The sequence below is a fragment of the Alternaria dauci genome, chromosome 4 (genome assembly GCF_042100115.1).
Source record: "Alternaria dauci strain A2016 chromosome 4, whole genome shotgun sequence".
Taxonomy (NCBI): domain Eukaryota; kingdom Fungi; phylum Ascomycota; class Dothideomycetes; order Pleosporales; family Pleosporaceae; genus Alternaria; species Alternaria dauci.
Window position 1 is genome coordinate 91,591 of NC_091275.1, and position 70,508 is coordinate 162,098.

Sequence of the window (70,508 nt, forward strand, 5' to 3'; positions counted from 1 at the left end):
TCGTACTGGTATAGTAGGTCAGACGGGCACAGCTCTCACGAACGGGGTCGACCTGGTGTTAGGATTCGCCGACCACGTGATCCAGCGGTTAGTACAAAAGCAGTCCACCGATCCAGGCGCCAAAGCTTTAGCCAATTTGAAAGGGGTAGATTGTACTGCAGTGTGGAGAAAGCTCCTCAATAGCTACAAGAAGTATCACGACGGGATGCAGCGTTGTAAAACCGAGAAGGAAAAGAACAAAGTACAGTCCGCGCTCGACAAGCAACTCCAGTCCGGCGAGATCAAGGACATGCTGAACAATTTTCGGGACATGGTTCGGTGGTGTTTCATAATGCGCGACACCGACAGTCTGGATCCCTGGCGCAAACCCCTCAACGTTGTCACAGCAAAGCTTACTGTCAACTTCACGTATCTGCAGCACGATGCGTGTTACTTCGCTAACGTGGAACAAGAAGAGTCTCGCGTGCTAGCCGCGGTCAAACAGCATTACGAGAAGGAAGTGGAGGCCTGGGAAGACCAAGGGGGAGAGAGCAGCAAGAAGTCCAAGCCCACCATGCCCCCAGGCGCAGTCGCAGACTCCGAGGCCTACCGCATTGCGCGACATGTCAGCATCTTTCCTAACCTTATGGCCGCAATCAACAATTGGGATGCCGACCAGCTTATCGGAGATCGGATCCTCGACCCTCACCGCAGTCTCAGTAATAACAACGAAAACCTCCGCACAGCTCTTGTGAACAGCGACACAATTCGACACTCATTCATCTGGGACATTGCATTGGAGGCTTGCAAGGGCTCAGCCAAGGTCGCATACATTCACAAGACGTTGGAAGAGCTACGCAACAAGAAGACGACCATTCCCCATCCCCGTCCTCGCGCACACCAAGGAGAAACCCTAGAGTACAGAGCCAAGTACGTCGTACTCGCGAGCTCGACATTGTCACGTGCTCTGATCTACGCTTACATCTGCCAAACGTTTGGAGAGAAACACGTTGTTCATGCCTACAACGCCGTGACACGGGACAAGGAAGTACCCAAGTGGAAGAAGGTCTGGGATGAGGGGGGCGGCAAGGTCGACGATGGCGTCTATATTCTCGTGGGTGCAACGGGCGCGATGTGTCAGTCAATATCGCTTACAGAGGGCAACATCTTGCATGGTCTTGAGCCTCAGAGTAACGCGCATATTGCTGAACAGGCTGCGAAACGCCAACATCGCATTAATACGAGGTTCGCCGAAGTCTTCGTTGAATGGCTGACAACTACTGCCCCTCAAGGATGCCGAGACACCATTGACATGAGGATAGTCAAGAACCTCCAAGCTAAAGGCTATTTTCAGAGCACGATAAAGGCGCAAGACTGAGATACTTTGAAGGAATGACTGCCCGGAAATCGCGGAGACATACTGTAACTTTCTCAAGTAGTCTGTAGTACAAAATCGATCCCATGACTCAATACCGATATAGGCGCACCAGACTAACATAGAGTAACGCTGTACGTATTGCCTACTGCTGCCACTGTAGGAAGCCTAGAAAGTTGCCTCTGTTAGCAATAGCAAGTTACTGCTGTACCTAGGTAACGTTGTGAGTGGAAGCGCTGCTGTCAGCCTGACTTGCGGGCGCGTGGTCTTCCGAGTCAGGCCGAATGCAACCTACCACACTAAATACTACTCCATGCTTCGCAACCGCTTCGCAATGTGCCCTCGCTAGCAACCAACCGTTGCGGCAACTTGCGTCCCAAGCCATATCGCAACCGCTTCGCAACGTGCCCTCGCTAGCAACCAACCGTTGCGGCAACTTGCGTCCCAAGCCATATCGCAACCGCTTCGCAACGTGCCCTCGCTAGCAACCAACCGTTGCGGCAACTTGCGTCCCAAGCCATATCGCAACCGCTTCGCAACGTGCCCTCGCTAGCAACCAACCGTTGCGGCAACTTGCGTCCCAAGCCATATCGCAACCGCTTCGCAACGTGCCCTCGCTAGCAACCAACCGTTGCGGCAACTTGCGTCCCAAGCCATATCGCAACCGCTTCGCAACGTGCCCTCGCTAGCAACCAACCGTTGCGGCAACTTGCTTCCCAAGCCATATCGTGATCTAATGACATAGTTTTGTACGACGGCTTACGCCGAAAAGTCAGACATGGATGCGATACAGGCTCTAGCTGCAGCCTATAGGGTATATAAGCTCTCGGCGGTACAGCCACCTACTGCACTGAAATACGAGCTAGACCAGGGACAGGACTTCAACAAGAATGCGATTCGGAACACGGTGCTGTGCAACACCAAGGCGTTTGCAGATTCCAATGAAGCGAATCTACCAAAGCGAGAATCGGAGACTGAACAGCAGCATCACGACAGGATTGCACGCCGCATTTCAGGAGAATCAAACTAGGGCGATCGACTCGTTCGTGGAAGATCTGAGGAACCAGTGGCCAAGGCAGAGTCCCAGCGTGCCGTCCAGGACTGAGTATACTGCCTACCTCGACGTTTTCTCTACAGCGACAACCATTAGGAATCAGTTTGTTCATTGGTTCAACAACCGTCTGTTCATGCAGCAGACTTGTCAACAATCAAGCCAGCTTGATCGCTATCAAGCTGGGGCATCAAGCTGGCGTATCAATCAAGCTAAGCTAGAGTAGAGGTATAAATCAATTAAGCCAAGCTACTATAAGCTAGCTTGATTGTTTGGCTTGATTGGCTTGATAGAATTAATACTCTATAAAGAAGGTTAAAGTAAGTAAGTAAGGTCACGTGGTGATAAGATCACGTGGTGATAAGATTATATAAGGATACCCCTACACTATCCCCTTTTAAGCTTCTTGAAAGGGGGATTAATTTTGTTAAGCTAATCAAGCTAAACAAGCCAAGCTTATTAATTTTAACCATCAAGCCAATCAAGCTAAGCTGAGGTAGAGGTACCCACTAATCAAGCTAAGCTGGGGCACCCAGCTTGATTGGCTTGATTGTTGACAACTCTGTCATGCAGTACCTTGGACAGTCCAGAGAGTTGCCCAAAAGGTGTTAGTAGGTGTATGAAGCCATACCGTGGTCTCTGCGTAACTTGCCCTCGCTGGCAACCAACCGTTGCGGCAACTTGCGTCCCAAGCCATATCGCAACCTTGCAGCTGGAACATTCGGACGCTTTAACTACCTTAGGGCTGGCGCTCCAACCTTCTTCACGCTGCACCTCTAAAGGCAAATACTAGTGTTATATTATTTGGAACTGCGCTCTTAGATGTACGAGGCAGAGCGACCCTCCCTATCTAGGACTACCTCTTTGAGATCTTTCGTGTCTTCAACAACTAAACTTTAGTATTCAATATTATATAAGAATAGCACTCTAAAAAGAGAAATAACATGTATTCTACACTCAAGGACGCGACCTCTTCTGGGATTAGGGACCGTACTCTACCTTGTTAGTCGGTGCGACTATATGCCGCACCTTGCCGGCACGCCCTGGCCCCCTGCTTTCCATGCCACGTCTTCTTTTCTCTGCTGTTATTCTTACTACTTTTCTACCCACACACTAATCGCTGGCTTAGAGCGTCAGCCTTGGTTCTAAAATGGATCAGTTACAGCTCGATAGTGACCATTGTCAGGATAAACACAGCGGAAGAGGCTTTCCTGCACAGTGGGACGCTACAGTCGCTAACAACTTAGCATACAGCCCACCTAACCCGTCCTACAGCAGATTTCTTGCGCGTCGTCTCGCAGAACCATGCCGTGTACCAGGCGATGTACGATACGCGGGATGGATCGTTCCAGAAGTAGGCGACGACGAAGCGTGCAAGCCGGTTTTCATAGCCCACTCGACACTAGATGCGATATGGCTGCTGAAAGAGACGCTGGGTGCCAGCACACTTGACGCAGAAAATTGGGGGCGTCTCACAAGCGCTGCTATGGACTTTGCTAGTAGTAAGTCTCTAGAGCCTAGAAACTTAACTACAGCGCGGCTAATGACGCCAACGGAAGGCATCGCGGAGGACCGCATGGCTATAGACTCAGACAAGGACGATAGCATACCGCCATCAGCACAGAGGGCTACAGGCGACCTTGTGCCGTACCGTAAACGTCCAGCCTCCTCATCGCCTATTCGCAGCGAGATCCGTGCCAACAGCTTAAACCGCCTAGCAATACAGGAGGACAGCGCGGACGAATCGACGGCTAGGGCTAGCGAAGTCAACACTATGACAGTACACGCTGGCAAAGACACAGCTAGAGCGGAGGGGGGACACGAGCGCGGAACAAGCGACGAGGACAGCGAAAACCAGAGTGCGACGACGCCTCTATCCGTAAAGAGGTCCGCAACAGTTACAAACAAGAATCGTCTTGCAGAGCTACGGCGTACAAGAAAGCTAGAAAGATCGCGTGTAATAAAGCTCGAGGCGATAGGCTTAAAGGAACCGCCTGAGAAGATGCCTGCGCAGGAACGTATGGCGTACGGCAGCATTGCGCCAGACGATGAGCCGACGATCTCTTGGATCTTCAAGCAAAAAGTCGCGGAAGATGCTGATTTCTATACAGCCTCGCCAACACCCTACTATACTGCCTGCAGCATGCTAGCAAAAGCGCGTGCTTTTGGAAATGCAACCTCGCAGTACAGCGCTGCGCAGTTCCTGCATAATTGGCGGAAACAGGGCACGCCGTTCTTGGTAAAACCAGTAGATCGTTATGTTCTTACCCAGACGCAAATGTCGCAGTCAGTGGATAGTAGCGCAACACTTCATACTGATGCCGACAATGCATTCTGCTTTGCCTGGGACATGTGCACACGGTACGAGACGATGCTTGCAGCTGTAAACATTGGCACTCGCTGGGCTTTCGCTTTGCTAGGGAAGGCGTACGCTCGCAAGGTCGACGAAATCCAGGTCGCTGATCGTCTAGCCAGTAACGACAGAACTCGCAACAGGTACGGGAAGGGCCAGGCACGAACAGAGGCTATCACATATTTGGTCCATCTGGTTTGCCAATCACCATCTAAATCTGACCACGCAGCCTTTCGTTACCGCCTAAAGCGAGCGACACGATGGTTCGACATAGTTCAAGCTCTAGGCTGGGGATCGCTGCTGCTCATACCCCACGAAGAGGTCTCAAACCATTGGCTCGAGCGTGTGCTGCGGAAGAACCAGCGCGATGTTTTTCTTGAGCTAGTGAAGCGCGAACGGCCGGAAATTTGCACGGCAAGCAGGGCCCTCGAAGCCTGGCTAGGGCCGGATGGAATTACTGGTGCGCCGATTGCTGGAAAGGAGAGGCTTAGCATTGAAGCGAATGCGCTAGCTACGGCGGTGGGGTTAACAGAGATTCCAGACAGCGAAGCCGAAGATGACACTGATTCTGACGCATCGGAAAGTATCCCGGCATCGCCGGCGCCATTGCGACAGATGTCGGTACTTGAATTATTCTGTCCTGTAAGCCCTATAGGTTGAACAATAAACCGGGTTACCTGACGACCCTGAACTATGCGCTGCGGAAAAAGAGTGATGGGCTCGAAGAGCACAATGCTGAGCTTCTAGCGACACTCTACGGAAGTAGTGAGGTAGACGAGAGTTGCTAGTCATAGCGGTGCTTATTAGCAGGTGGGGTGTATGCGTCCGTGTTGCGGAAGCTTGCCAATTTAGTGTTAGGCTAGGTCTGTCGTCTAAGTCACCGGCTGTACCGTGGCTCTCGACGATTACAGCCTGCTAGGAAGCTGCTGTCGTATTGCGATACAGATAAGTCAACAACACCGCAGGCTACAAATCTACAAATAACTACAAAGAAGAGCGAAACACATAGCGGCTTCCTCTCTTTTCCTTAAAGGTTGCCGCGCAAGGTGCTATTACCTTTGCCTGCGGAGAATAGTAACAGGATGCCTCTACACTGTGCTACTTCAGCCACTAATGCAATGTAGACTTCGCAGGCTCTATTCTCTAGTGCCTGCGTCTTTTTACTATTACGTTAATTATGTAAATAGTAGAGAAGAGACACAGTTAAGATTAAGAAACGGATTACATGCGACAACGATAGTACGGTTAATATTGGGGTTGGTGTTTTTCTGAATTTACAGTTAATACGAAATATTTTAAAAAATCATAACACTACGTAACGTGTATTAATCTCTTCAAAAGCTGTATAGGATAGAAGATGTATATAGTATATACGTGTTTTATAGGAGAGAAGATGTAAAATTATAGTGGAAGCTATAATAGCTTACTCTACACTGGGGACTCCTGTATAATAGTATGACATCGGTCAACCCATGCATAATCAGAACTACCAAACACGCATTGAATAAAACCTTTAGCATCGCTCCGTAGTCGCATTAACTCTGTACGTCTCTTCTCAAGAACGGAATCATAGTTGATCGCTATGTCGCTGTTCCTTGGGGAGTCTCGACGCCCACTAGTAACCCGAATCCATTGCAGTTGTCGAAGGAAGCGGTTGTTGCAACCTTTGTGCTCTACCCCAGATAGTACTATGTTAGCAATGCTTCTTACTTGGGAAAAGGGCCTCTCTTAGGGAAGTCTTACCAATCTTCTTCGTCATCTCCCGTACCGAAAGCACCCAACCATCGTCTTCCTCCGACGGGAAGTAATCTGGTCGAAGAGACCAGAGCATTCTTGTTACCAAGGCGGCCGCAAACATTTCAGAGTTCTTGGTTGGTCCTTTGGAAAACTCAGTCGCATTCACCGCTACAGTAGGGGTAGCTGAAGAGGATGCAAGGGTTAACACCAACATGAGCATTAGATCGCATTTTGGCTGACCTAAGCACTCGATGAGGCACTGACGTGCTCTGTGGTAGTGTTCACGAACCTTCTGATTCATGCCGGACTTTGAGAACTGGCCGTCCAACTGCTGAAAACCTTTTTCAACTAGCGGCGGGATGGCGTTAAAAGGGATTTGGCAACCAAAGTCGATAGTACTCTTTGTTTGCGAGCGCCGCTTTGCTTGGTGTACTGCCTCAATCGCTGCCCGCTTGAGGCTGCCCGGTCTCGCCGCTATAGCGGATGGGGCCGGAACGTTACCGACTAGCCGCGTCATTCTCCGGTAGCTCAATCGGCCATGGTATGAACCAGGCACACAGTCAATGCGGCACGCCGCTAGAGCTGACATTATGGCGCTGATCCAGTATTCCTCCTTCATCGCCTTGGCCCTGGCGTGTTGCACGGCAGCGCGTAACACAGTGAACCAGCTCGCGTTCTTTGAAAAGAGGTAGCTACTAGATTGGCCATGGCTGTTAACACACTCCCAGTAGAGCTCTTGCGCAAAGTCGCGTCGCGTCTGGCTTCTCAAACCCGAAGTCGCTTCTGGATAAAAGACAGGAAAGATCGACTCGTACTCCCTGTACTGTGTTAGCGGCTGATATTTGAAACGCTAATTGCACGAACCCTGCAGAGAAGGGGTGCTCGCTTTCAGCCCAACGCGTCACCTGCTCTTGCGCCTCCTGTCGTGCCTGCAGTGTTGTTAGGCTTACGCTTTGAGCATTGCCCCGTCCGCCCTTGTTCAGAGCGCGATAGAATTGGTGTGTTACGAAAGCGATTGTCTGCGGCTTCCACATCTCTTCGAGCACCTCTACTAGGAACTCTTCTGCGCCACGAGGCCCTTTACCTGTGAGCCCACCAAGCTCACGGAACCATACCTCGCTGTGACAATAAGCGGCAACCTGGGGCCCATAGTGGTGGCGAATGGAAGCAACGTGCATCATAATAGGTCGTCCATTGTCCATGCGCGGCCAACGCACTAGGTTAGCATGGCCACTGCCTTGCAGATTGAGCATGTTGGGGTCGATAAACGGCCACCCACCCTGCTCAATGCTTTCTATGGTGCAGAGAGGCCCGAGCACTGAGCCCACTAAAGACCGGGGGAACCCAGTAAAGCAGTAGCTGCCAAGGCGATCGAATGCGGCCACACCTTCCGCTAGGGCAAAAGGCAGCCCTTTAGAGCCAGCAGCCTTGAAGCGACGATAAAACTCGTCTGATGCGTGCGCGAACAGACTAGCAAAGGAGGAGAGAACCTTTGGAAAGATGCGTTCTTTGAACGCGAAGAGGACATCAATGTAGGTAGGTTGTTCCAGCGAGAAGTACCGGATTAGCTGGAGGATAGGTTGAAGCACTGTCGCAAAATTCCGTTGACCGTCAGCTAACTGCGACACCTGCACAGACAGAACTTGCTCCATCCTAAACGCGTACAGTTCTTCCTTTATAGCGGCTTTAATCCGCTGTTGCTCGCGAGCGAACGGTTGGGAAGACGTAGGGTTATCAGGAGTCTGTTCGCCTCGCAATTTCCGCAGTAAACGCTGCCGCTTCGCCGCTACCCGAGGGTTTAGGTTGCCATCCTGATCTGGCAGCGTCAGGGCAGCCGTGGCAATGCCCTTGGTAGCAAGTAAGTTGCCGGGGCTATGGCGTATAGTTCGCTTAATGTTGGAGTACGCCTGAAAATAACCACTAGTCAACACGCTCGCACCGTTGTTCTGATAGCTCATGTTGTCCTCCATTACAGCGAGCACGTTGTCGCGTAGGAATGCTGGGGGCTGCGCGGAGGAGAAGTTGCCGTACGATGGATGGAAGGCAAGAGGGTAGAAGGTAAAGTCGCGCGGGTGTTGGTATTGGCGAACAACGTTGTTGCGATTGGCAAGGAGGCAGCGCGCAGGTGCGAGAATGACACCGACGTCATTAGAGGCGTTAGGGAGGTTGGAAGATGCTATTGAGTGGATGTCGACCGCTAGCGCGTAGGAGACCGTCTCAATGCTCTCCAGTCTATACTTGTCCTCTAGTGCGCGTAGAAGATCCTGTGTGTAGTTATCAAACGGCTGTTGATGGTCGTGCGGCGGGGGAATTGGATCGCCTGTTTGTGTACCGCTCTGTGGGGGCGTAGCCCCCTCTGCGCCGCCTTCGGACCTAGCCGCCGCGTCTTCAGAGTTAGATAAATCATTCTGAGAGTTTGGTAAATCATTCCCAGAGTTTGACAAATCATTCCTAGAATCAGACGTCTCGCTATCAGAGTCAGACGTCTCGTCATCAGAGTCAGACGTCTCGTCATCAGAGTCAGACGTCTCGTCATCAGAGTCAGACGTCTCGTCATCAGGGCGCAACCGGGTTTCCTTAGGCAGACTATTGAGTTGCTCAGTAGACAACTCAATTGGAAGGTTCTGCCCGTAGTCATACGCATGGAACGCTGGCAGGTTCTTAGTCCAGAACGGATCCTGCGTGTTCTTGCGCACGTACTCTGGCCACCCTTCCATGAACTGCTCCTGGAACGTTTCCCACTTGACGATTGAGATCGATTGCGACTGGGGTCCATCCAATTTCCAAGAAGCCTCAACACCCTCTCCAAGTAATACGCCTGTAAGGAAGACTTTCTTAATGTACGACGTAAGGAACAGGGCATGGGAGGGTTTGAGAGCGCTGTGCTCAGACGCCTTCTCGCGGCGTTTGCGACGTTCGCTGCCTGACAGAAGAGGGTCTACTGTGCTATCGACAGGGTGCATAACAATAAACCAAGATTCGCGCGTTCCACCCTTTGCAAGACGGAAGGTACGATGCTCCATATCAAACGACAGTCCGTGGCTGTGTTTAGCGCTGTATGGAGCTCGCCAGTGTTTAAAGCTGATTGTTACGTGGTCGAAGAACGTAGAGAACTTCACAATGGGTTGGAGCGGCCGGCCGATGATAATGATAAGGTCGAGGTGGAACTCAGGGATAAATTTGTCCTCAGGCTTGGCTGGTCGGGACCCAACGCGCCTCGATCCGTAGTCTATCGTGTATCGCTTCTGCAGCATTCCAATAGCCTTACTGCCGTTAAATTCGGGGCTGTCTATCATCTTGATAAATCCCTTCACTACTACGTAGTTACTATATGCGTACAAGTAGGATGCTCTTAAACTCACCAGGTAGTCGGTGGTCACCTCCGCTGTGGTCAATAGCCCAGGTAAGTTGATTATTCGCTATTGCGTCTTCGTCCCCAAGGCTGCTCTCGTGGTATTCTTCTCCATCATGCTCGTCAGGTTCTCTATCGTGCTCATCAGGTTGCACATCTTGGTACAGGCCGTCCTCCTCTCCAGCACTGCTGTTATCGTAATCGCTATCGTTTTGTTGTGCAAGATCTAAAGACATGATGATAAGAACAGTATTATATAAAATAGTACGTTGGCTAAGGGCTGAGGATCTTGTAGGGTAGATCGATAGATGATGATCGAGAATCACAATATCCAGTGCAGAGGAAAGAGGAGAGGAACAGTGTCTATTGGGTTAGGGCTAGGGTCAGATACGGATTACTTCCTCCAAGCCCCTCGTTGTTTCTGTCGAGTCTTTTCGCTTGGAGAAGCACTGCCCTCTACAGCTACCTGGTCGCCAAGGGTGTGTTTCTTACGGTGTTTCTTTCGGGTCTTTTCGCTTAGAGAAGCACTGCCCTTTACAGCTACCTGGTCGCTAAGGGTGCGTTTCTGACGGTGTTTCTCTCGGGCTGCAGCAAGGTCGCTTAGACTCAAGTCCTCAATCCCCCTGTTTTGAACTTTGGTCTGCTGGGATGCCTTGGGTATGCGCGGCTCAGTTGAGGGGTGAGAAATTAGCTCTGGGGTAAGCTGGTCCGAACTCGACCGTGCTGAAACGCTACGTGCCGCTTCAGAGACTGTCAGATTGAGCTCTCTCTCTCTGCTAGACTCGGCGTTAGAGTGCCTTGCGGGCAGCGGAACCTCTTGACTTGTATTATCAGAGTCTTCTAGAGTGTGTCTAGACATCCATTCAGTGATTGCGACCTGAATTGTCTCTAGCAAGTCGTTTGCTGCCCTAGTAGACTGGAGCGCAGGTTCGTTGACGACTTCAGGGACCTGACAGATAGCATCACACGCGATTTGTGCGATTGTAGGCGTTCGCGCTATGTAGGTATCGCTTTGAATTAGGCACGCCAAGTGCTTGTTGTGCAAGGTTGGCCCTGTGAAACTGGTCACAATTGACAGCAGTTCTCTCCACACCTTATGCTGGAAGCGTGCGCCGTAGTTCTTGATCTCTGCACTTGGGTACTCGTCAATATAGCGGTCTAGTATAGAGCTTGTGAATGCTTCCGCATTTTGCTGTACGTGTTGCAGTACTTCTTGTTGGAGGTCAAGAGATTTTTGATCAGCCTGGCCGGCATGCCTGCTCTGCAGCACGGGCACTAGATACTTCCGCAGTGCGGGTTTGTTGTTGTCGCTGTCAGACACCTTGGCGGATCCGCTGTTTACCCATTGGCTGACGTGGGTCATAATACTCCTCATAAGCTTCCCCTCTTTCTTCGGGGTTTTTAAGAGAGCGAGGATGTTTGTGTACGTGTGTGTGGGCTTTGAAAGTACAGTGGAGTATAGCGCATGGTAGGCCTCATTGCTTAGAGTTGGGAAGAAGCCCTGCCGGCGCGTATGGGAAGGGCCAGGATCCTTGTCTAACTCCTCGCCAGGGTAGAACAGGTCTTGTACGTCATGGGGACTTCGTGCCTGGGGCAGGCTAGCTAGCGTGTTCCAGTCTGCTAAACTGGCGTCAACCCCATACTGCTTTCGAATAGATGTAGAGATGCGAAGTACGTTCTCAAACGCAGCGAACCAATGCTAGACAGTAGATTAGCAAGACAGGTCAGAGTATTTCGGCGGCGGGTTACACATACGTCATCTATCCGACAACTAGCCATCCACTCAAAAGTGGAGAGATTAAACGTTGCCTGCCCAATTGCGGTAGAACACCAACGCGTAAGCAGGGGCTGCCAGTTTTGATTTCTCCACAGGGTAACTAGCCGCCGTATTGGGAACTTGACGCGGCTACTAAGCTGAAGATGCTCTCTCATCTCTTTCTCAACTGACTTGCTTGAGCCTTGAAAGAGATTGGCGTTTGTGCAGAACAGGCTGGTTAACTCGGACCATATCTGGCCATGATTGTCAGGGAGCGTAATATCGGCCCGATTCGCCCGAAGTTTAACACGAGTGTCTGGTGGTAGCGTGTCTAAAAAGGTTAGGGGCTGTTGTTCACAGTACGCGCGTTAAGGGGCACCCGCCTTTATCGTAGATGCGGCACACCCACCACCTCTCCTCTTCTCCTAACTGCCGAAGGCGAAGATACTCTTTGAATGCCTCTACACGATGGTGACCCGTAATAAGTTCCGCTGTCCCTCCAGTCACGCTTTTCCAGCTCTTGAACGACGGCCATTCCAATCCTTCCTTATCCGCAAACGTGGCAGAAGTAACTGTGCTCTGAGCTGGCAATTCCACCTTCAGATGATGAAGCATCTGCTCTACGTGTTCCTTAGAACAGGCAATCTGCAGTTGGTGGCTAGGGTCTCGTCGAAGAATACCAGTTTCGTTAAAGATCTCGCAGAGGCGGCGCTGGTGTGCTGTGTCAATAGACCTATTGACACCAAAACTCCATTCTGCGCTAAGCGCATCGATTGGAAACTTCGCTATAGCGAGTAGGTATGGCGCAGCTTGTTCGTGGATAGGAGTTGTCTCTTCAATCTCTGGATCATTCGTACGCTGCCGTTTGCTGTTTTTGGTTAAAACGTTTGCTAGAGGGCGCTTCATTGCAACGTTGTTAGAAAGAACACAGAAACTAAGGTAAGTGGAAAAGAGATAAGAGAAGGTAAGAAAGCAATAGAGAGGTACTACACAAGGTATAAGTAGGCGAGAAGCCGTCTATTCTTGCATAGGCCGCTGTAAGTCTAGCGGTGAGTGTTAGTCACTCTCGCCCCCAAGGGCAGCACCTTACGGCAATCCGCGGCTACTATCTCGCCCCTGGGGGCAGCACTCTACGCCTACTATCTCGCCCCCGGGGGCAGCACTCTACGGCTACTATCTCGCCCCCGGGGGCAGCACTCTACGGCTACTATCTCGCCCCCGGGGGCAGCACTCTACGCCTACTATCTCGCCCCCAGGGGCAGCAACTTGCCGCAACCCGCGCCTACTATCTCGCCCCTGGGGGCAGCACTCTACGGCTACTATCTCGCCCCCGGGGGCAGCACTCTACGGCTACTATCTCGCCCCTGGGGGCAGCACTCTACGGCTACTATCTCGCCCCCGGGGGCAGCAACTTGTAGTAACTTGCAGCAACCCGCGCCTACTATCTCGCCCCTGGGGGCAGCACTCTACGCCTACTATCTCGCCCCTGGGGGCAGTAACTTGCAGCAACTTGCAGCAACCCGCGCCTACTATCTCGCCCCTGGGGGCAGCACTCTACGGCTACTATCTCGCCCCCGGGGGCAGCACTCTACGGCTACTATCTCGCCCCTAGGGGCAGCACTCTACGCCTACTATCTCGCCCCTAGGGGCAGCACTCTACAGCTACTATCTCGCCCCTGGGGGCAGCACTCTACGGCTACTATCTCGCCCCTGGGGGCAGCACTCCACGGCTACTATCTCGCCCCTGGGGGCAGCACTCTACGGCTACTATCTCGCCCCCGGGGGTAGCACTCTACGGCTACTATCTCGCCCCCGGGGGCAGCACTCTATGCCTACTATCTCGCCCCGGGGGCAGCACTCTACGCCTACTATCTCGCCCCTGGGGGCAGCAACTTACAGCACTCTACATCTACTATCTAGATACTACTATACGCACCATCTACGAAGAGTAGACAGGCGGAGGTGCAATTTCACTCATTAGATCTACAGACACAGCATTTCACCAAGCATAACGACAGTAACATTAGCGCTACGTGTACGCCTACTATCTCGCCCCTAGGGGCAGCAACTTACAGCAACTTGCCGCAACCCGCGCCTACTATCTCGCCCCTGGGGGCAGCACTCTACGGCTACTATCTCGCCCCCGGGGGTAGTAACTTACAGCAACTTGCCGCAACCCGCGCCTACTATCTCGCCCCTGGGGGCAGCACTCTACGGCTACTATCTCGCCCCCGGGGGTAGCACTCTACGGCTACTATCTCGCCCCTAAGGGTAGTACTCTATAGATACTATCTTACCCTTAGGGGTAGACTTCTATAGCTACTATCTTACTTCTAACCCTATACTAGTAGTACTATTTACCTCTATAGTATAAATCTTACTATTAGTAATAAAGGATTTAAAAAACTATACTAACTATTACTTAAAATACTTAAAAACTCTTTTTTTAAATAAAATAAAAAAAAATTTATTTTTACCTTAAATCTTTTATTAACTTTTAATAAATACTACTTTTAAAATTATTTCTTTCTACTAGTTTACTTAATTAAAAATAGCTATATAGTTAGAAGTAGTATATAAGGGGCTATACTTAGGGAGCTATTATATAAGTATACTATTATTATATTTAATAAGGAAAGAAGCTAAGGAAAGCTATAGTCTAAAGGCTATTTAGGAGGTAGTAGCTTAGAGTATTATTTATCTAGTATACTAGTATAGAATCTAAGTAAACTACTTACTACTTAGATTTTATAAATAGTATACTTTATATATATAACTAAGATACTATTAAGGAATAAACTAAATAAGCTTTAGCTTATTATATAGTAAGTTAATTAGAAGTAACTAGTTATTATAAAATAATAAATTATAAAAAACTACTTCTTATTTTTTAAATAACTATACTTAGTAGTTACTAATACTTTATTATACTTTTTTTTCTTAAAGAAAAAATACTAAATTTTTATAAAATATTTTTTATTTTAAAGTATTAAATATTTTATTCTTTTACTTTATAAATATCTTTATCTTAAATATAAGTTATACTCTTTTCTTCTTTTTATAAAGTAGTTAAAAGTTATTAAATCTAAGTAAACCTTTATATAAGAATATAGATAAATAAAAAAGTAAAAAAATCTTATTTAATATATTACTATATACTATATACTTACCCTTAGTTAAGTAAAATAAATGACTTTTTTTAAAAGGTTTCTTAATTATAGTAAAACTTTATAAATTCTTAATCTTTATTTAAGTTTTATATATAGTAGTATAAATTTCTTTTATAAAGATAATATAAGAAAGTCTTACTTAGTAGTAACTAGTATTTAGTTAATATAGCTTTAAACTATCTTTACTTATTACTTAATTAAATACTTAATAACTTTATTCTTACTTTAGTATTTATTATTCTACTTATTTAAATAAAATTTAATTTAACTAGCTTTATTTTATACTTTTTCTTTATTTATTACTTTATTATTATAAAGTAAAAGTAGTCTAGTTTTATTACTTCTATAGTAATATTATTAAATAATAAATAAGAAAGAAAAAAATTAATTATTATAAATATATTTAGTAGAAAGTATATTTTTTAAAGATATAGTAAAAGGATTACTAACTATTTATACTAATAGATATATAAATTTTTAAAAGATTAGGTAATACTAACTTTAATATTTATTAAAAGTTACTATAATATAAACCTTAACTTACTATAATATAAACCTTAACTTACTATAATATAAACCTTAACTTACTATAATATAAACCTTAACTTACTATAATATAAACCTTAACTTACTATAATATAAACCGTAACTTGCTGTAACATGAACCTTAACTTACTGTAACATCAACCTTAACTTACGGCAACATCAACCGCAACTTACTGCAATATTAACCGCAACTTACTGTAACATGAACCTCAACTTGCTGCAACATAAACCTCAACTTGCTGCAACATCAACCGCAACTTGCTGCAACATAAACCTCAACTTGCTGCAACATGAACCTCAACTTGCTGCAACATAAACCTCAACTTGCTGCAACATGAACCTCAACTTGCGGCAACATCAACCGCAACTTGCTGCAACATCAACCGCAACTTGCTGCAACATGAACCTCAACTTGCGGCAACATCAACCGCAACTTGCTGCAACATGAACCTCAACTTGCTGCAACATGAACCTCAACTTGCTGCAACATCAACCGCAACTTGCTGCAACATGAACCTCAACTTGCTGCAACATTAACTGCAACTTGCTGTAACATTAACCGCAACTTGCTGTAATATGAACCTCAACTTGCGGCAACATCAACCGCAACTTGCTGCAACATTAACCGCAACTTGCTGCAACATGAACCTCAACTTGCTGCAACATTAACCGCAACTTACTGCAACATCAACCGCAACTTGCTGCAACATGAACCTCAACTTGCTGCAACATCAACCGCAACTTGCTGCAACATGAACCTCAACTTGCTGCAACATTAACTGCAACTTGCTGTAACATTAACCGCAACTTGCTGTAATATGAACCTCAACTTGCGGCAACATCAACCGCAACTTGCTGCAACATTAACCGCAACTTGCTGCAACATGAACCTCAACTTGCTGCAACATTAACCGCAACTTACTGCAACATCAACCGCAACTTGCTGCAACATGAACCTCAACTTGCTGCAACATCAACCGTGATATATCGTAATGTATAATACAACATACTATAGTACATATTACCAACTATTGTACCACCTATTGTACCTTACTATACTACATATTACAGCTTTATACACCCGTATAAGTTCTACATACAGTATATTATTACTTCTCCTCCAAAATCCTCTTCTGCCTTAACTCCTCTTCTCCCCAACGTAGCCGCAACTCTCCAGAACCGCTTGAAGTTCAGGGCTTTACTTCCAACCCATCTATTGTCAAACATATACAGCTGCATACGGTGAACTCAAGGTGTTTAGGAAACACACCTTTACCGCGATTTATTACAGTGTCTTTCAACAGTGTTGTGCTTGCGTCTTTTACCAGCACGTTTATTATTTTGATACAGTGTATTATCACTTTAAGAGGAATAGAGTAAGCGCATAAACTCTTACTCTACTACTTCTCTTCATTACTACGTACTGGCTTTCAAAGAACAAGAAGAGATCGATATTAGCCTAGTCCCACACTATCCTACTGGGAGGCTTGTCTTCCTTGATCTCCAAATCACCTCCAGCGTCTCTAGAACCTTTTCAATCGTACTGGTTCCAGTCGTGTGCTACGTTGCTGCACTGATCTCCACCGTGACCCTCATCATTGCCGGCGTGATCCTCATCATCGTCAGCGTGATCCTCACCCTCTGGCTTGTCCTTGGCTTCGTCTCCACCATCGTCGGCGTGATCCTCACCCTCTGGCTTGTCCTTGGCTTCGTCTCCACCATCGTCGGCATGATCCTCACCCTCTGGCTTGTCCTTGGCTTCGTCTCCACCATCGTCGGCGTGATCCTCACCCTCTGGCTTGTCCTTGGCTTCGTCTCCACCATCGTCGGCGTGATCCTCACCCTCTGGCTTGTCCTTGGCGTCATCCCGATTCCAGTCATCTCCACCGGAATAGAAAGGAATCCCATCATCATTTGGCTTGTCCTTGGCGTCATCCCGATTCCAGTCATCTCCACCGGAATAGAAAGGAACCCCATCATCATTTGGCTTGTCCTTGGCGTCATCCCGATTCCAGTCATCTCCACCGGAATAGAAAGGAACCCCATCATCATTTGGCTTGTCCTTGGCGTCATCCCGATTCCAGTCATCTCCACCGGAATAGAAATCAATTCCATCACCGTCGACGGGGGAGGCTGTGGAAAATGTGGGGAGAGGTCCGTAGTTGGCATCGGGAAACATCTTTATGGGCTCTTCAGTGGCCTGAGAGCCCGCAGCGAAGGCCTCTATATGCTCGGCGACATTGAACGGGGGGTTGAACTCGCACCAACCTTGAGCCAATTCTGGATCAACGTGCAATTGGATGGCGGATTTTCGGTCTAGGCACCATTTCCAAACCTTGTAGTAGGCGAGCTTGACGTACCGCTTGTCCTTGTCGGTCGCACCAGTGTATTCGGCGAGGACGCTCACAGGATTACCAACGATAACGAGGAGGGAACGCGCGCGTCCAACGGCTAGGAGCATTCGTGTGGTATGCTTGACGAAACCGAGGTCGCCAGCGTTGGTGGTGTCGAATACAATACCTTCCTTCTCGGCGCCCTGCATTTTGTCGACTGTGAAGACTTCGACGTCTCGCAGCTGGACGCTAAGTTTGAACAGCTCCTCCTCGTCAACCTGATTGGCTAAGTGCTCCATGAATCTAGCCAATACGAAGCGGATAGCGGCAACTTGCGCTACATACGGGGTGATGATAGCGACCTGCTTACCAGAAAACCCGCCAGCGATCATCTTGCAGACGGCCCGGAGGGTATAGGGAATGAAGTCCTTGTTGTAGCGAGACTTGGTGGCACCGACGATGTCGTGGCTACCTTTGACGCTGACGAAGATGACGCGATGGCCGGAGGAAATGTTGAACTGCTCCATCGCGATCTCCATGGCGCGAATGTTTTCTTCCCGGTCATCTACCCCGGGGGCCACTTCCATACGGCCACGAGGAAGGATGTGGTTGGTGAGAGCGTTGATGTCGGAATTGAAGCGGTACTGTGTGTGCAGGTAAATAGTGGTACAGCCGCCTAGCATCGCACGATGGAAGAAAGGTAGGTCCTGCTGATCACTGAAGACGTGACGTTCCTCCGAACCACCGGCAGCAGAAGGCTTTGGCTGATGGATATCGCCGAAGAACAGGTGGGGTGTTATGGCCTTGCGCTCGACCATCAGCGGGCCCTCGTTATTATAGGCGTGCGTGTACACGAGAGGAGCGAGCGTGCTTGACTCGCTTGACTTGCCAGCCTCGTCGTGATGAACGGCATACGGCTGCTCGAGCGTATGAGTACGCGGCTGCGAGATTACGTCGGAGGTCATGCCAATGGCTACGGCCAGTTGAGCGAGGTCCCTAATGATCTCGTTGGTGAGAGCAGTCAGTCGGCGCATGTCATCGGCGTCGAATTCTTGGCCTGAAGCATAGAGGTCGAGCTGAAAACGGAAATCGCGGTACTTTTTTGGTTGGGCGATTTCGTGTACCACTAACTCGTTCGTATCGGCATTACGCTCCGGCACTCCGGCGAGGCGCAGAACCCACGCACCCTCCGACAGCATTTCCAACTGAAGTCGCTTGTCGGTGAAAGACGACTTTGTCTCGGACGTCTCAAGAAGGATGCGGAATTGCGAGTCCACTGTCAGTGCGTCAAGGAACGCCATGGTCCGCCTGTCTTCACTGGACTTCTCCTGGTAAGCCGCTGCCTGCTCTTTCAGCTGGTCCTTGGTGAAGTGCTCTTCTTCGATGTATTCAAAGTAGGGCGGCTTCTCGTTCTTTAGCAGGACGTTGCGAGCAGCTTCGGACTCCTTGCGAACAACCGCTGTCTCCGTCTCTTTCATATGGCGTCGGATTACGATAGGGAAACGTGCCTGGATGCCAGCGGCCTTGAGCTCCTTCCGTCGCTCTAGGCAGGCCGTGTAGATCCTGAGCATAGCGTCGTCGAGCTGCTTGTTCAACGGCGACGTGACCCAGAAAGCAGCAAGGCGACCAAGGCCATGGATAACGCCAGTTTGTTGAGCCTCGTAGTGCGCAACAGCCAGAGCCTCGATGATGCGTGTCTTGCCAACGCCACCAGGACCTTGGATGAGCGCTACACCACCGGCAAGGGCGCGAAGCTTCTGCAAAACGTCGGGTTGGAGTGAGCGGTTCAGACGCTCCATGATGCTGTCCTTAGCACCGTTGTCTCCCAAATACGCGAACATGCCGGCGAAGTAGTCCACGATCTTGTCGTCTGGGAAGCGAAGGTAGGAGTTGTGGAGGATTTGAGTGACATCGCTAAAGGCATCGCCGCCTCGGAAGTAATGGTTAAGGGCGTTGATCTGGCGCTTGATTCCCACGGTGGCAGGGTTCAAGCGAGCAAAGACGTAGATGCCGCGAAGCTTACGCAATGCCTCTTCAGCTTCAGGCAAAGTACGATAGTTAAATGCACAGCTGTAGTGAACGCCCTCCTTGAACAGGGGCTGCTCGGCGAAGGATGCACCCAAGCGAGGGCGGTAGAGAAAGCCGCCTATGTAGCTAGCGGGCGTGATGCCTGCGGACGGTTTGATCTCAAATCGCCAGGTGTCCGCTTGCTCCTGGTAGGGACTGAACTGGATGTCCACGAAGGCGCCCTCGCGGTAGCTGGCGCCCTCTGGTACCCTGAGCTCGGCGTAGTATAACCGGTCACCGCCGCCGCGAACCTTCATAATCTTGGTGTCGGTGATCTCGAAACCCTTCTGCTTGGCGGCCTTGCGCAGTTCGTGGACAAGGTTCTGGTAGTGCACGGTGACGTACTGTGTGTTGTTCTGGAATGCCCACTGGGGAGGGACCTTGAATCCTTTCGGCTGCTTGTCGACAGAGATCTCCATGCCAGTCTGAGGGTTGACACGACAGTCCTTCCAGTAGAGCAGAATCGGGTCGTTCTTGTATTGAGCTTGCATCTCTTTGTACACGGTATCCATGCGCTCTTGTGCTGACTCTGTGGCGACCGTGAAGAAGTGCAGCACGGTGCCCTCGCCGCCATTCTCGAGGATATCGCGAGCACGATGGATGACTTCATCGAAGATCCCAAAGTTCTGGTGGGAGAAGAACCCCAATCCGTAGAGGGGGCGGGAGTTCAGAGGTTGTCCGTCAGGTTGTTCGGTTTGGAGGTCGAAGCGGAAGTGTAGGAGCATCCCTAGTTCGCTGAGTGCAAGCTTACTAGCAGCTCGCTTAACATCTTCTTGGGAAACCCTTGAGGTGAAGAACTCATCGGTGATCTTCATGGGAAGTACAGTGCAGTTGACGATGTTGTGGGCTGTCAGGGTAATGGAGGCTGCCCGATGAGCGTGGCCACGGAGGGTGATACTAGCGTCGTCGCTCGGATAGGAAATATCCATCTCTACACTAACGGAGGAGACATAGTGAGGGATCTTCCGAGTGAATAACTTTGTTGTGAAGCTAGGTTTATCCAGTGGTGGGGCCATGGTTTGGGCAGGAGGAAGCTCGTCTTTGCCATCCTTGGAGACGTCCTCCTTGGAGACGTCCTCCTTGGAGGCGTCCTCCTTAGGAGCACGAAACTTGCGGGTTTTGATCGGCTGGGGATAGAAGCAATCCGAGGCAACGTGGCCGAGACGGTTACAGCCGTTGCACCTAGGGCCCTGGTCTGCTGCTGGCTCACTAGGGCATTGCTTGGAGAGGTGCCCGTGACCACCGCAGTTGAAGCACTCGTTCGTGGGACAGTCGCGGTAGACATGGCCAACCTCGCCGCAGTTGGAACACGCTTGCTGTTCGAGCTTCTTGGGGCAATCTTTGGCCCTGTGGCCTGGTTCTTTGCAGGTGAAGCAGGCGTGCTTCTCTCGGTCAGGGGCGTCGGGAAGGCCTCCGAGCTGGACAGAGTCTTTGCCGGGTGCCTCCAAGACAGCAATGCCCTGGTCGTAGACTTCTGTATCATGCGGCGCCGACGTCGGCCGGTCATTGACCATGTAGTGCATGACAGACTGGTCGGCCATGCTGGACGATATGCAAAAACAGAGTTTCAACGGTAGGTGAGACTTTGTTTCTATACGGACAGCACATCGTTAGCAATCGATCAGCGGAACAGGAGGCCACAACAACTTACCGACAAGGGTCAATGGGTAGGTAGAGATATCGACGTTGAGAGTGGTTTGCTTTCAAGAGAAGCAATTCGGGGAAGGTGTCAAGTAGTTGGTGTGGAGGAAAGTGTTATTTGTGCAGGACTAGGTAGCGCGAGCGCGAGAGACGCTAACGCCAAGCAAATTTTGCGTTGCTCACCTTGGGTTGTGCGTGAGGAAGCGAGGAGCAAGATAAAGACACGTGAAAAGAAGGATTGGATGGAGAACGATAGGGACGCGAAGAGGATATGGGGATCACCCGAGTTCTACAAGTTGGTACCAAGAGACAGAAGTGGACAGCCAGTCGACCTTTGGGCAATAGGAAGATAACTATCGGACCGGCCATACAAATAAGCGAGGACATGCCAAGGTGAATGGGAGATCTAGCGAGCGTCAAGGCCACAGCAATGCGCAGCGTGTAGCCGGCTACGTCTTGGCTCTCTCCTTCGCGACTACAGTTAGTCCTACGGCTGGGTGATCCCCATATCTCTTTTCGCTTTCTTTTGTTTGGTTCTATCAACTTCTATGCTCGATTCAGTTCACGATGACGGCCAGAACTGCGTTTGGGTGATCCCCATGTCTCTCCCTACTTTCCCTGCTCCTTGTCTCTCTTCTCCCTCTGCTCGCTTTCTATACACTCGGGTGATCCCCATATCTTTTATCAACTTTCTCTGTTTCGCGCGTACGCAACGTGAGCCCGCGTCAGAGTCTTGTGCGCTGTACCCGCAATGCTCAACAGTGAGCGCTCACGCCAGAACCGGGTGGCTATACTATGCCCTACTCCTGGTCATCGTTCTACTAGGCTCAGTACGGGCGACGAGGCTAAAATTACTGGGAGCTTCCCCTTTCACTTTTCACCGCTCTCCGGCTGTTTCCTCGCGCATGTTGCCACAACACGAACGTTGCGACGCTCGCCGCAACACCACCCACCCACCACGTACCGCAGCATCGTCAACCTGCATACACCTTCTACCACGGGTGACTAGGATGGACGATAACACGCAGTCACCCGCCCATCCACCGGCAGGCGACCCCAGCTCCCTTAGCTACTCGGGGAACCAAACAGAGATCTTCCGCGGCTTCGGCATCGACGACGCCACCAGACAAAAGGAGATAGCCAGGACGATTGACAAGATTCTTGTGGACAACTACCCCGATGCACGCAATCGAGGTGCAGCAAAGCTCAGCGACACTGCCAATGAAGACCTGAACAAGAACCTACACGCCCTGGTCTGGAAGTCCGTACCCGACTTCCGCAACGAACCCAAGGCGTGGAGGACAATGGCGATTAGCAAGTTGATCACACATTCTCTCAATCGCCTGAGGAAGCGTAAAGCGGAAGGCGACCATGCTAAAGCCCCAACCCCCAACCCCTTGACGGCAACCTCTACACTCCAAAAGCGCGAGTTATCGCCAGAATCAACGCACAACTCCAAAGACCACCCACCTAAGCGCTCTCGATCCAGAACCGTTCCTACAGGATTCACGCCTACTCCGAACAACGACAAGCCTGCTAATCCTCCCATGCCAACCGCTTCAAATCTCGACACACAGGTACATATATGCGCCGTAAAGGATGGAGAGATCAGCGAAGTAGTCAGCATGGTCGAATTCAGTGACATATGTTGGGAGGGCATCCCCAACTGGGAAAAACTACGCGACGAAGCTGAGCAATGCTACGAAACTGCGCAAGGCCTAGGACTCGATGGATTCGACTTCAAGGGCCGCTTGTTTATCGCTCCAAGAGCAAATCAGCATATCGGAATTGGAAGCCAAGGTGGATTCAACTTTGCTATGCGAGAAATCCCAGCTGGCACAGCCGTAGTGTTTGTCACGACGGTTAGATTGAACGTAACCGACACGCAAGTTGCCTCCTCCAAAGTCGTCCCGCCAGCAGAGGTGCAAGATGGTCAGCAACAAGATGCCACCCACATGCAAGTTGCCTCCTCCGAGCCCGCCCCGCCAGCAGAGGTGCAAGGTGACCAGCAACAAGATGCCACCCACATGCAAGTTGCCTCCTCCGAGCCCGCCCCGCCAGCAGAGGTGCAAGATGGTCAGCAACAAGATGCCACCCACATGCAAGTTGCCTCCTCCGAGCCCGCCCCGCCAGCAGAGGTGCAAGGTGACCAGCAACAAGATGCCACCCACATGCAAGTTGCCTCCTCCGAGCCCGCCCCGCCAGCAGAGGTGCAAGATGGTCAGCAACAAGATGCCACCCACATGCAAGTTGCCTCCTCCGAGCCCGCCCCGCCAGCAGAGGTGCAAGGTGACCAGCAACAAGATGCCACCCACATGCAAGTTGCCTCCTCCGAGCCCGCCCCGCCAGCAGAGGTGCAAGATGGTCAGCAACAAGATGCCACCCACATGCAAGTTGCCTCCTCCGAGCCCGCCCCGCCAGCAGAGGTGCAAGGTGACCAGCAACAAGATGCCACCCACATGCAAGTTGCCTCCTCCGAAGCCGTCCCACCGGAAAGTAAGGAGCTTACACCCAAGACACTCAAGGAGATACTAGATTTGGCGGCCAACATACATCCATTATCCTGGTCGAGGGAAGAATCCACACCTAGCAACAGCGCACACAAGCAGCATCCTGTAGGTCCGTTCTCGTCATACATGTCCAGGAATAACAGCATCGCCTTCCCCCGCACACTTCAACCCTCGTCGTTCACACCCGTGAATCTGCTACCGCTCGCCAGACCTGCCAAACCACCGTCCAGCGCACCTAAGTCCTTTCTCAAGTTTGTCGAGACCTTCCCTTCTAATAGCTACCACGGTAGCGGACTAGACGACCCAATACATATCAGCGACGATAGTGGTAGCAGCGATTCTAGTGACAGCGAGTCTAGTAACAACATGGACATTCTCGTAGACGATGAAGAGGTGCTAGAAGAATGCATGTTAGACGAAGGCGAACCGGAACAACCCCCATTGAACGAACAAGCTAAGACCCAGGCAAACGCGCATTTCTCGAGCACTATGAAGGTGAAGATGGATGGTATGTCTGCTTTTGCGCACGCGCAAAAGTCGAACATAGACTTGTGGGACTTAGCCGCGCAAACCTTCGGCCTTGCGCTCGACGACCTCAAAGGCGACCAGATCAACCTCGGAACTGGGGTCGGCTTAAACCCAGATTTCCACCCGCTACCCCATCAGTTGGTCGGCGCCAAGGATGGCTTGGATGTCCTCGCCGGCGACCGAGGAGCACTTGTCATCGCCGACGACATGGGCATGGGCAAGACGATCACCGATGTCCTCATATGGTATCTCAATTTTGCTAGATCGTACCAGCGCCTCGGCATCAGCGCGACGCCAGACTTCCCCTACACTGCTCTCAAATCGAACGGAGACGAGATAGAGACGCCGAATCTGTTTGGATGCACCTACTTTGTTGCGAGTGCAGCAGGCCTTGAAACATTGGTACAAGCATGGCGTATGATCATGGGTGGCAGCGCCCACTTGGCTCAAGGATCAGAGTACAAGCCACCGAAGCTGATAGTCTTGCACGGTACGGGCGAAGAGATTGTACAGCGTTATGGCGGTGCGAAGAACAGCATCTACTCTAGCATGACACCAAAAGAGTGGGATGAAGTCAACCGTCGCCCTAACTGGTTGAAATCACGATTGGCCTATGGGGAGTACAACAAGGTGTGGAAGTTGAACAACCCGACTAAGGAATGGGCAAACAGCGTCCCTGAGACATCGGACTTCAGACCTCAAAAGACGAGCGTTAGGTTCTTGATAGTCTCAACTCGCGAGTCTTGGAAGACGAAGATCTTTGGCACGCTTGTCGATACCTCTGCGCCCCCTCAGTACAAGAGGCTAAAACAACAGTTAGAAAAGACCGACAAGAGGCATACTAAGAAGAGGGCGGCGTTGAGAGCACAGCTGAGCCTGTGCGCCAAGACGCATATGGACACTTCACGATTGCCTGCGCTTGATGGTCTCGGCCCTTGGCAGGCTCGTCGCATGCAAATATGGACAGACGACAAAGGTGTGAGGGTCGAGGTGTGGTTGGTCACATTCGTTGGTTGCGCTGCAATAATCATGGTCGACGAGCTGCATACCGCCCCGGGTACAAAAACTCAAACCTACACCCACATCATCGACCCCATTTTGGACTACAGGCCCAATGATCATCGTACTGGTATAGTAGGTCAGACGGGCACAGCTCTCACGAACGGGGTCGACCTGGTGTTAGGATTCGCCGACCACGTGATCCAGCGGTTAGTACAAAAGCAGTCCACCGATCCAGGCGCCAAAGCTTTAGCCAATTTGAAAGGGGTAGATTGTACTGCAGTGTGGAGAAAGCTCCTCAATAGCTACAAGAAGTATCACGACGGGATGCAGCGTTGTAAAACCGAGAAGGAAAAGAACAAAGTACAGTCCGCGCTCGACAAGCAACTCCAGTCCGGCGAGATCAAGGACATGCTGAACAATTTTCGGGACATGGTTCGGTGGTGTTTCATAATGCGCGACACCGACAGTCTGGATCCCTGGCGCAAACCCCTCAACGTTGTCACAGCAAAGCTTACTGTCAACTTCACGTATCTGCAGCACGATGCGTGTTACTTCGCTAACGTGGAACAAGAAGAGTCTCGCGTGCTAGCCGCGGTCAAACAGCATTACGAGAAGGAAGTGGAGGCCTGGGAAGACCAAGGGGGAGAGAGCAGCAAGAAGTCCAAGCCCACCATGCCCCCAGGCGCAGTCGCAGACTCCGAGGCCTACCGCATTGCGCGACATGTCAGCATCTTTCCTAACCTTATGGCCGCAATCAACAATTGGGATGCCGACCAGCTTATCGGAGATCGGATCCTCGACCCTCACCGCAGTCTCAGTAATAACAACGAAAACCTCCGCACAGCTCTTGTGAACAGCGACACAATTCGACACTCATTCATCTGGGACATTGCATTGGAGGCTTGCAAGGGCTCAGCCAAGGTCGCATACATTCACAAGACGTTGGAAGAGCTACGCAACAAGAAGACGACCATTCCCCATCCCCGTCCTCGCGCACACCAAGGAGAAACCCTAGAGTACAGAGCCAAGTACGTCGTACTCGCGAGCTCGACATTGTCACGTGCTCTGATCTACGCTTACATCTGCCAAACGTTTGGAGAGAAACACGTTGTTCATGCCTACAACGCCGTGACACGGGACAAGGAAGTACCCAAGTGGAAGAAGGTCTGGGATGAGGGGGGCGGCAAGGTCGACGATGGCGTCTATATTCTCGTGGGTGCAACGGGCGCGATGTGTCAGTCAATATCGCTTACAGAGGGCAACATCTTGCATGGTCTTGAGCCTCAGAGTAACGCGCATATTGCTGAACAGGCTGCGAAACGCCAACATCGCATTAATACGAGGTTCGCCGAAGTCTTCGTTGAATGGCTGACAACTACTGCCCCTCAAGGATGCCGAGACACCATTGACATGAGGATAGTCAAGAACCTCCAAGCTAAAGGCTATTTTCAGAGCACGATAAAGGCGCAAGACTGAGATACTTTGAAGGAATGACTGCCCGGAAATCGCGGAGACATACTGTAACTTTCTCAAGTAGTCTGTAGTACAAAATCGATCCCATGACTCAATACCGATATAGGCGCACCAGACTAACATAGAGTAACGCTGTACGTATTGCCTACTGCTGCCACTGTAGGAAGCCTAGAAAGTTGCCTCTGTTAGCAATAGCAAGTTACTGCTGTACCTAGGTAACGTTGTGAGTGGAAGCGCTGCTGTCAGCCTGACTTGCGGGCGCGTGGTCTTCCGAGTCAGGCCGAATGCAACCTACCACACTAAATACTACTCCATGCTTCGCAACCGCTTCGCAATGTGCCCTCGCTAGCAACCAACCGTTGCGGCAACTTGCGTCCCAAGCCATATCGCAACCGCTTCGCAACGTGCCCTCGCTAGCAACCAACCGTTGCGGCAACTTGCGTCCCAAGCCATATCGCAACCGCTTCGCAACGTGCCCTCGCTAGCAACCAACCGTTGCGGCAACTTGCGTCCCAAGCCATATCGCAACCGCTTCGCAACGTGCCCTCGCTAGCAACCAACCGTTGCGGCAACTTGCTTCCCAAGCCATATCGTGATCTAATGACATAGTTTTGTACGACGGCTTACGCCGAAAAGTCAGACATGGATGCGATACAGGCTCTAGCTGCAGCCTATAGGGTATATAAGCTCTCGGCGGTACAGCCACCTACTGCACTGAAATACGAGCTAGACCAGGGACAGGACTTCAACAAGAATGCGATTCGGAACACGGTGCTGTGCAACACCAAGGCGTTTGCAGATTCCAATGAAGCGAATCTACCAAAGCGAGAATCGGAGACTGAACAGCAGCATCACGACAGGATTGCACGCCGCATTTCAGGAGAATCAAACTAGGGCGATCGACTCGTTCGTGGAAGATCTGAGGAACCAGTGGCCAAGGCAGAGTCCCAGCGTGCCGTCCAGGACTGAGTATACTGCCTACCTCGACGTTTTCTCTACAGCGACAACCATTAGGAATCAGTTTGTTCATTGGTTCAACAACCGTCTGTTCATGCAGCAGACTTGTCAACAATCAAGCCAGCTTGATCGCTATCAAGCTGGGGCATCAAGCTGGCGTATCAATCAAGCCAAGCTAGAGTAGAGGTATAAATCAATTAAGCCAAGCTACTATAAGCTAGCTTGATTGTTTGGCTTGATTGGCTTGATAGAATTAATACTCTATAAAGAAGGTTAAAGTAAGTAAGTAAGGTCACGTGGTGATAAGATCACGTGGTGATAAGATTATATAAGGATACCCCTACACTATCCCCTTTTAAGCTTCTTGAAAGGGGGATTAATTTTGTTAAGCTAATCAAGCTAAACAAGCCAAGCTTATTAATTTTAACCATCAAGCCAATCAAGCTAAGCTGAGGTAGAGGTACCCACTAATCAAGCTAAGCTGGGGCACCCAGCTTGATTGGCTTGATTGTTGACAACTCTGTCATGCAGTACCTTGGACAGTCCAGAGAGTTGCCCAAAAGGTGTTAGTAGGTGTATGAAGCCATACCGTGGTCTCTGCGTAACTTGCCCTCGCTGGCAACCAACCGTTGCGGCAACTTGCGTCCCAAGCCATATCGCAACCTTGCAGCTGGAACATTCGGACGCTTTAACTACCTTAGGGCTGGCGCTCCAACCTTCTTCACGCTGCACCTCTAAAGGCAAATACTAGTGTTATATTATTTGGAACTGCGCTCTTAGATGTACGAGGCAGAGCGACCCTCCCTATCTAGGACTACCTCTTTGAGATCTTTCGTGTCTTCAACAACTAAACTTTAGTATTCAATATTATATAAGAATAGCACTCTAAAAAGAGAAATAACATGTATTCTACACTCAAGGACGCGACCTCTTCTGGGATTAGGGACCGTACTCTACCTTGTTAGTCGGTGCGACTATATGCCGCACCTTGCCGGCACGCCCTGGCCCCCTGCTTTCCATGCCACGTCTTCTTTTCTCTGCTGTTATTCTTACTACTTTTCTACCCACACACTAATCGCTGGCTTAGAGCGTCAGCCTTGGTTCTAAAATGGATCAGTTACAGCTCGATAGTGACCATTGTCAGGATAAACACAGCGGAAGAGGCTTTCCTGCACAGTGGGACGCTACAGTCGCTAACAACTTAGCATACAGCCCACCTAACCCGTCCTACAGCAGATTTCTTGCGCGTCGTCTCGCAGAACCATGCCGTGTACCAGGCGATGTACGATACGCGGGATGGATCGTTCCAGAAGTAGGCGACGACGAAGCGTGCAAGCCGGTTTTCATAGCCCACTCGACACTAGATGCGATATGGCTGCTGAAAGAGACGCTGGGTGCCAGCACACTTGACGCAGAAAATTGGGGGCGTCTCACAAGCGCTGCTATGGACTTTGCTAGTAGTAAGTCTCTAGAGCCTAGAAACTTAACTACAGCGCGGCTAATGACGCCAACGGAAGGCATCGCGGAGGACCGCATGGCTATAGACTCAGACAAGGACGATAGCATACCGCCATCAGCACAGAGGGCTACAGGCGACCTTGTGCCGTACCGTAAACGTCCAGCCTCCTCATCGCCTATTCGCAGCGAGATCCGTGCCAACAGCTTAAACCGCCTAGCAATACAGGAGGACAGCGCGGACGAATCGACGGCTAGGGCTAGCGAAGTCAACACTATGACAGTACACGCTGGCAAAGACACAGCTAGAGCGGAGGGGGGACACGAGCGCGGAACAAGCGACGAGGACAGCGAAAACCAGAGTGCGACGACGCCTCTATCCGTAAAGAGGTCCGCAACAGTTACAAACAAGAATCGTCTTGCAGAGCTACGGCGTACAAGAAAGCTAGAAAGATCGCGTGTAATAAAGCTCGAGGCGATAGGCTTAAAGGAACCGCCTGAGAAGATGCCTGCGCAGGAACGTATGGCGTACGGCAGCATTGCGCCAGACGATGAGCCGACGATCTCTTGGATCTTCAAGCAAAAAGTCGCGGAAGATGCTGATTTCTATACAGCCTCGCCAACACCCTACTATACTGCCTGCAGCATGCTAGCAAAAGCGCGTGCTTTTGGAAATGCAACCTCGCAGTACAGCGCTGCGCAGTTCCTGCATAATTGGCGGAAACAGGGCACGCCGTTCTTGGTAAAACCAGTAGATCGTTATGTTCTTACCCAGACGCAAATGTCGCAGTCAGTGGATAGTAGCGCAACACTTCATACTGATGCCGACAATGCATTCTGCTTTGCCTGGGACATGTGCACACGGTACGAGACGATGCTTGCAGCTGTAAACATTGGCACTCGCTGGGCTTTCGCTTTGCTAGGGAAGGCGTACGCTCGCAAGGTCGACGAAATCCAGGTCGCTGATCGTCTAGCCAGTAACGACAGAACTCGCAACAGGTACGGGAAGGGCCAGGCACGAACAGAGGCTATCACATATTTGGTCCATCTGGTTTGCCAATCACCATCTAAATCTGACCACGCAGCCTTTCGTTACCGCCTAAAGCGAGCGACACGATGGTTCGACATAGTTCAAGCTCTAGGCTGGGGATCGCTGCTGCTCATACCCCACGAAGAGGTCTCAAACCATTGGCTCGAGCGTGTGCTGCGGAAGAACCAGCGCGATGTTTTTCTTGAGCTAGTGAAGCGCGAACGGCCGGAAATTTGCACGGCAAGCAGGGCCCTCGAAGCCTGGCTAGGGCCGGATGGAATTACTGGTGCGCCGATTGCTGGAAAGGAGAGGCTTAGCATTGAAGCGAATGCGCTAGCTACGGCGGTGGGGTTAACAGAGATTCCAGACAGCGAAGCCGAAGATGACACTGATTCTGACGCATCGGAAAGTATCCCGGCATCGCCGGCGCCATTGCGACAGATGTCGGTACTTGAATTATTCTGTCCTGTAAGCCCTATAGGTTGAACAATAAACCGGGTTACCTGACGACCCTGAACTATGCGCTGCGGAAAAAGAGTGATGGGCTCGAAGAGCACAATGCTGAGCTTCTAGCGACACTCTACGGAAGTAGTGAGGTAGACGAGAGTTGCTAGTCATAGCGGTGCTTATTAGCAGGTGGGGTGTATGCGTCCGTGTTGCGGAAGCTTGCCAATTTAGTGTTAGGCTAGGTCTGTCGTCTAAGTCACCGGCTGTACCGTGGCTCTCGACGATTACAGCCTGCTAGGAAGCTGCTGTCGTATTGCGATACAGATAAGTCAACAACACCGCAGGCTACAAATCTACAAATAACTACAAAGAAGAGCGAAACACATAGCGGCTTCCTCTCTTTTCCTTAAAGGTTGCCGCGCAAGGTGCTATTACCTTTGCCTGCGGAGAATAGTAACAGGATGCCTCTACACTGTGCTACTTCAGCCACTAATGCAATGTAGACTTCGCAGGCTCTATTCTCTAGTGCCTGCGTCTTTTTACTATTACGTTAATTATGTAAATAGTAGAGAAGAGACACAGTTAAGATTAAGAAACGGATTACATGCGACAACGATAGTACGGTTAATATTGGGGTTGGTGTTTTTCTGAATTTACAGTTAATACGAAATATTTTAAAAAATCATAACACTACGTAACGTGTATTAATCTCTTCAAAAGCTGTATAGGATAGAAGATGTATATAGTATATACGTGTTTTATAGGAGAGAAGATGTAAAATTATAGTGGAAGCTATAATAGCTTACTCTACACTGGGGACTCCTGTATAATAGTATGACATCGGTCAACCCATGCATAATCAGAACTACCAAACACGCATTGAATAAAACCTTTAGCATCGCTCCGTAGTCGCATTAACTCTGTACGTCTCTTCTCAAGAACGGAATCATAGTTGATCGCTATGTCGCTGTTCCTTGGGGAGTCTCGACGCCCACTAGTAACCCGAATCCATTGCAGTTGTCGAAGGAAGCGGTTGTTGCAACCTTTGTGCTCTACCCCAGATAGTACTATGTTAGCAATGCTTCTTACTTGGGAAAAGGGCCTCTCTTAGGGAAGTCTTACCAATCTTCTTCGTCATCTCCCGTACCGAAAGCACCCAACCATCGTCTTCCTCCGACGGGAAGTAATCTGGTCGAAGAGACCAGAGCATTCTTGTTACCAAGGCGGCCGCAAACATTTCAGAGTTCTTGGTTGGTCCTTTGGAAAACTCAGTCGCATTCACCGCTACAGTAGGGGTAGCTGAAGAGGATGCAAGGGTTAACACCAACATGAGCATTAGATCGCATTTTGGCTGACCTAAGCACTCGATGAGGCACTGACGTGCTCTGTGGTAGTGTTCACGAACCTTCTGATTCATGCCGGACTTTGAGAACTGGCCGTCCAACTGCTGAAAACCTTTTTCAACTAGCGGCGGGATGGCGTTAAAAGGGATTTGGCAACCAAAGTCGATAGTACTCTTTGTTTGCGAGCGCCGCTTTGCTTGGTGTACTGCCTCAATCGCTGCCCGCTTGAGGCTGCCCGGTCTCGCCGCTATAGCGGATGGGGCCGGAACGTTACCGACTAGCCGCGTCATTCTCCGGTAGCTCAATCGGCCATGGTATGAACCAGGCACACAGTCAATGCGGCACGCCGCTAGAGCTGACATTATGGCGCTGATCCAGTATTCCTCCTTCATCGCCTTGGCCCTGGCGTGTTGCACGGCAGCGCGTAACACAGTGAACCAGCTCGCGTTCTTTGAAAAGAGGTAGCTACTAGATTGGCCATGGCTGTTAACACACTCCCAGTAGAGCTCTTGCGCAAAGTCGCGTCGCGTCTGGCTTCTCAAACCCGAAGTCGCTTCTGGATAAAAGACAGGAAAGATCGACTCGTACTCCCTGTACTGTGTTAGCGGCTGATATTTGAAACGCTAATTGCACGAACCCTGCAGAGAAGGGGTGCTCGCTTTCAGCCCAACGCGTCACCTGCTCTTGCGCCTCCTGTCGTGCCTGCAGTGTTGTTAGGCTTACGCTTTGAGCATTGCCCCGTCCGCCCTTGTTCAGAGCGCGATAGAATTGGTGTGTTACGAAAGCGATTGTCTGCGGCTTCCACATCTCTTCGAGCACCTCTACTAGGAACTCTTCTGCGCCACGAGGCCCTTTACCTGTGAGCCCACCAAGCTCACGGAACCATACCTCGCTGTGACAATAAGCGGCAACCTGGGGCCCATAGTGGTGGCGAATGGAAGCAACGTGCATCATAATAGGTCGTCCATTGTCCATGCGCGGCCAACGCACTAGGTTAGCATGGCCACTGCCTTGCAGATTGAGCATGTTGGGGTCGATAAACGGCCACCCACCCTGCTCAATGCTTTCTATGGTGCAGAGAGGCCCGAGCACTGAGCCCACTAAAGACCGGGGGAACCCAGTAAAGCAGTAGCTGCCAAGGCGATCGAATGCGGCCACACCTTCCGCTAGGGCAAAAGGCAGCCCTTTAGAGCCAGCAGCCTTGAAGCGACGATAAAACTCGTCTGATGCGTGCGCGAACAGACTAGCAAAGGAGGAGAGAACCTTTGGAAAGATGCGTTCTTTGAACGCGAAGAGGACATCAATGTAGGTAGGTTGTTCCAGCGAGAAGTACCGGATTAGCTGGAGGATAGGTTGAAGCACTGTCGCAAAATTCCGTTGACCGTCAGCTAACTGCGACACCTGCACAGACAGAACTTGCTCCATCCTAAACGCGTACAGTTCTTCCTTTATAGCGGCTTTAATCCGCTGTTGCTCGCGAGCGAACGGTTGGGAAGACGTAGGGTTATCAGGAGTCTGTTCGCCTCGCAATTTCCGCAGTAAACGCTGCCGCTTCGCCGCTACCCGAGGGTTTAGGTTGCCATCCTGATCTGGCAGCGTCAGGGCAGCCGTGGCAATGCCCTTGGTAGCAAGTAAGTTGCCGGGGCTATGGCGTATAGTTCGCTTAATGTTGGAGTACGCCTGAAAATAACCACTAGTCAACACGCTCGCACCGTTGTTCTGATAGCTCATGTTGTCCTCCATTACAGCGAGCACGTTGTCGCGTAGGAATGCTGGGGGCTGCGCGGAGGAGAAGTTGCCGTACGATGGATGGAAGGCAAGAGGGTAGAAGGTAAAGTCGCGCGGGTGTTGGTATTGGCGAACAACGTTGTTGCGATTGGCAAGGAGGCAGCGCGCAGGTGCGAGAATGACACCGACGTCATTAGAGGCGTTAGGGAGGTTGGAAGATGCTATTGAGTGGATGTCGACCGCTAGCGCGTAGGAGACCGTCTCAATGCTCTCCAGTCTATACTTGTCCTCTAGTGCGCGTAGAAGATCCTGTGTGTAGTTATCAAACGGCTGTTGATGGTCGTGCGGCGGGGGAATTGGATCGCCTGTTTGTGTACCGCTCTGTGGGGGCGTAGCCCCCTCTGCGCCGCCTTCGGACCTAGCCGCCGCGTCTTCAGAGTTAGATAAATCATTCTGAGAGTTTGGTAAATCATTCCCAGAGTTTGACAAATCATTCCTAGAATCAGACGTCTCGCTATCAGAGTCAGACGTCTCGTCATCAGAGTCAGACGTCTCGTCATCAGAGTCAGACGTCTCGTCATCAGAGTCAGACGTCTCGTCATCAGGGCGCAACCGGGTTTCCTTAGGCAGACTATTGAGTTGCTCAGTAGACAACTCAATTGGAAGGTTCTGCCCGTAGTCATACGCATGGAACGCTGGCAGGTTCTTAGTCCAGAACGGATCCTGCGTGTTCTTGCGCACGTACTCTGGCCACCCTTCCATGAACTGCTCCTGGAACGTTTCCCACTTGACGATTGAGATCGATTGCGACTGGGGTCCATCCAATTTCCAAGAAGCCTCAACACCCTCTCCAAGTAATACGCCTGTAAGGAAGACTTTCTTAATGTACGACGTAAGGAACAGGGCATGGGAGGGTTTGAGAGCGCTGTGCTCAGACGCCTTCTCGCGGCGTTTGCGACGTTCGCTGCCTGACAGAAGAGGGTCTACTGTGCTATCGACAGGGTGCATAACAATAAACCAAGATTCGCGCGTTCCACCCTTTGCAAGACGGAAGGTACGATGCTCCATATCAAACGACAGTCCGTGGCTGTGTTTAGCGCTGTATGGAGCTCGCCAGTGTTTAAAGCTGATTGTTACGTGGTCGAAGAACGTAGAGAACTTCACAATGGGTTGGAGCGGCCGGCCGATGATAATGATAAGGTCGAGGTGGAACTCAGGGATAAATTTGTCCTCAGGCTTGGCTGGTCGGGACCCAACGCGCCTCGATCCGTAGTCTATCGTGTATCGCTTCTGCAGCATTCCAATAGCCTTACTGCCGTTAAATTCGGGGCTGTCTATCATCTTGATAAATCCCTTCACTACTACGTAGTTACTATATGCGTACAAGTAGGATGCTCTTAAACTCACCAGGTAGTCGGTGGTCACCTCCGCTGTGGTCAATAGCCCAGGTAAGTTGATTATTCGCTATTGCGTCTTCGTCCCCAAGGCTGCTCTCGTGGTATTCTTCTCCATCATGCTCGTCAGGTTCTCTATCGTGCTCATCAGGTTGCACATCTTGGTACAGGCCGTCCTCCTCTCCAGCACTGCTGTTATCGTAATCGCTATCGTTTTGTTGTGCAAGATCTAAAGACATGATGATAAGAACAGTATTATATAAAATAGTACGTTGGCTAAGGGCTGAGGATCTTGTAGGGTAGATCGATAGATGATGATCGAGAATCACAATATCCAGTGCAGAGGAAAGAGGAGAGGAACAGTGTCTATTGGGTTAGGGCTAGGGTCAGATACGGATTACTTCCTCCAAGCCCCTCGTTGTTTCTGTCGAGTCTTTTCGCTTGGAGAAGCACTGCCCTCTACAGCTACCTGGTCGCCAAGGGTGTGTTTCTTACGGTGTTTCTTTCGGGTCTTTTCGCTTAGAGAAGCACTGCCCTTTACAGCTACCTGGTCGCTAAGGGTGCGTTTCTGACGGTGTTTCTCTCGGGCTGCAGCAAGGTCGCTTAGACTCAAGTCCTCAATCCCCCTGTTTTGAACTTTGGTCTGCTGGGATGCCTTGGGTATGCGCGGCTCAGTTGAGGGGTGAGAAATTAGCTCTGGGGTAAGCTGGTCCGAACTCGACCGTGCTGAAACGCTACGTGCCGCTTCAGAGACTGTCAGATTGAGCTCTCTCTCTCTGCTAGACTCGGCGTTAGAGTGCCTTGCGGGCAGCGGAACCTCTTGACTTGTATTATCAGAGTCTTCTAGAGTGTGTCTAGACATCCATTCAGTGATTGCGACCTGAATTGTCTCTAGCAAGTCGTTTGCTGCCCTAGTAGACTGGAGCGCAGGTTCGTTGACGACTTCAGGGACCTGACAGATAGCATCACACGCGATTTGTGCGATTGTAGGCGTTCGCGCTATGTAGGTATCGCTTTGAATTAGGCACGCCAAGTGCTTGTTGTGCAAGGTTGGCCCTGTGAAACTGGTCACAATTGACAGCAGTTCTCTCCACACCTTATGCTGGAAGCGTGCGCCGTAGTTCTTGATCTCTGCACTTGGGTACTCGTCAATATAGCGGTCTAGTATAGAGCTTGTGAATGCTTCCGCATTTTGCTGTACGTGTTGCAGTACTTCTTGTTGGAGGTCAAGAGATTTTTGATCAGCCTGGCCGGCATGCCTGCTCTGCAGCACGGGCACTAGATACTTCCGCAGTGCGGGTTTGTTGTTGTCGCTGTCAGACACCTTGGCGGATCCGCTGTTTACCCATTGGCTGACGTGGGTCATAATACTCCTCATAAGCTTCCCCTCTTTCTTCGGGGTTTTTAAGAGAGCGAGGATGTTTGTGTACGTGTGTGTGGGCTTTGAAAGTACAGTGGAGTATAGCGCATGGTAGGCCTCATTGCTTAGAGTTGGGAAGAAGCCCTGCCGGCGCGTATGGGAAGGGCCAGGATCCTTGTCTAACTCCTCGCCAGGGTAGAACAGGTCTTGTACGTCATGGGGACTTCGTGCCTGGGGCAGGCTAGCTAGCGTGTTCCAGTCTGCTAAACTGGCGTCAACCCCATACTGCTTTCGAATAGATGTAGAGATGCGAAGTACGTTCTCAAACGCAGCGAACCAATGCTAGACAGTAGATTAGCAAGACAGGTCAGAGTATTTCGGCGGCGGGTTACACATACGTCATCTATCCGACAACTAGCCATCCACTCAAAAGTGGAGAGATTAAACGTTGCCTGCCCAATTGCGGTAGAACACCAACGCGTAAGCAGGGGCTGCCAGTTTTGATTTCTCCACAGGGTAACTAGCCGCCGTATTGGGAACTTGACGCGGCTACTAAGCTGAAGATGCTCTCTCATCTCTTTCTCAACTGACTTGCTTGAGCCTTGAAAGAGATTGGCGTTTGTGCAGAACAGGCTGGTTAACTCGGACCATATCTGGCCATGATTGTCAGGGAGCGTAATATCGGCCCGATTCGCCCGAAGTTTAACACGAGTGTCTGGTGGTAGCGTGTCTAAAAAGGTTAGGGGCTGTTGTTCACAGTACGCGCGTTAAGGGGCACCCGCCTTTATCGTAGATGCGGCACACCCACCACCTCTCCTCTTCTCCTAACTGCCGAAGGCGAAGATACTCTTTGAATGCCTCTACACGATGGTGACCCGTAATAAGTTCCGCTGTCCCTCCAGTCACGCTTTTCCAGCTCTTGAACGACGGCCATTCCAATCCTTCCTTATCCGCAAACGTGGCAGAAGTAACTGTGCTCTGAGCTGGCAATTCCACCTTCAGATGATGAAGCATCTGCTCTACGTGTTCCTTAGAACAGGCAATCTGCAGTTGGTGGCTAGGGTCTCGTCGAAGAATACCAGTTTCGTTAAAGATCTCGCAGAGGCGGCGCTGGTGTGCTGTGTCAATAGACCTATTGACACCAAAACTCCATTCTGCGCTAAGCGCATCGATTGGAAACTTCGCTATAGCGAGTAGGTATGGCGCAGCTTGTTCGTGGATAGGAGTTGTCTCTTCAATCTCTGGATCATTCGTACGCTGCCGTTTGCTGTTTTTGGTTAAAACGTTTGCTAGAGGGCGCTTCATTGCAACGTTGTTAGAAAGAACACAGAAACTAAGGTAAGTGGAAAAGAGATAAGAGAAGGTAAGAAAGCAATAGAGAGGTACTACACAAGGTATAAGTAGGCGAGAAGCCGTCTATTCTTGCATAGGCCGCTGTAAGTCTAGCGGTGAGTGTTAGTCACTCTCGCCCCCAAGGGCAGCACCTTACGGCAATCCGCGGCTACTATCTCGCCCCTGGGGGCAGCACTCTACGCCTACTATCTCGCCCCCGGGGGCAGCACTCTACGGCTACTATCTCGCCCCCGGGGGCAGCACTCTACGGCTACTATCTCGCCCCCGGGGGCAGCACTCTACGGCTACTATCTCGCCCCCGGGGGCAGCACTCTACGGCTACTATCTCGCCCCTGGGGGCAGCACTCTACGGCTACTATCTCGCCCCCGGGGGCAGCACTCTACGGCTACTATCTCGCCCCCGGGGGCAGCACTCTACGGCTACTATCTCGCCCCTGGGGGCAGCACTCTACGGCTACTATCTCGCCCCTGGGGGTAGCACTCTACGGCTACTATCTCGCCCCCGGGGGCAGCACTCTACGGCTACTATCTCGCCCCCGGGGGTAGCACTCTACGGCTACTATCTCGCCCCTGGGGGCAGCACTCTACGGCTACTATCTCGCCCCCGGGGGCAGCACTCTACGGCTACTATCTCGCCCCCGGGGGCAGCACTCTACGGCTACTATCTCGCCCCTGGGGGCAGCACTCTACGGCTACTATCTCGCCCCTGGGGGCAGCACTCTACGGCTACTATCTCGCCCCCGGGGGCAGCACTCTACGGCTACTATCTTGCCCCTGGGGGCAGCACTCTACGCCTACTATCTCGCCCCCGGGGGTAGCAACTTGCAGTAACTTGCAGCAACCCGCGCCTACTATCTCGCCCCTGGGGGCAGCACTCTACGCCTACTATCTCGCCCCTAAGGGTAGTACTCTATAGATACTATCTTACCCCTAGGGGTAGACTTCTATAACTACTCTCTTACCTCTAACCCTATGCTAGTTATACTGTTTACCTCTATAGTATTTAGGGCTTCTTAGTTACTTAAGGCTTCTTAGTTATTTAGGGCTTCTTAGTTACTTAGGGCTTCTTAGTTACTTAAGGCTTTTAAGATTAATTTATATTAAAGTTAAAGTAAAATAGTAGTAAAGTTTATATTTATTTTATTCTTATAATATTATTAGCTATATAGTAATATAAATAATAAAACTATATACTTTAGAAATAAATCTTACTATTAGTAATAAAGGATTTAAAAAACTATACTAACTATTACTTAAAATACTTAAAAACTCTTTTTTTAAATAAAATAAAAAAAAATTTATTTTTACCTTAAATCTTTTATTAACTTTTAATAAATACTACTTTTAAAATTATTTCTTTCTACTAGTTTACTTAATTAAAAATAGCTATATAGTTAGAAGTAGTATATAAAAGGCTATACTTAAGGAGCTATTATATAAGTATACTATTATTTTATTAAATAAGAAAAGAAGTTAAGGAAAGCTATAGTTTAAAAGTTATTTAGGAAGTAGTAGCTTAGAGTATTATTTATTTAGTATACTAGTATAGAATCTAAGTAAACTACTTACTACTTAGATTCTATAAGTAGTATACTTTATATATATATCTAGGATACTATTAAGGAATAAACTAAATAAGCTTTAGCTTATTATATAGTAAGTTAATTAGAAGTAACTAGTTATTATAAAATAATAAATTATAAAAAACTACTTCTTATTTTTTAAATAACTATACTTAGTAGTTACTAATACTTTATTATACTTTTTTTTCTTAAAGAAAAAATACTAAATTTTTATAAAATATTTTTTATTTTAAAGTATTAAATATTTTATTCTTTTACTTTATAAATATCTTTATCTTAAATATAAGTTATACTCTTTTCTTCTTTTTATAAAGTAGTTAAAAGTTATTAAATCTAAGTAAACCTTTATATAAGAATATAGATAAATAAAAAAGTAAAAAAATCTTATTTAATATATTACTATATACTATATACTTACCCTTAGTTAAGTAAAATAAATAACTTTTTTTAAAAGGTTTCTTAATTATAGTAAAACTTTATAAATTCTTAATCTTTATTTAAGTTTTATATATAGTAGTATAAATTTCTTTTATAAAGATAATATAAGAAAGTCTTACTTAGTAGTAACTAGTATTTAGTTAATATAGCTTTAAACTATCTTTACTTATTACTTAATTAAATACTTAATAACTTTATTCTTACTTTAGTATTTATTATTCTACTTATTTAAATAAAATTTAATTTAACTAGCTTTATTTTATACTTTTTCTTTATTTATTACTTTATTATTATAAAGTAAAAGTAGTCTAGTTTTATTACTTCTATAGTAATATTATTAAATAATAAATAAGAAAGAAAAAAATTAATTATTATAAATATATTTAGTAGAAAGTATATTTTTTAAAGATATAGTAAAAGGATTACTAACTATTTATACTAATAGATATATAAATTTTTAAAAGATTAGGTAATACTAACTTTAATATTTATTAAAAGTTACTATAATATAAACCTTAACTTACTATAATATAAACCTTAACTTACTATAATATAAACCTTAACTTACTATAATATAAACCTTAACTTACTATAATATAAACCTTAACTTACTATAATATAAACCGTAACTTGCTGTAACATGAACCTTAACTTACTGTAACATCAACCTTAACTTACGGCAACATCAACCGCAACTTACTGCAATATTAACCGCAACTTACTGTAACATGAACCTCAACTTGCTGCAACATAAACCTCAACTTGCTGCAACATCAACCGCAACTTGCTGCAACATAAACCTCAACTTGCTGCAACATGAACCTCAACTTGCTGCAACATAAACCTCAACTTGCTGCAACATGAACCTCAACTTGCGGCAACATCAACCGCAACTTGCTGCAACATCAACCGCAACTTGCTGCAACATGAACCTCAACTTGCGGCAACATCAACCGCAACTTGCTGCAACATGAACCTCAACTTGCTGCAACATGAACCTCAACTTGCTGCAACATCAACCGCAACTTGCTGCAACATGAACCTCAACTTGCTGCAACATTAACTGCAACTTGCTGTAACATTAACCGCAACTTGCTGTAATATGAACCTCAACTTGCGGCAACATCAACCGCAACTTGCTGCAACATTAACCGCAACTTGCTGCAACATGAACCTCAACTTGCTGCAACATTAACCGCAACTTACTGCAACATCAACCGCAACTTGCTGCAACATGAACCTCAACTTGCTGCAACATCAACCGCAACTTGCTGCAACATGAACCTCAACTTGCTGCAACATTAACTGCAACTTGCTGTAACATTAACCGCAACTTGCTGTAATATGAACCTCAACTTGCGGCAACATCAACCGCAACTTGCTGCAACATTAACCGCAACTTGCTGCAACATGAACCTCAACTTGCTGCAACATTAACCGCAACTTACTGCAACATCAACCGCAACTTGCTGCAACATGAACCTCAACTTGCTGCAACATCAACCGTGATATATCGTAATGTATAATACAACATACTATAGTACATATTACCAACTATTGTACCACCTATTGTACCTTACTATACTACATATTACAGCTTTATACACCCGTATAAGTTCTACATACAGTATATTATTACTTCTCCTCCAAAATCCTCTTCTGCCTTAACTCCTCTTCTCCCCAACGTAGCCGCAACTCTCCAGAACCGCTTGAAGTTCAGGGCTTTACTTCCAACCCATCTATTGTCAAACATATACAGCTGCATACGGTGAACTCAAGGTGTTTAGGAAACACACCTTTACCGCGATTTATTACAGTGTCTTTCAACAGTGTTGTGCTTGCGTCTTTTACCAGCACGTTTATTATTTTGATACAGTGTATTATCACTTTAAGAGGAATAGAGTAAGCGCATAAACTCTTACTCTACTACTTCTCTTCATTACTACGTACTGGCTTTCAAAGAACAAGAAGAGATCGATATTAGCCTAGTCCCACACTATCCTACTGGGAGGCTTGTCTTCCTTGATCTCCAAATCACCTCCAGCGTCTCTAGAACCTTTTCAATCGTACTGGTTCCAGTCGTGTGCTACGTTGCTGCACTGATCTCCACCGTGACCCTCATCATTGCCGGCGTGATCCTCATCATCGTCAGCGTGATCCTCACCCTCTGGCTTGTCCTTGGCTTCGTCTCCACCATCGTCGGCGTGATCCTCACCCTCTGGCTTGTCCTTGGCTTCGTCTCCACCATCGTCGGCATGATCCTCACCCTCTGGCTTGTCCTTGGCTTCGTCTCCACCATCGTCGGCGTGATCCTCACCCTCTGGCTTGTCCTTGGCTTCGTCTCCACCATCGTCGGCGTGATCCTCACCCTCTGGCTTGTCCTTGGCGTCATCCCGATTCCAGTCATCTCCACCGGAATAGAAAGGAATCCCATCATCATTTGGCTTGTCCTTGGCGTCATCCCGATTCCAGTCATCTCCACCGGAATAGAAAGGAACCCCATCATCATTTGGCTTGTCCTTGGCGTCATCCCGATTCCAGTCATCTCCACCGGAATAGAAAGGAACCCCATCATCATTTGGCTTGTCCTTGGCGTCATCCCGATTCCAGTCATCTCCACCGGAATAGAAATCAATTCCATCACCGTCGACGGGGGAGGCTGTGGAAAATGTGGGGAGAGGTCCGTAGTTGGCATCGGGAAACATCTTTATGGGCTCTTCAGTGGCCTGAGAGCCCGCAGCGAAGGCCTCTATATGCTCGGCGACATTGAACGGGGGGTTGAACTCGCACCAACCTTGAGCCAATTCTGGATCAACGTGCAATTGGATGGCGGATTTTCGGTCTAGGCACCATTTCCAAACCTTGTAGTAGGCGAGCTTGACGTACCGCTTGTCCTTGTCGGTCGCACCAGTGTATTCGGCGAGGACGCTCACAGGATTACCAACGATAACGAGGAGGGAACGCGCGCGTCCAACGGCTAGGAGCATTCGTGTGGTATGCTTGACGAAACCGAGGTCGCCAGCGTTGGTGGTGTCGAATACAATACCTTCCTTCTCGGCGCCCTGCATTTTGTCGACTGTGAAGACTTCGACGTCTCGCAGCTGGACGCTAAGTTTGAACAGCTCCTCCTCGTCAACCTGATTGGCTAAGTGCTCCATGAATCTAGCCAATACGAAGCGGATAGCGGCAACTTGCGCTACATACGGGGTGATGATAGCGACCTGCTTACCAGAAAACCCGCCAGCGATCATCTTGCAGACGGCCCGGAGGGTATAGGGAATGAAGTCCTTGTTGTAGCGAGACTTGGTGGCACCGACGATGTCGTGGCTACCTTTGACGCTGACGAAGATGACGCGATGGCCGGAGGAAATGTTGAACTGCTCCATCGCGATCTCCATGGCGCGAATGTTTTCTTCCCGGTCATCTACCCCGGGGGCCACTTCCATACGGCCACGAGGAAGGATGTGGTTGGTGAGAGCGTTGATGTCGGAATTGAAGCGGTACTGTGTGTGCAGGTAAATAGTGGTACAGCCGCCTAGCATCGCACGATGGAAGAAAGGTAGGTCCTGCTGATCACTGAAGACGTGACGTTCCTCCGAACCACCGGCAGCAGAAGGCTTTGGCTGATGGATATCGCCGAAGAACAGGTGGGGTGTTATGGCCTTGCGCTCGACCATCAGCGGGCCCTCGTTATTATAGGCGTGCGTGTACACGAGAGGAGCGAGCGTGCTTGACTCGCTTGACTTGCCAGCCTCGTCGTGATGAACGGCATACGGCTGCTCGAGCGTATGAGTACGCGGCTGCGAGATTACGTCGGAGGTCATGCCAATGGCTACGGCCAGTTGAGCGAGGTCCCTAATGATCTCGTTGGTGAGAGCAGTCAGTCGGCGCATGTCATCGGCGTCGAATTCTTGGCCTGAAGCATAGAGGTCGAGCTGAAAACGGAAATCGCGGTACTTTTTTGGTTGGGCGATTTCGTGTACCACTAACTCGTTCGTATCGGCATTACGCTCCGGCACTCCGGCGAGGCGCAGAACCCACGCACCCTCCGACAGCATTTCCAACTGAAGTCGCTTGTCGGTGAAAGACGACTTTGTCTCGGACGTCTCAAGAAGGATGCGGAATTGCGAGTCCACTGTCAGTGCGTCAAGGAACGCCATGGTCCGCCTGTCTTCACTGGACTTCTCCTGGTAAGCCGCTGCCTGCTCTTTCAGCTGGTCCTTGGTGAAGTGCTCTTCTTCGATGTATTCAAAGTAGGGCGGCTTCTCGTTCTTTAGCAGGACGTTGCGAGCAGCTTCGGACTCCTTGCGAACAACCGCTGTCTCCGTCTCTTTCATATGGCGTCGGATTACGATAGGGAAACGTGCCTGGATGCCAGCGGCCTTGAGCTCCTTCCGTCGCTCTAGGCAGGCCGTGTAGATCCTGAGCATAGCGTCGTCGAGCTGCTTGTTCAACGGCGACGTGACCCAGAAAGCAGCAAGGCGACCAAGGCCATGGATAACGCCAGTTTGTTGAGCCTCGTAGTGCGCAACAGCCAGAGCCTCGATGATGCGTGTCTTGCCAACGCCACCAGGACCTTGGATGAGCGCTACACCACCGGCAAGGGCGCGAAGCTTCTGCAAAACGTCGGGTTGGAGTGAGCGGTTCAGACGCTCCATGATGCTGTCCTTAGCACCGTTGTCTCCCAAATACGCGAACATGCCGGCGAAGTAGTCCACGATCTTGTCGTCTGGGAAGCGAAGGTAGGAGTTGTGGAGGATTTGAGTGACATCGCTAAAGGCATCGCCGCCTCGGAAGTAATGGTTAAGGGCGTTGATCTGGCGCTTGATTCCCACGGTGGCAGGGTTCAAGCGAGCAAAGACGTAGATGCCGCGAAGCTTACGCAATGCCTCTTCAGCTTCAGGCAAAGTACGATAGTTAAATGCACAGCTGTAGTGAACGCCCTCCTTGAACAGGGGCTGCTCGGCGAAGGATGCACCCAAGCGAGGGCGGTAGAGAAAGCCGCCTATGTAGCTAGCGGGCGTGATGCCTGCGGACGGTTTGATCTCAAATCGCCAGGTGTCCGCTTGCTCCTGGTAGGGACTGAACTGGATGTCCACGAAGGCGCCCTCGCGGTAGCTGGCGCCCTCTGGTACCCTGAGCTCGGCGTAGTATAACCGGTCACCGCCGCCGCGAACCTTCATAATCTTGGTGTCGGTGATCTCGAAACCCTTCTGCTTGGCGGCCTTGCGCAGTTCGTGGACAAGGTTCTGGTAGTGCACGGTGACGTACTGTGTGTTGTTCTGGAATGCCCACTGGGGAGGGACCTTGAATCCTTTCGGCTGCTTGTCGACAGAGATCTCCATGCCAGTCTGAGGGTTGACACGACAGTCCTTCCAGTAGAGCAGAATCGGGTCGTTCTTGTATTGAGCTTGCATCTCTTTGTACACGGTATCCATGCGCTCTTGTGCTGACTCTGTGGCGACCGTGAAGAAGTGCAGCACGGTGCCCTCGCCGCCATTCTCGAGGATATCGCGAGCACGATGGATGACTTCATCGAAGATCCCAAAGTTCTGGTGGGAGAAGAACCCCAATCCGTAGAGGGGGCGGGAGTTCAGAGGTTGTCCGTCAGGTTGTTCGGTTTGGAGGTCGAAGCGGAAGTGTAGGAGCATCCCTAGTTCGCTGAGTGCAAGCTTACTAGCAGCTCGCTTAACATCTTCTTGGGAAACCCTTGAGGTGAAGAACTCATCGGTGATCTTCATGGGAAGTACAGTGCAGTTGACGATGTTGTGGGCTGTCAGGGTAATGGAGGCTGCCCGATGAGCGTGGCCACGGAGGGTGATACTAGCGTCGTCGCTCGGATAGGAAATATCCATCTCTACACTAACGGAGGAGACATAGTGAGGGATCTTCCGAGTGAATAACTTTGTTGTGAAGCTAGGTTTATCCAGTGGTGGGGCCATGGTTTGGGCAGGAGGAAGCTCGTCTTTGCCATCCTTGGAGACGTCCTCCTTGGAGACGTCCTCCTTGGAGGCGTCCTCCTTAGGAGCACGAAACTTGCGGGTTTTGATCGGCTGGGGATAGAAGCAATCCGAGGCAACGTGGCCGAGACGGTTACAGCCGTTGCACCTAGGGCCCTGGTCTGCTGCTGGCTCACTAGGGCATTGCTTGGAGAGGTGCCCGTGACCACCGCAGTTGAAGCACTCGTTCGTGGGACAGTCGCGGTAGACATGGCCAACCTCGCCGCAGTTGGAACACGCTTGCTGTTCGAGCTTCTTGGGGCAATCTTTGGCCCTGTGGCCTGGTTCTTTGCAGGTGAAGCAGGCGTGCTTCTCTCGGTCAGGGGCGTCGGGAAGGCCTCCGAGCTGGACAGAGTCTTTGCCGGGTGCCTCCAAGACAGCAATGCCCTGGTCGTAGACTTCTGTATCATGCGGCGCCGACGTCGGCCGGTCATTGACCATGTAGTGCATGACAGACTGGTCGGCCATGCTGGACGATATGCAAAAACAGAGTTTCAACGGTAGGTGAGACTTTGTTTCTATACGGACAGCACATCGTTAGCAATCGATCAGCGGAACAGGAGGCCACAACAACTTACCGACAAGGGTCAATGGGTAGGTAGAGATATCGACGTTGAGAGTGGTTTGCTTTCAAGAGAAGCAATTCGGGGAAGGTGTCAAGTAGTTGGTGTGGAGGAAAGTGTTATTTGTGCAGGACTAGGTAGCGCGAGCGCGAGAGACGCTAACGCCAAGCAAATTTTGCGTTGCTCACCTTGGGTTGTGCGTGAGGAAGCGAGGAGCAAGATAAAGACACGTGAAAAGAAGGATTGGATGGAGAACGATAGGGACGCGAAGAGGATATGGGGATCACCCGAGTTCTACAAGTTGGTACCAAGAGACAGAAGTGGACAGCCAGTCGACCTTTGGGCAATAGGAAGATAACTATCGGACCGGCCATACAAATAAGCGAGGACATGCCAAGGTGAATGGGAGATCTAGCGAGCGTCAAGGCCACAGCAATGCGCAGCGTGTAGCCGGCTACGTCTTGGCTCTCTCCTTCGCGACTACAGTTAGTCCTACGGCTGGGTGATCCCCATATCTCTTTTCGCTTTCTTTTGTTTGGTTCTATCAACTTCTATGCTCGATTCAGTTCACGATGACGGCCAGAACTGCGTTTGGGTGATCCCCATGTCTCTCCCTACTTTCCCTGCTCCTTGTCTCTCTTCTCCCTCTGCTCGCTTTCTATACACTCGGGTGATCCCCATATCTTTTATCAACTTTCTCTGTTTCGCGCGTACGCAACGTGAGCCCGCGTCAGAGTCTTGTGCGCTGTACCCGCAATGCTCAACAGTGAGCGCTCACGCCAGAACCGGGTGGCTATACTATGCCCTACTCCTGGTCATCGTTCTACTAGGCTCAGTACGGGCGACGAGGCTAAAATTACTGGGAGCTTCCCCTTTCACTTTTCACCGCTCTCCGGCTGTTTCCTCGCGCATGTTGCCACAACACGAACGTTGCGACGCTCGCCGCAACACCACCCACCCACCACGTACCGCAGCATCGTCAACCTGCATACACCTTCTACCACGGGTGACTAGGATGGACGATAACACGCAGTCACCCGCCCATCCACCGGCAGGCGACCCCAGCTCCCTTAGCTACTCGGGGAACCAAACAGAGATCTTCCGCGGCTTCGGCATCGACGACGCCACCAGACAAAAGGAGATAGCCAGGACGATTGACAAGATTCTTGTGGACAACTACCCCGATGCACGCAATCGAGGTGCAGCAAAGCTCAGCGACACTGCCAATGAAGACCTGAACAAGAACCTACACGCCCTGGTCTGGAAGTCCGTACCCGACTTCCGCAACGAACCCAAGGCGTGGAGGACAATGGCGATTAGCAAGTTGATCACACATTCTCTCAATCGCCTGAGGAAGCGTAAAGCGGAAGGCGACCATGCTAAAGCCCCAACCCCCAACCCCTTGACGGCAACCTCTACACTCCAAAAGCGCGAGTTATCGCCAGAATCAACGCACAACTCCAAAGACCACCCACCTAAGCGCTCTCGATCCAGAACCGTTCCTACAGGATTCACGCCTACTCCGAACAACGACAAGCCTGCTAATCCTCCCATGCCAACCGCTTCAAATCTCGACACACAGGTACATATATGCGCCGTAAAGGATGGAGAGATCAGCGAAGTAGTCAGCATGGTCGAATTCAGTGACATATGTTGGGAGGGCATCCCCAACTGGGAAAAACTACGCGACGAAGCTGAGCAATGCTACGAAACTGCGCAAGGCCTAGGACTCGATGGATTCGACTTCAAGGGCCGCTTGTTTATCGCTCCAAGAGCAAATCAGCATATCGGAATTGGAAGCCAAGGTGGATTCAACTTTGCTATGCGAGAAATCCCAGCTGGCACAGCCGTAGTGTTTGTCACGACGGTTAGATTGAACGTAACCGACACGCAAGTTGCCTCCTCCAAAGTCGTCCCGCCAGCAGAGGTGCAAGATGGTCAGCAACAAGATGCCACCCACATGCAAGTTGCCTCCTCCGAGCCCGCCCCGCCAGCAGAGGTGCAAGGTGACCAGCAACAAGATGCCACCCACATGCAAGTTGCCTCCTCCGAGCCCGCCCCGCCAGCAGAGGTGCAAGATGGTCAGCAACAAGATGCCACCCACATGCAAGTTGCCTCCTCCGAGCCCGCCCCGCCAGCAGAGGTGCAAGGTGACCAGCAACAAGATGCCACCCACATGCAAGTTGCCTCCTCCGAGCCCGCCCCGCCAGCAGAGGTGCAAGATGGTCAGCAACAAGATGCCACCCACATGCAAGTTGCCTCCTCCGAGCCCGCCCCGCCAGCAGAGGTGCAAGGTGACCAGCAACAAGATGCCACCCACATGCAAGTTGCCTCCTCCGAGCCCGCCCCGCCAGCAGAGGTGCAAGATGGTCAGCAACAAGATGCCACCCACATGCAAGTTGCCTCCTCCGAGCCCGCCCCGCCAGCAGAGGTGCAAGGTGACCAGCAACAAGATGCCACCCACATGCAAGTTGCCTCCTCCGAAGCCGTCCCACCGGAAAGTAAGGAGCTTACACCCAAGACACTCAAGGAGATACTAGATTTGGCGGCCAACATACATCCATTATCCTGGTCGAGGGAAGAATCCACACCTAGCAACAGCGCACACAAGCAGCATCCTGTAGGTCCGTTCTCGTCATACATGTCCAGGAATAACAGCATCGCCTTCCCCCGCACACTTCAACCCTCGTCGTTCACACCCGTGAATCTGCTACCGCTCGCCAGACCTGCCAAACCACCGTCCAGCGCACCTAAGTCCTTTCTCAAGTTTGTCGAGACCTTCCCTTCTAATAGCTACCACGGTAGCGGACTAGACGACCCAATACATATCAGCGACGATAGTGGTAGCAGCGATTCTAGTGACAGCGAGTCTAGTAACAACATGGACATTCTCGTAGACGATGAAGAGGTGCTAGAAGAATGCATGTTAGACGAAGGCGAACCGGAACAACCCCCATTGAACGAACAAGCTAAGACCCAGGCAAACGCGCATTTCTCGAGCACTATGAAGGTGAAGATGGATGGTATGTCTGCTTTTGCGCACGCGCAAAAGTCGAACATAGACTTGTGGGACTTAGCCGCGCAAACCTTCGGCCTTGCGCTCGACGACCTCAAAGGCGACCAGATCAACCTCGGAACTGGGGTCGGCTTAAACCCAGATTTCCACCCGCTACCCCATCAGTTGGTCGGCGCCAAGGATGGCTTGGATGTCCTCGCCGGCGACCGAGGAGCACTTGTCATCGCCGACGACATGGGCATGGGCAAGACGATCACCGATGTCCTCATATGGTATCTCAATTTTGCTAGATCGTACCAGCGCCTCGGCATCAGCGCGACGCCAGACTTCCCCTACACTGCTCTCAAATCGAACGGAGACGAGATAGAGACGCCGAATCTGTTTGGATGCACCTACTTTGTTGCGAGTGCAGCAGGCCTTGAAACATTGGTACAAGCATGGCGTATGATCATGGGTGGCAGCGCCCACTTGGCTCAAGGATCAGAGTACAAGCCACCGAAGCTGATAGTCTTGCACGGTACGGGCGAAGAGATTGTACAGCGTTATGGCGGTGCGAAGAACAGCATCTACTCTAGCATGACACCAAAAGAGTGGGATGAAGTCAACCGTCGCCCTAACTGGTTGAAATCACGATTGGCCTATGGGGAGTACAACAAGGTGTGGAAGTTGAACAACCCGACTAAGGAATGGGCAAACAGCGTCCCTGAGACATCGGACTTCAGACCTCAAAAGACGAGCGTTAGGTTCTTGATAGTCTCAACTCGCGAGTCTTGGAAGACGAAGATCTTTGGCACGCTTGTCGATACCTCTGCGCCCCCTCAGTACAAGAGGCTAAAACAACAGTTAGAAAAGACCGACAAGAGGCATACTAAGAAGAGGGCGGCGTTGAGAGCACAGCTGAGCCTGTGCGCCAAGACGCATATGGACACTTCACGATTGCCTGCGCTTGATGGTCTCGGCCCTTGGCAGGCTCGTCGCATGCAAATATGGACAGACGACAAAGGTGTGAGGGTCGAGGTGTGGTTGGTCACATTCGTTGGTTGCGCTGCAATAATCATGGTCGACGAGCTGCATACCGCCCCGGGTACAAAAACTCAAACCTACACCCACATCATCGACCCCATTTTGGACTACAGGCCCAATGATCATCGTACTGGTATAGTAGGTCAGACGGGCACAGCTCTCACGAACGGGGTCGACCTGGTGTTAGGATTCGCCGACCACGTGATCCAGCGGTTAGTACAAAAGCAGTCCACCGATCCAGGCGCCAAAGCTTTAGCCAATTTGAAAGGGGTAGATTGTACTGCAGTGTGGAGAAAGCTCCTCAATAGCTACAAGAAGTATCACGACGGGATGCAGCGTTGTAAAACCGAGAAGGAAAAGAACAAAGTACAGTCCGCGCTCGACAAGCAACTCCAGTCCGGCGAGATCAAGGACATGCTGAACAATTTTCGGGACATGGTTCGGTGGTGTTTCATAATGCGCGACACCGACAGTCTGGATCCCTGGCGCAAACCCCTCAACGTTGTCACAGCAAAGCTTACTGTCAACTTCACGTATCTGCAGCACGATGCGTGTTACTTCGCTAACGTGGAACAAGAAGAGTCTCGCGTGCTAGCCGCGGTCAAACAGCATTACGAGAAGGAAGTGGAGGCCTGGGAAGACCAAGGGGGAGAGAGCAGCAAGAAGTCCAAGCCCACCATGCCCCCAGGCGCAGTCGCAGACTCCGAGGCCTACCGCATTGCGCGACATGTCAGCATCTTTCCTAACCTTATGGCCGCAATCAACAATTGGGATGCCGACCAGCTTATCGGAGATCGGATCCTCGACCCTCACCGCAGTCTCAGTAATAACAACGAAAACCTCCGCACAGCTCTTGTGAACAGCGACACAATTCGACACTCATTCATCTGGGACATTGCATTGGAGGCTTGCAAGGGCTCAGCCAAGGTCGCATACATTCACAAGACGTTGGAAGAGCTACGCAACAAGAAGACGACCATTCCCCATCCCCGTCCTCGCGCACACCAAGGAGAAACCCTAGAGTACAGAGCCAAGTACGTCGTACTCGCGAGCTCGACATTGTCACGTGCTCTGATCTACGCTTACATCTGCCAAACGTTTGGAGAGAAACACGTTGTTCATGCCTACAACGCCGTGACACGGGACAAGGAAGTACCCAAGTGGAAGAAGGTCTGGGATGAGGGGGGCGGCAAGGTCGACGATGGCGTCTATATTCTCGTGGGTGCAACGGGCGCGATGTGTCAGTCAATATCGCTTACAGAGGGCAACATCTTGCATGGTCTTGAGCCTCAGAGTAACGCGCATATTGCTGAACAGGCTGCGAAACGCCAACATCGCATTAATACGAGGTTCGCCGAAGTCTTCGTTGAATGGCTGACAACTACTGCCCCTCAAGGATGCCGAGACACCATTGACATGAGGATAGTCAAGAACCTCCAAGCTAAAGGCTATTTTCAGAGCACGATAAAGGCGCAAGACTGAGATACTTTGAAGGAATGACTGCCCGGAAATCGCGGAGACATACTGTAACTTTCTCAAGTAGTCTGTAGTACAAAATCGATCCCATGACTCAATACCGATATAGGCGCACCAGACTAACATAGAGTAACGCTGTACGTATTGCCTACTGCTGCCACTGTAGGAAGCCTAGAAAGTTGCCTCTGTTAGCAATAGCAAGTTACTGCTGTACCTAGGTAACGTTGTGAGTGGAAGCGCTGCTGTCAGCCTGACTTGCGGGCGCGTGGTCTTCCGAGTCAGGCCGAATGCAACCTACCACACTAAATACTACTCCATGCTTCGCAACCGCTTCGCAATGTGCCCTCGCTAGCAACCAACCGTTGCGGCAACTTGCGTCCCAAGCCATATCGCAACCGCTTCGCAACGTGCCCTCGCTAGCAACCAACCGTTGCGGCAACTTGCGTCCCAAGCCATATCGCAACCGCTTCGCAACGTGCCCTCGCTAGCAACCAACCGTTGCGGCAACTTGCGTCCCAAGCCATATCGCAACCGCTTCGCAACGTGCCCTCGCTAGCAACCAACCGTTGCGGCAACTTGCTTCCCAAGCCATATCGTGATCTAATGACATAGTTTTGTACGACGGCTTACGCCGAAAAGTCAGACATGGATGCGATACAGGCTCTAGCTGCAGCCTATAGGGTATATAAGCTCTCGGCGGTACAGCCACCTACTGCACTGAAATACGAGCTAGACCAGGGACAGGACTTCAACAAGAATGCGATTCGGAACACGGTGCTGTGCAACACCAAGGCGTTTGCAGATTCCAATGAAGCGAATCTACCAAAGCGAGAATCGGAGACTGAACAGCAGCATCACGACAGGATTGCACGCCGCATTTCAGGAGAATCAAACTAGGGCGATCGACTCGTTCGTGGAAGATCTGAGGAACCAGTGGCCAAGGCAGAGTCCCAGCGTGCCGTCCAGGACTGAGTATACTGCCTACCTCGACGTTTTCTCTACAGCGACAACCATTAGGAATCAGTTTGTTCATTGGTTCAACAACCGTCTGTTCATGCAGCAGACTTGTCAACAATCAAGCCAGCTTGATCGCTATCAAGCTGGGGCATCAAGCTGGCGTATCAATCAAGCCAAGCTAGAGTAGAGGTATAAATCAATTAAGCCAAGCTACTATAAGCTAGCTTGATTGTTTGGCTTGATTGGCTTGATAGAATTAATACTCTATAAAGAAGGTTAAAGTAAGTAAGTAAGGTCACGTGGTGATAAGATCACGTGGTGATAAGATTATATAAGGATACCCCTACACTATCCCCTTTTAAGCTTCTTGAAAGGGGGATTAATTTTGTTAAGCTAATCAAGCTAAACAAGCCAAGCTTATTAATTTTAACCATCAAGCCAATCAAGCTAAGCTGAGGTAGAGGTACCCACTAATCAAGCTAAGCTGGGGCACCCAGCTTGATTGGCTTGATTGTTGACAACTCTGTCATGCAGTACCTTGGACAGTCCAGAGAGTTGCCCAAAAGGTGTTAGTAGGTGTATGAAGCCATACCGTGGTCTCTGCGTAACTTGCCCTCGCTGGCAACCAACCGTTGCGGCAACTTGCGTCCCAAGCCATATCGCAACCTTGCAGCTGGAACATTCGGACGCTTTAACTACCTTAGGGCTGGCGCTCCAACCTTCTTCACGCTGCACCTCTAAAGGCAAATACTAGTGTTATATTATTTGGAACTGCGCTCTTAGATGTACGAGGCAGAGCGACCCTCCCTATCTAGGACTACCTCTTTGAGATCTTTCGTGTCTTCAACAACTAAACTTTAGTATTCAATATTATATAAGAATAGCACTCTAAAAAGAGAAATAACATGTATTCTACACTCAAGGACGCGACCTCTTCTGGGATTAGGGACCGTACTCTACCTTGTTAGTCGGTGCGACTATATGCCGCACCTTGCCGGCACGCCCTGGCCCCCTGCTTTCCATGCCACGTCTTCTTTTCTCTGCTGTTATTCTTACTACTTTTCTACCCACACACTAATCGCTGGCTTAGAGCGTCAGCCTTGGTTCTAAAATGGATCAGTTACAGCTCGATAGTGACCATTGTCAGGATAAACACAGCGGAAGAGGCTTTCCTGCACAGTGGGACGCTACAGTCGCTAACAACTTAGCATACAGCCCACCTAACCCGTCCTACAGCAGATTTCTTGCGCGTCGTCTCGCAGAACCATGCCGTGTACCAGGCGATGTACGATACGCGGGATGGATCGTTCCAGAAGTAGGCGACGACGAAGCGTGCAAGCCGGTTTTCATAGCCCACTCGACACTAGATGCGATATGGCTGCTGAAAGAGACGCTGGGTGCCAGCACACTTGACGCAGAAAATTGGGGGCGTCTCACAAGCGCTGCTATGGACTTTGCTAGTAGTAAGTCTCTAGAGCCTAGAAACTTAACTACAGCGCGGCTAATGACGCCAACGGAAGGCATCGCGGAGGACCGCATGGCTATAGACTCAGACAAGGACGATAGCATACCGCCATCAGCACAGAGGGCTACAGGCGACCTTGTGCCGTACCGTAAACGTCCAGCCTCCTCATCGCCTATTCGCAGCGAGATCCGTGCCAACAGCTTAAACCGCCTAGCAATACAGGAGGACAGCGCGGACGAATCGACGGCTAGGGCTAGCGAAGTCAACACTATGACAGTACACGCTGGCAAAGACACAGCTAGAGCGGAGGGGGGACACGAGCGCGGAACAAGCGACGAGGACAGCGAAAACCAGAGTGCGACGACGCCTCTATCCGTAAAGAGGTCCGCAACAGTTACAAACAAGAATCGTCTTGCAGAGCTACGGCGTACAAGAAAGCTAGAAAGATCGCGTGTAATAAAGCTCGAGGCGATAGGCTTAAAGGAACCGCCTGAGAAGATGCCTGCGCAGGAACGTATGGCGTACGGCAGCATTGCGCCAGACGATGAGCCGACGATCTCTTGGATCTTCAAGCAAAAAGTCGCGGAAGATGCTGATTTCTATACAGCCTCGCCAACACCCTACTATACTGCCTGCAGCATGCTAGCAAAAGCGCGTGCTTTTGGAAATGCAACCTCGCAGTACAGCGCTGCGCAGTTCCTGCATAATTGGCGGAAACAGGGCACGCCGTTCTTGGTAAAACCAGTAGATCGTTATGTTCTTACCCAGACGCAAATGTCGCAGTCAGTGGATAGTAGCGCAACACTTCATACTGATGCCGACAATGCATTCTGCTTTGCCTGGGACATGTGCACACGGTACGAGACGATGCTTGCAGCTGTAAACATTGGCACTCGCTGGGCTTTCGCTTTGCTAGGGAAGGCGTACGCTCGCAAGGTCGACGAAATCCAGGTCGCTGATCGTCTAGCCAGTAACGACAGAACTCGCAACAGGTACGGGAAGGGCCAGGCACGAACAGAGGCTATCACATATTTGGTCCATCTGGTTTGCCAATCACCATCTAAATCTGACCACGCAGCCTTTCGTTACCGCCTAAAGCGAGCGACACGATGGTTCGACATAGTTCAAGCTCTAGGCTGGGGATCGCTGCTGCTCATACCCCACGAAGAGGTCTCAAACCATTGGCTCGAGCGTGTGCTGCGGAAGAACCAGCGCGATGTTTTTCTTGAGCTAGTGAAGCGCGAACGGCCGGAAATTTGCACGGCAAGCAGGGCCCTCGAAGCCTGGCTAGGGCCGGATGGAATTACTGGTGCGCCGATTGCTGGAAAGGAGAGGCTTAGCATTGAAGCGAATGCGCTAGCTACGGCGGTGGGGTTAACAGAGATTCCAGACAGCGAAGCCGAAGATGACACTGATTCTGACGCATCGGAAAGTATCCCGGCATCGCCGGCGCCATTGCGACAGATGTCGGTACTTGAATTATTCTGTCCTGTAAGCCCTATAGGTTGAACAATAAACCGGGTTACCTGACGACCCTGAACTATGCGCTGCGGAAAAAGAGTGATGGGCTCGAAGAGCACAATGCTGAGCTTCTAGCGACACTCTACGGAAGTAGTGAGGTAGACGAGAGTTGCTAGTCATAGCGGTGCTTATTAGCAGGTGGGGTGTATGCGTCCGTGTTGCGGAAGCTTGCCAATTTAGTGTTAGGCTAGGTCTGTCGTCTAAGTCACCGGCTGTACCGTGGCTCTCGACGATTACAGCCTGCTAGGAAGCTGCTGTCGTATTGCGATACAGATAAGTCAACAACACCGCAGGCTACAAATCTACAAATAACTACAAAGAAGAGCGAAACACATAGCGGCTTCCTCTCTTTTCCTTAAAGGTTGCCGCGCAAGGTGCTATTACCTTTGCCTGCGGAGAATAGTAACAGGATGCCTCTACACTGTGCTACTTCAGCCACTAATGCAATGTAGACTTCGCAGGCTCTATTCTCTAGTGCCTGCGTCTTTTTACTATTACGTTAATTATGTAAATAGTAGAGAAGAGACACAGTTAAGATTAAGAAACGGATTACATGCGACAACGATAGTACGGTTAATATTGGGGTTGGTGTTTTTCTGAATTTACAGTTAATACGAAATATTTTAAAAAATCATAACACTACGTAACGTGTATTAATCTCTTCAAAAGCTGTATAGGATAGAAGATGTATATAGTATATACGTGTTTTATAGGAGAGAAGATGTAAAATTATAGTGGAAGCTATAATAGCTTACTCTACACTGGGGACTCCTGTATAATAGTATGACATCGGTCAACCCATGCATAATCAGAACTACCAAACACGCATTGAATAAAACCTTTAGCATCGCTCCGTAGTCGCATTAACTCTGTACGTCTCTTCTCAAGAACGGAATCATAGTTGATCGCTATGTCGCTGTTCCTTGGGGAGTCTCGACGCCCACTAGTAACCCGAATCCATTGCAGTTGTCGAAGGAAGCGGTTGTTGCAACCTTTGTGCTCTACCCCAGATAGTACTATGTTAGCAATGCTTCTTACTTGGGAAAAGGGCCTCTCTTAGGGAAGTCTTACCAATCTTCTTCGTCATCTCCCGTACCGAAAGCACCCAACCATCGTCTTCCTCCGACGGGAAGTAATCTGGTCGAAGAGACCAGAGCATTCTTGTTACCAAGGCGGCCGCAAACATTTCAGAGTTCTTGGTTGGTCCTTTGGAAAACTCAGTCGCATTCACCGCTACAGTAGGGGTAGCTGAAGAGGATGCAAGGGTTAACACCAACATGAGCATTAGATCGCATTTTGGCTGACCTAAGCACTCGATGAGGCACTGACGTGCTCTGTGGTAGTGTTCACGAACCTTCTGATTCATGCCGGACTTTGAGAACTGGCCGTCCAACTGCTGAAAACCTTTTTCAACTAGCGGCGGGATGGCGTTAAAAGGGATTTGGCAACCAAAGTCGATAGTACTCTTTGTTTGCGAGCGCCGCTTTGCTTGGTGTACTGCCTCAATCGCTGCCCGCTTGAGGCTGCCCGGTCTCGCCGCTATAGCGGATGGGGCCGGAACGTTACCGACTAGCCGCGTCATTCTCCGGTAGCTCAATCGGCCATGGTATGAACCAGGCACACAGTCAATGCGGCACGCCGCTAGAGCTGACATTATGGCGCTGATCCAGTATTCCTCCTTCATCGCCTTGGCCCTGGCGTGTTGCACGGCAGCGCGTAACACAGTGAACCAGCTCGCGTTCTTTGAAAAGAGGTAGCTACTAGATTGGCCATGGCTGTTAACACACTCCCAGTAGAGCTCTTGCGCAAAGTCGCGTCGCGTCTGGCTTCTCAAACCCGAAGTCGCTTCTGGATAAAAGACAGGAAAGATCGACTCGTACTCCCTGTACTGTGTTAGCGGCTGATATTTGAAACGCTAATTGCACGAACCCTGCAGAGAAGGGGTGCTCGCTTTCAGCCCAACGCGTCACCTGCTCTTGCGCCTCCTGTCGTGCCTGCAGTGTTGTTAGGCTTACGCTTTGAGCATTGCCCCGTCCGCCCTTGTTCAGAGCGCGATAGAATTGGTGTGTTACGAAAGCGATTGTCTGCGGCTTCCACATCTCTTCGAGCACCTCTACTAGGAACTCTTCTGCGCCACGAGGCCCTTTACCTGTGAGCCCACCAAGCTCACGGAACCATACCTCGCTGTGACAATAAGCGGCAACCTGGGGCCCATAGTGGTGGCGAATGGAAGCAACGTGCATCATAATAGGTCGTCCATTGTCCATGCGCGGCCAACGCACTAGGTTAGCATGGCCACTGCCTTGCAGATTGAGCATGTTGGGGTCGATAAACGGCCACCCACCCTGCTCAATGCTTTCTATGGTGCAGAGAGGCCCGAGCACTGAGCCCACTAAAGACCGGGGGAACCCAGTAAAGCAGTAGCTGCCAAGGCGATCGAATGCGGCCACACCTTCCGCTAGGGCAAAAGGCAGCCCTTTAGAGCCAGCAGCCTTGAAGCGACGATAAAACTCGTCTGATGCGTGCGCGAACAGACTAGCAAAGGAGGAGAGAACCTTTGGAAAGATGCGTTCTTTGAACGCGAAGAGGACATCAATGTAGGTAGGTTGTTCCAGCGAGAAGTACCGGATTAGCTGGAGGATAGGTTGAAGCACTGTCGCAAAATTCCGTTGACCGTCAGCTAACTGCGACACCTGCACAGACAGAACTTGCTCCATCCTAAACGCGTACAGTTCTTCCTTTATAGCGGCTTTAATCCGCTGTTGCTCGCGAGCGAACGGTTGGGAAGACGTAGGGTTATCAGGAGTCTGTTCGCCTCGCAATTTCCGCAGTAAACGCTGCCGCTTCGCCGCTACCCGAGGGTTTAGGTTGCCATCCTGATCTGGCAGCGTCAGGGCAGCCGTGGCAATGCCCTTGGTAGCAAGTAAGTTGCCGGGGCTATGGCGTATAGTTCGCTTAATGTTGGAGTACGCCTGAAAATAACCACTAGTCAACACGCTCGCACCGTTGTTCTGATAGCTCATGTTGTCCTCCATTACAGCGAGCACGTTGTCGCGTAGGAATGCTGGGGGCTGCGCGGAGGAGAAGTTGCCGTACGATGGATGGAAGGCAAGAGGGTAGAAGGTAAAGTCGCGCGGGTGTTGGTATTGGCGAACAACGTTGTTGCGATTGGCAAGGAGGCAGCGCGCAGGTGCGAGAATGACACCGACGTCATTAGAGGCGTTAGGGAGGTTGGAAGATGCTATTGAGTGGATGTCGACCGCTAGCGCGTAGGAGACCGTCTCAATGCTCTCCAGTCTATACTTGTCCTCTAGTGCGCGTAGAAGATCCTGTGTGTAGTTATCAAACGGCTGTTGATGGTCGTGCGGCGGGGGAATTGGATCGCCTGTTTGTGTACCGCTCTGTGGGGGCGTAGCCCCCTCTGCGCCGCCTTCGGACCTAGCCGCCGCGTCTTCAGAGTTAGATAAATCATTCTGAGAGTTTGGTAAATCATTCCCAGAGTTTGACAAATCATTCCCAGAATCAGACGTCTCGCTATCAGAGTCAGACGTCTCGTCATCAGAGTCAGACGTCTCGTCATCAGAGTCAGACGTCTCGTCATCAGAGTCAGACGTCTCGTCATCAGGGCGCAACCGGGTTTCCTTAGGCAGACTATTGAGTTGCTCAGTAGACAACTCAATTGGAAGGTTCTGCCCGTAGTCATACGCATGGAACGCTGGCAGGTTCTCAGTCCAGAACGGATCCTGCGTGTTCTTGCGCACGTACTCTGGCCACCCTTCCATGAACTGCTCCTGGAACGTTTCCCACTTGACGATTGAGATCGATTGCGACTGGGGTCCATCCAATTTCCAAGAAGCCTCAACACCCTCTCCAAGTAATACGCCTGTAAGGAAGACTTTCTTAATGTACGACGTAAGGAACAGGGCATGGGAGGGTTTGAGAGCGCTGTGCTCAGACGCCTTCTCGCGGCGTTTGCGACGTTCGCTGCCTGACAGAAGAGGGTCTACTGTGCTATCGACAGGGTGCATAACAATAAACCAAGATTCGCGCGTTCCACCCTTTGCAAGACGGAAGGTACGATGCTCCATATCAAACGACAGTCCGTGGCTGTGTTTAGCGCTGTATGGAGCTCGCCAGTGTTTAAAGCTGATTGTTACGTGGTCGAAGAACGTAGAGAACTTCACAATGGGTTGGAGCGGCCGGCCGATGATAATGATAAGGTCGAGGTGGAACTCAGGGATAAATTTGTCCTCAGGCTTGGCTGGTCGGGACCCAACGCGCCTCGATCCGTAGTCTATCGTGTATCGCTTCTGCAGCATTCCAATAGCCTTACTGCCGTTAAATTCGGGGCTGTCTATCATCTTGATAAATCCCTTCACTACTACGTAGTTACTATATGCGTACAAGTAGGATGCTCTTAAACTCACCAGGTAGTCGGTGGTCACCTCCGCTGTGGTCAATAGCCCAGGTAAGTTGATTATTCGCTATTGCGTCTTCGTCCCCAAGGCTGCTCTCGTGGTATTCTTCTCCATCATGCTCGTCAGGTTCTCTATCGTGCTCATCAGGTTGCACATCTTGGTACAGGCCGTCCTCCTCTCCAGCACTGCTGTTATCGTAATCGCTATCGTTTTGTTGTGCAAGATCTAAAGACATGATGATAAGAACAGTATTATATAAAATAGTACGTTGGCTAAGGGCTGAGGATCTTGTAGGGTAGATCGATAGATGATGATCGAGAATCACAATATCCAGTGCAGAGGAAAGAGGAGAGGAACAGTGTCTATTGGGTTAGGGCTAGGGTCAGATACGGATTACTTCCTCCAAGCCCCTCGTTGTTTCTGTCGAGTCTTTTCGCTTGGAGAAGCACTGCCCTCTACAGCTACCTGGTCGCCAAGGGTGTGTTTCTTACGGTGTTTCTTTCGGGTCTTTTCGCTTAGAGAAGCACTGCCCTTTACAGCTACCTGGTCGCTAAGGGTGCGTTTCTGACGGTGTTTCTCTCGGGCTGCAGCAAGGTCGCTTAGACTCAAGTCCTCAATCCCCCTGTTTTGAACTTTGGTCTGCTGGGATGCCTTGGGTATGCGCGGCTCAGTTGAGGGGTGAGAAATTAGCTCTGGGGTAAGCTGGTCCGAACTCGACCGTGCTGAAACGCTACGTGCCGCTTCAGAGACTGTCAGATTGAGCTCTCTCTCTCTGCTAGACTCGGCGTTAGAGTGCCTTGCGGGCAGCGGAACCTCTTGACTTGTATTATCAGAGTCTTCTAGAGTGTGTCTAGACATCCATTCAGTGATTGCGACCTGAATTGTCTCTAGCAAGTCGTTTGCTGCCCTAGTAGACTGGAGCGCAGGTTCGTTGACGACTTCAGGGACCTGACAGATAGCATCACACGCGATTTGTGCGATTGTAGGCGTTCGCGCTATGTAGGTATCGCTTTGAATTAGGCACGCCAAGTGCTTGTTGTGCAAGGTTGGCCCTGTGAAACTGGTCACAATTGACAGCAGTTCTCTCCACACCTTATGCTGGAAGCGTGCGCCGTAGTTCTTGATCTCTGCACTTGGGTACTCGTCAATATAGCGGTCTAGTATAGAGCTTGTGAATGCTTCCGCATTTTGCTGTACGTGTTGCAGTACTTCTTGTTGGAGGTCAAGAGATTTTTGATCAGCCTGGCCGGCATGCCTGCTCTGCAGCACGGGCACTAGATACTTCCGCAGTGCGGGTTTGTTGTTGTCGCTGTCAGACACCTTGGCGGATCCGCTGTTTACCCATTGGCTGACGTGGGTCATAATACTCCTCATAAGCTTCCCCTCTTTCTTCGGGGTTTTTAAGAGAGCGAGGATGTTTGTGTACGTGTGTGTGGGCTTTGAAAGTACAGTGGAGTATAGCGCATGGTAGGCCTCATTGCTTAGAGTTGGGAAGAAGCCCTGCCGGCGCGTATGGGAAGGGCCAGGATCCTTGTCTAACTCCTCGCCAGGGTAGAACAGGTCTTGTACGTCATGGGGACTTCGTGCCTGGGGCAGGCTAGCTAGCGTGTTCCAGTCTGCTAAACTGGCGTCAACCCCATACTGCTTTCGAATAGATGTAGAGATGCGAAGTACGTTCTCAAACGCAGCGAACCAATGCTAGACAGTAGATTAGCAAGACAGGTCAGAGTATTTCGGCGGCGGGTTACACATACGTCATCTATCCGACAACTAGCCATCCACTCAAAAGTGGAGAGATTAAACGTTGCCTGCCCAATTGCGGTAGAACACCAACGCGTAAGCAGGGGCTGCCAGTTTTGATTTCTCCACAGGGTAACTAGCCGCCGTATTGGGAACTTGACGCGGCTACTAAGCTGAAGATGCTCTCTCATCTCTTTCTCAACTGACTTGCTTGAGCCTTGAAAGAGATTGGCGTTTGTGCAGAACAGGCTGGTTAACTCGGACCATATCTGGCCATGATTGTCAGGGAGCGTAATATCGGCCCGATTCGCCCGAAGTTTAACACGAGTGTCTGGTGGTAGCGTGTCTAAAAAGGTTAGGGGCTGTTGTTCACAGTACGCGCGTTAAGGGGCACCCGCCTTTATCGTAGATGCGGCACACCCACCACCTCTCCTCTTCTCCTAACTGCCGAAGGCGAAGATACTCTTTGAATGCCTCTACACGATGGTGACCCGTAATAAGTTCCGCTGTCCCTCCAGTCACGCTTTTCCAGCTCTTGAACGACGGCCATTCCAATCCTTCCTTATCCGCAAACGTGGCAGAAGTAACTGTGCTCTGAGCTGGCAATTCCACCTTCAGATGATGAAGCATCTGCTCTACGTGTTCCTTAGAACAGGCAATCTGCAGTTGGTGGCTAGGGTCTCGTCGAAGAATACCAGTTTCGTTAAAGATCTCGCAGAGGCGGCGCTGGTGTGCTGTGTCAATAGACCTATTGACACCAAAACTCCATTCTGCGCTAAGCGCATCGATTGGAAACTTCGCTATAGCGAGTAGGTATGGCGCAGCTTGTTCGTGGATAGGAGTTGTCTCTTCAATCTCTGGATCATTCGTACGCTGCCGTTTGCTGTTTTTGGTTAAAACGTTTGCTAGAGGGCGCTTCATTGCAACGTTGTTAGAAAGAACACAGAAACTAAGGTAAGTGGAAAAGAGATAAGAGAAGGTAAGAAAGCAATAGAGAGGTACTACACAAGGTATAAGTAGGCGAGAAGCCGTCTATTCTTGCATAGGCCGCTGTAAGTCTAGCGGTGAGTGTTAGTCACTCTCGCCCCCAAGGGCAGCACCTTACGGCAATCCGCGGCTACTATCTCGCCCCTGGGGGCAGCACTCTACGCCTACTATCTCGCCCCCGGGGGCAGCACTCTACGGCTACTATCTCGCCCCCGGGGGCAGCACTCTACGGCTACTATCTCGCCCCCGGGGGCAGCACTCTACGGCTACTATCTCGCCCCCGGGGGCAGCACTCTACGGCTACTATCTCGCCCCTGGGGGCAGCACTCTACGGCTACTATCTCGCCCCCGGGGGCAGCACTCTACGGCTACTATCTCGCCCCCGGGGGCAGCACTCTACGGCTACTATCTCGCCCCTGGGGGCAGCACTCTACGGCTACTATCTCGCCCCTGGGGGTAGCACTCTACGGCTACTATCTCGCCCCCGGGGGCAGCACTCTACGGCTACTATCTCGCCCCCGGGGGTAGCACTCTACGGCTACTATCTCGCCCCTGGGGGCAGCACTCTACGGCTACTATCTCGCCCCCGGGGGCAGCACTCTACGGCTACTATCTCGCCCCCGGGGGCAGCACTCTACGGCTACTATCTCGCCCCTGGGGGCAGCACTCTACGGCTACTATCTCGCCCCTGGGGGCAGCACTCTACGGCTACTATCTCGCCCCCGGGGGCAGCACTCTACGGCTACTATCTTGCCCCTGGGGGCAGCACTCTACGCCTACTATCTCGCCCCCGGGGGTAGCAACTTGCAGTAACTTGCAGCAACCCGCGCCTACTATCTCGCCCCTGGGGGCAGCACTCTACGCCTACTATCTCGCCCCTAAGGGTAGTACTCTATAGATACTATCTTACCCCTAGGGGTAGACCTCTATAGCTACTCTCTTACCTCTAACCCTATGCTAGTTATACTGTTTACCTCTATAGTATCTCGCCCCTAAGGGTAGTACTCTATAGATACTATCTTACCCCTAGGGGTAGACCCCTATAGCTACTATCCTACCTCTAACCCTATCCTAGTTATACTGTTTACCTCTATAGTATGCGCTTCATGAAACTCGTGACTTGAAGCCAGACGAAAGATTTGTATATATCTGTATCGCACAAAGACATGGTGTTGCACGTTCTACGTTGTCGCACGCGCACCGACACGTGCAGGTGCCCCGGGAGGTTACCGTGTCCGTGCACACGATGCACGCCGTCAGTCAATGCACGCGATCGCGATTTCGTCCCATCTTTACACTCCCCTACGACTCAACGCCACTATGCCTATAGAAGAAACCCTTGCAGAGCTAGACGCTCTCGACCCTAGCGATGAGCTTTGCTACGCAACAATAGCTAAAGAAGTATGGTGTTGCGTCGTGTTCCCTTACACCGCAAACAGGTGCCTTTAAGTAGTTTCTTTCCCATATTTTGCCAAAATCGATCCAGCTAGTCTCGTGCTGGCGCAACCCCTCTCTCCAGGAGTTTCCAGAACTTGGGATGCTCGAGCATGTCGAAATAATGTTCTACTCTCCTCCCTCTATCATCAGTCTCTAGGGCGACCGTCGAAGCAAGAGGCCACTCGAGGCCGGAAGTATCTCACCCGGGCGACGAGAAAGCTGTTGTCAAGTTTTTGCTAACGAAGTCTGAGCTCGTACATCCTGTGCGGATCAAGTTCGTACCCTCTATAGCCTTCAGCATCGCGTCATCTGTGAAGAAGCTGAATAAGCTACCGGGCCAGAGGTGGGCACGATACTTTGCAATGCGGAATTTAGAGATTAAAGCGAGAGCGTTAGGCCGGTCGGCTGGCACCGCCTTGAGAGATACATGTATGGAAAGATGACCGCTGGTTCGAGGTCGTTGAGAAAGTGCTTCAAGCCCTAGCTGTTGTACTGGAAAGTAGCTATAACATGAAAGAGACAGGCTTGATGTTGAGCATGCTAAGTTGTGCTAAAGTGCTAGTAGGTAAGGACGGCCCGGGCTCCCGTCGTCGCGCGGGCATCAAGCAAACAATGGTGAAAGTCGTTGAATGTATCAATGTCGATGCCAGGGTACTACCGCCTCTCATCCCAGCTTAGGAATCTACAATATTGAGTCACAGGGTTTATATACCTGGAAAGATCTAACTGCTTCACTATAATGCTTACATGCCTCCGAGACATCGACCCATTAGAGACCAATCTTGCGTCGTCCTAAGGGCAAGGTATTAAAAATTAGTAAGAAAAATCTCCTAAAGTCTTAATAGAGGGCTCCTTACCTTATAAGAGTTTAAAGGATACATAACTACTACTATAGTTCTTAATGCACTCCTCTCCAGATCCGCACCAGCTACTATCAAGTGCACCTTTTCCAGACGTTACTCCTACGCGTACATCGTCGATAAACACTATAAAGTTCTAGCATCTTTATCTAGAATTAGCTACTAATAAGATACTGTCCTTAGGGTTCTTAACAATATCTAAGGAAATAGTACTAGGCTTAAGCGTATTAGCTTTACGAGGCATTAAGATTTCTATCTATAGATAGATAATTCCTGTAGTGCATAGTTTACCCTTTATCTATTCTCCGTCTCCTAGACCTAAGAACATAGGGATAGAGCCCGTAAAATTAGGACGAGTTTAGTTAAACTTTGCTCTATCCTAGCAAGTGTAAGAGCATTGCTCGTCAACAGGAAGCGGTTTAGCGCACGAGAGAGATAGAATGTACCCTAAAACCATGTATTAGTCAGAACTATTCATCTGCAAGGATACAGGAGGATCACCATTCGGGCACGTTAGCTGTGGGGCTGAGTGTAGGTTTGATGGAGATTGCGCATTCGTGATGCGGCAGAATAAAAGGGAAGTGAGGAACAAAAAGGTCTGCATGGTGTTGCTTCTTTTAAATGGGTTAACGATGGTATAGATCCACGCATGGAGTTGATATAGTGTCCTTCAGGCAGGGATTCTACTCGTTGCCTTTGGCACAGCGTCGGAACCCCTCTGTCCGACTTAATTCTTTGTCCCTAATGTCGGTGATGTACGTGATAAGTTGTTCCTATGGCGCGGTCCATACCGGGTAAAGTGTTGTCAATCTGAAAAGAAAGCATTAGAGGATCGACTTCAACAATCCAAGACTTTGTCACTCATTCTGATCCGGAAGCTGTGGTTGGCAAAAACAAAACTATCAAAAGCAATGATTCGGGAGCAAAGGTTTCCCCAAAACCAGATTTTCCGAAAGGAATTCTCACGATAAAAGGGTAGGGTTAGCTTCGGAACTCCCCTCTCTATGCTGGGTGCATTGCCTGTATATAGACATTGTCACGTAGATCCTATTTAGCGGATTATCTATCGCGTGAATGTTCGGAAGAGGGGCCGTGGAAAATGTTACGAACTAAACATATAAGAGTGTAGCTCGCTCGGAGCTTGTTTTTATTCATCAAAACACATTAACTATCGTTAAGCTCTGCCTATCTACTCGAACTTATTATGAGATCCTCCTGGATTCTCTTTATCTCTGGTCTCTGTGCTAAAGTCTACGGCACAGATATACAACAACAAGTACTCGGCAGTTCTCTTGACTTGTCTAGCATCTCATACACGTGCGATAATGGTAGTTAGAAACTTCGCTTAAACTTAGATTCGTAGAAGCTTACTAAGATAAATAGGTGCAAAGCCATCTATTACCTGTACGGATCCCGCGCTCTACGAACACAGCTGCTCCTGCACTTGCACAAACGGCATTAACTTTAATCAACTACTCCCTCTACCGTCTCAGAACACTTCCGCCTCCGTTATAAATGAATGCCTGCTAGAGAAAGAGCAATGGCTTGAACGCGAGCAGGAACTCGCTGCTGAAATCGCCTTAAAGCAGCAGGAGCTCCTAGACCGCGAGCAAGAGTTTGTTAAGCGCGAACAAGACCTGGTGGATAAAATGAGTAAATGCACCAAAACCACATATAAGGGCTGTTACAATGGAGGTCCCGCCAGCAAGTATCACAAGATCGAGAAGTATACAGTGGATGCATGCGCAAAGAGCTGCTCGGGTAAGGAATACACAATAATGAGTATTGTTGGTACGACCTGTTACTGTGGAAACGACCGTAACATACTTGGAAAGATAACAAAGGTCGCAGATGGAAACTGTGCTCTGCAATGCTTAGATGGTTCTGGTCAGAAGTGTGGAGGTGGAAGCGGCATGTATAGGTCACTTTATTACTTAGACAAATGTTTCTAAATGGGAAAAGTTAATGTGTACCACTGCGAGCCTGCCACTTATAACGATCCCAAGAATCGACAACGTTAAACTTGGGGATGATGACATGCTTCTTGAATAACTCAAACCGCTAGTGGAAGTAATATGCGACGAGGTCGGGGTTGTCCCTCACGAAATCCTGTGCTAGGCGTGCCTGCATAGCAGATGTTGCGGTCTTCCACTCTTCGTACCGCAGCATAAAACGTAACAAATTATTCCAGTGATAATCCGCAGCGGAGAGAGTAATGAAGAGGTGCGGAGCCTTTAACTGGCGGACCTGCAAAAATTTAGGAGGGCCCTTTGACACAGCCTATCCTATATGAGGCGACGAAAGAGGCCTACCCACTATAAGGCGACGAAAGAGGCCTGATTCATGCTAAACCAGGCTAAGCGTTAGGGTTTCCGCCCGCATCCGGTAAGCACGTAACCCCCGATTCGCGAATCTCGACACCCCTAATTCGTTTTAACATAAAGCTCTACAGTACTTAATATCTAACTATATAAGGTTATAGGATGTAGGGTCTATATCCTTAAAGAACTAGTCTGTGCGTAAGAAAATTAGCTAGATATCCTAGCTATATATCCTCTATTTAGTCCTAGTGTCTTTTAGAGTAAGGATATTTAGTCTAATAGTAAGGATACTTAGTTTAATAGTAAGGATATTTAGTCTAATAGTAAGGATACTTAGTCTAATAGTAAGGATACTTAGTTTAATAGTAAGGATACTTAGTCTAATAGTAAAGATACTTAGTTAAGTAGTAAGCTTATAAGATTATTTTAGTCCTAAAGTAAGGTTAAAATAATATACTAGTATAAAAGAGTAAAGATTATATACTATAGGTAGGGGTAAATAGAAAACCTTTCTAAGTACCCCTATTTATTATATAGGGTTTTACTATACTTCTCTAAGCTTAGTCTATACTAAGGTAAGTTAGGCTTAGGGAATAGTCTATAAGGTAGGATATAGAATAATTAGGTAGAAAAGAGTTATTATTATAACTAAGAGATAATTGCTACTAATTCTATAAATAATAGAATAACTAGTTAATAATCTATATAAGAGATAGACTATTTAAGTTAACTATAATAAGTATAATAAGAAGATCTAATATATTCTTATACTTATTACTAGAGGTCTTATCCTCTTTAGCTTCCCTCTACTACTTACTCTTAAGGGAGGTTTAAGAGGATATAACTTCCTTTATACTACTAGCTTTACTTTTTTAGTAAGAGGCTAGTTCTTAGTAAGAGGCTAAATACCTTAATAGTACCCTATATTAATCTTTACCTTCTAATATAGTTACCTAATAGTCTCTTACTATATAACCTATATTAAGGAGAGATCCTTTATATTACTTTATAATATTATCCCCTCTCTTAAGGATATTATTTTAATACTCTAGATTATTATTTTCTTATACTTAGTCTAGTAGTAGTAGTAGAGGTATAGCTACTCCTATAGTATTATAACCTCTCTTTCCTCTTTTCCTTACTTTCCTTAACTATACCTAAGGTTTAGACTTCTTAATATATCTATACCTAGAACTTAACTTAATAGCGCTAGGCTTATACTAACTATATCTATTAGTAAAGGAATAAGATAACTTTTTATTATAAGTAGTATAAAGAGAAGAATCTTTATTATTTTATAAATACTACCTTAGTGTAGTATATAGGCTATATTTTAGTAAAAGCTAAGTATAGCTTATTTATAACTAAGGAAGAGTAGGAGAATATTAAGGCTAAAAAGTAGTAAAAGTATCTTAAGATTATTTACCTAAAGGTATAATATATATAGCTAGATACTTAGTTATTATAGGAAGAGTTAGAGCTTCTAAAGGTTAAGGCGTAAGAGTAAGTATTTACTAATTAAGATTATACTATTTTAAGCTTTTAGGATTATATAAAAGAGTAAGCTAAAGGGAACTCTACCTTTAGTATAAACTTTTAATTAACTAAACTATTACTACCTAGACTATTAACTAACTTAGGCTAGTTATAGAATAATACTTCTTTTAATCTTTTTTCTAAATTCTTTTCTTCCCTTAAGGATTTAGTCCTCCCTTCTCTAGGTATCTCTAATAGTATTTATATACTTATAACTTATAGTTTATTAAATTTTCCTTTAGTTTCTAAGTATTCTAGCTCTCTAGCTATCTTAACTACTTAACTAAGTATTTCTACTAATAACTAATTTTCTATAGGTCCCTAATTTCCTTAACCTTATACTTATTATCTTTAAGCTTTATATTAGTAGCTAGCTTAGTATCTATAGGTACTTTTTCTAAAAGTTTCTTATAAAAGATAAGGTAGATATATATACTTAATAAGAGTTAGAGTTTATAGTTTACTTTACTTATTTCCTTTAGAACCTTAAATAGTCTTACTTAGAGGTTATCTAGTTTCTTACTTAATTACTTAGTTTTTAAGTTTTATTATAATAGGAAAACTTTATCCCCTTTCTTAAAGGTTAGTCCCTTAATCCTTTACTTATTAGCTACTTTAGCTATTATAAGGTTCCTATAAGTTATATTCTTACTTAATTCTATATATAGTTCTTATATTAAGTAGGCTTTATTATTTATACTTACTATAATACTTTCTATATCCTTTAAATCTTAATAAGTAACTAGCTTATATCTATAGTTTATATAGTATAGTAAGTACTTTATTATTATAAACCTAGTACTATTATAGGCTAGTTATACTATTAGTAAGAGTTTAACCTAGTTATCTTATAGCTTATTAGCGTATATCCTTAGATACTATTCTAGTATCTAGTTTATTCTTTCTACTTAGCTATCTATTTTAGGGTAAAAGCTAGTTAATAGCTTCTTCTTTATACCTTATTTTACTAGGAATATATTCTAATACTTAGAAGTAAATAGTTTATTATAATTAGTAATAAACTCCTTAGGTATCCTATATTCTAATGTTAGTTCCTTACTAACCTTATACTTATATTCTTCTACTATAATAGTTTCTTTAGTAGGTATAAACTTTACTCCTTTTATATATTAGTATATAATAACTAGGATTATATTATATAATCTTCTAGATCCTAGTTCTAATAATTTTAGGAGCTTTGCTATAAAGTCTATTATTATACTATTCT

The 70,508-nt window shown here is 49.3% G+C and overlaps 6 protein-coding genes across 6 annotated transcripts; 3 read left to right on the forward strand and 3 right to left on the reverse strand.

Moving 5' to 3' along the window:
- Nucleotides 1–3,948: 3,948 nt before the first annotated feature.
- Nucleotides 3,949–5,418, forward strand: ACET3X_004692 (uncharacterized protein; the record flags this gene model as incomplete). The annotated part of the gene is made up of 1 exon (XM_069451582.1): nucleotides 3,949–5,418. The coding sequence occupies one exon, from the start codon at nucleotides 3,949–3,951 to the stop codon at nucleotides 5,416–5,418; it is 1,470 nt and encodes a 489-aa protein (XP_069306736.1).
- Nucleotides 5,419–6,714: 1,296 nt separating this feature from the next.
- Nucleotides 6,715–10,083, reverse strand: ACET3X_004693 (uncharacterized protein; the record flags this gene model as incomplete). Its single annotated transcript, XM_069451693.1, has 5 exons — nucleotides 6,715–6,735; nucleotides 6,785–7,313; nucleotides 7,360–8,868; nucleotides 9,196–9,808; nucleotides 9,858–10,083. The coding sequence occupies 5 exons, from the start codon at nucleotides 10,081–10,083 to the stop codon at nucleotides 6,715–6,717; spliced, it is 2,898 nt and encodes a 965-aa protein (XP_069306737.1).
- Nucleotides 10,084–29,331: 19,248 nt separating this feature from the next.
- Nucleotides 29,332–30,801, forward strand: ACET3X_004694 (uncharacterized protein; the record flags this gene model as incomplete). Its single annotated transcript, XM_069451804.1, has 1 exon — nucleotides 29,332–30,801. One exon carries the CDS (start codon nucleotides 29,332–29,334, stop codon nucleotides 30,799–30,801), a length of 1,470 nt encoding a protein of 489 aa, XP_069306738.1.
- A 1,296-nt stretch (nucleotides 30,802–32,097) lies between these two features.
- On the reverse strand, nucleotides 32,098–35,466 carry ACET3X_004695 (uncharacterized protein; the record flags this gene model as incomplete). Its single annotated transcript, XM_069450918.1, has 5 exons — nucleotides 32,098–32,118; nucleotides 32,168–32,696; nucleotides 32,743–34,251; nucleotides 34,579–35,191; nucleotides 35,241–35,466. The coding sequence occupies 5 exons, from the start codon at nucleotides 35,464–35,466 to the stop codon at nucleotides 32,098–32,100; spliced, it is 2,898 nt and encodes a 965-aa protein (XP_069306739.1).
- A 19,033-nt stretch (nucleotides 35,467–54,499) lies between these two features.
- On the forward strand, nucleotides 54,500–55,969 carry ACET3X_004696 (uncharacterized protein; the record flags this gene model as incomplete). Its single annotated transcript, XM_069450929.1, has 1 exon — nucleotides 54,500–55,969. The coding sequence occupies one exon, from the start codon at nucleotides 54,500–54,502 to the stop codon at nucleotides 55,967–55,969; it is 1,470 nt and encodes a 489-aa protein (XP_069306740.1).
- A 1,296-nt stretch (nucleotides 55,970–57,265) lies between these two features.
- Nucleotides 57,266–60,634, reverse strand: ACET3X_004697 (uncharacterized protein; the record flags this gene model as incomplete). The annotated part of the gene is made up of 4 exons (XM_069450940.1): nucleotides 57,266–57,286; nucleotides 57,336–57,864; nucleotides 57,911–60,359; nucleotides 60,409–60,634. 4 exons carry the CDS (start codon nucleotides 60,632–60,634, stop codon nucleotides 57,266–57,268), a joined length of 3,225 nt encoding a protein of 1,074 aa, XP_069306741.1.
- Between the last annotated feature and the right edge of the window lie 9,874 nt (nucleotides 60,635–70,508).